Raw genomic sequence first — 72,089 nt, forward strand, 5'->3', positions numbered from 1 at the left:
TGGCTACAAAATGAAGTGGTCCTCCAGCTGGTCCATAAATGCTGCTGCTGAACCTTTTCCATCAAATAGGCACTGGAGCCTCATGGAAGCTCTCATGGGCCAACAATGTAGCCAAAGTCTTCCATAGGTTAGGCGTGAGTCGACTGTGTTGCAGGTGTGGATAGGGCCAGGTCACTTGTAGAGATTTTCCATTGTCCTAAACTTTTTCGGGCGTCAGTATTCTTTGGTAATATAAAATGTTCACTCTACGTCGAAGACGAAGTAGCGAATTTTCACTAGTTCTTTAAGAACAACTAGTGCAGAAGAAAGGTTTAAATAACTCTAAAAAAATTAATTAAAAATAAATGTATAAACTTGGTGCTCACAGTTGCAGTTGATGGATCATGGCACCCACGGCGGAATCAGATGCATCTGTAGTTCGGGTGATCTGTGCCGTTTGATTGGGGTGAACTAATTTTACTGAGTTGCAAAGTGAGCTTCTGATATCGCTAAAAAGCTTTCTGCGCATTTTCGATCCAAATTAAAGGTTTCTTGCTTTTTTCTCCACTCCTTTAAGTAAGATTATCAATGGTTACTGTAGTTTGCCGCAGTTAGGTATAAAGCGAAGGTAAAAATTCATCATTCTCAAAAATCTGCGCAAGTTTGGGACGAATTCTGGTTTAGGATATTGCTTAATTGTATCGACTTTCGACAATGGAAGACGTTTGATTCCTTCCGTTAGTATTTCATAACCTAAAAACTTTGCTCAGACCAAATTTACATTTTACAGTGTTTATGCACTGTCCGTAGTTATCGAGTCTTTGGGAGATTAATTCAAGATACTTTTGGTGTGTTTCAGTGTTTGGAGGGAAATGAGGTCGTCGAGATAGAAGAATACAAAGTCTAGGCCGCTAGGCAGTCTGTTCATAAACCTTTGGAAGGTTCGTGCAGCGTTGTGTCAATTCAGACTGTAGTAGAGTCAATGTTGGTTGTGTAGACCAAATGTCGTATAATGAAATTCAAAAAGTACGAAAGTATTATGATGGTGGGTCTTCGGAATATCAGCTTTACGAACAGAAATCTGTTTGTAGGCTCTAATCAAATCTATGGTTGAAAAAATCCTGGAATAACCAATATTTCTGCTCCAGTGTCAATTGAAAAACGGGCTGCTGATGCATTTTCACGAATATATAGACGCCTCAGCTGGACCCTTTGACTTTTGGTCGTCACCGAAAGTCGGGGATTAAGTTTTCCTGTTTCGAAGCCTGGTATTTGCATGGCGAGGTGCACTTGTAAGCTCTCTCGCCAAAGCATTAATAACAGTTACTTGGGTCACTCTTATTTTGAAACGATTTCTTGAATGCAGTCTGTATCTTCGTCTTTGTGGACTGGAATTTTTACGCCTATTCATTTCTGATATCTGCAACGTCAAGTTTGTTATCAGATGGTGGGGAAACAATGCGCGCTACGTGGAGTGGATGGGGATTTAATTCCTAAAATGCTCCACATATTAAATAAAAGTCGTTGAATCCACAGTGTTATCAAAAATTCATCCGGCACTTGCTCAGCCGCCAACGTGCGCATTTCGTAGAAAAGTTGGGATGATTTATCATCACCCACTTCTAATTCGGTTAGACTTTTCTGAGTTTTCGTTGTTTCAGAATCAGCAAAATTTCAGTAAGCCTTTTTTAAATTGCCGGGTATTTGCTGTTGTGTTGTGCTTGGATGCGAATATCAGCGATTTATGACAATGTCCCTGCTCCAATCGAACTGACTATATAATCGTATTTTGCTTGATCAGCTGTAATTCCAGCATCGAGGAATAGGGCTTCGACCTAAAGAAACCATAATTTGTAGTTGGGTTTCCAAAAACGAGGAATTTTTAGATTTATCTTGGCAACTGGTGATTTCTCTGATGCAGTTTCGGCGTTCTCTTTTGTAAACTTATTTTCCCAATTAATCCTCCCGAATGCGGTCCTACTGATCAAGGTCCTACAATCGTAATAGCAAATGCTATTACGATTGAACCTGCTTTACGTTTTGCTTACAAATTTCTTTAAACAATTTTATTAACGAGAAAACAGGATTGAAACAAATGGTAAGTAAACCTTTTGAAAAGGAAATTCAAATGAATGTTTATCTTCCGAACAGTCTTTTTAGTCCAAATGGATTTGAATCCCGAAGGACTATTAGTTTCGTTTTGGCATTTTGCGTCAGACTCATAAATGTCGGTTCACTTTTCAAACTGTTGCCACAAAATGTTAGAGTCCTGCATTATATTTGAAGAAATTAAATAATGAAAAATCTGCATAAATGTATCTATATTTCTCGTATTGTGATAAAACAACGGTACATAGAGTCATCGAATTTTGAATGACGTAATCCTCCAACGAATATGAGCATGTGGAAGACCAAATTTGAAATTTGAAATTTGTTTTATGATCGATTTCCTATTTTTTAAAACTTTGACGAATTTTTGATTAACAAACTCAAGGATTTCAAAGCGAGCAATGGCAACGTTGTGCAGAAAAAACATTTTTATCTCCAGCGCGTGAGTCTCTGTATCGGAAATTCTAAAGATATGTTCGTTTTAAAACTATTTTGCGATATTGCTGTTGCACTGGATCTTATGGTTTAAGTGCGAGGAACATGATATTTAATAAAGAAAGGTAACACACAAAATGTTAAAAAACGCCCCTTTGGACGTAATTTAAAATCTGAAACATTTCAGTTTTTTTTTTTTTTTTTTTGTTTTTTTTTTTTTTGTTGCCACTTCTGCGAAAGAAAAGTCTCATGAGAAGAGTTTCAGAAGGCGCTTCAGTATGGCAAATGATGTCGCCACATGATTGATTGGAAACACGTATGAACTAGGATCCAAAAGTAATTTCCCTACTTTTTTGGCATAAAAGCACATTAGTTGATTTTTGCAACAAATTTCGCTAGATAGCAGATCTAAACGATTATTCAAATGCCAGATGTAAGGAAGTACTTCTTTTATTCCTTTTACCTAGATATTTTCCCTTTCTTCCTGGCTGTAGAATATTTACTTTCGCTGGCGCAATAAAATGTTCCAAATGTAGCCATCAAGGTTGTTCTCCGAACATTACCGGAAATATCTCCTTATTACCTTCGAGTCATAAAGTAACCTTTTCGACTGTGAGCTATTATCAGAAAATTAATTTTAATTGTCATCCTCACTATTTACTTTAATACGTAATTCTGGCCAATGAATGGTAAAACTGTTCGTAGGAAGCATGCAAACGAGCATGTAGGATGTTTCAAAGCTAATTCCACAATTGCTCAGCGAATCATGGGTGACCTTCTCAAAGGACAGGTTATAGTTAATTTCATATTTAATAATTTCAAATAGTAAAACACTACATTTTTGATCTTAGCCAAAAGGGCCGAGAAACGGTAGCAGTATTCTTTGGTTACCTTCCCTCATTCATGACGTTGAGAAATGACGTCAAATTCCTATGCTGGTGTCCAATCAACTTTCAGTGTTGTGTTGGGATTTTCGAGATTGTGGGCATATAGTTGAGTTACATGTGTGCGGCAGCGTTTCGTTATGTTACGGTAATAACTTCAACTTCTGTGTTGTCATGCACGTATTGTTTATATTTGTCTTTACTTTTGTTTCTTGGTAAAAGTTATTGCATCATATGTCATTGCCAACAATATGAAATAAGTAGCAATAAGTTTCAGATTCGTAGTTTCAGTTCAGTATTATAAATTTTATTACTTTGAATTGTACACCCTTATTAGCTTCAATAGTTCTGTTTTGAAAGATGTGTATGTTCGGTGTTTCCTCAATATTATTCTGTAGTTTAAGAAGTACTTCCCTATATGAATTTTTCTGTTTATCTGTAATAAAAATAACTGTTTCCTGAACTTTTTAACATTTTATTATTTATTTATTTCTCTTATTATAGTCTGAACTGTGGTAATTTTCATCTTTTAGATTTTAATCTAATGTGATCACCTTTTATTGTACAAGAATGGCCTGTGAAGGATGTAGTATCAAATTTACGATACTGAAACGAAAGGTATGTCATTCATTTGAATTTAACAGTATATAAATTTTTTAATCATAATATGTGTAAATTATTTTGTCGTGAAAGCAAATAAATTCAGTTTATTTTACTTGAACAACATACTGTAGTGTTTAATTGGCCTGTGCTTGTAAAGTCGCACAGGAGTGATTTAAAAGTACTTTTATGAAAATCACAAGTAATATTAAATTATTGAATTGTTTTAGCAACAAAAGTGAGATAATTTATTTGTTTGGAGAGCAAACTTCACTTGTATCACACTTTATAAAGGAAGGAGGATACTATCATAGATTATGTCCTTTTAATTTAAGGTAGTTTTAAATTGATGAGAATTGAATATTTTTATATGCACATGCATAATACTTGCTAACTTTCATGAAAGTTGCCAAAATCATTCTGATAATAATTCAAGTTTGATATTTTTTCTATGCTAGAAACAATAAGTGGTTTTGTTTTTGTGTTATAGAAGTACTAAAAAATGATAATATTAAATTCGTGGTGTATTTATTGGATAATTATTTATAATATATCAAATAAATCGGTTTAATCCTAGTATCCGGTGCATACAGGATTTGGCTTCTTTTGGCGACTTTATGATGAGCAGTAAAAACGAAACATATACGATGAGTAGTAAACGGGTCATTCGAAGAATATATATAGTGTATAGTATATACATAGACGTTCTTTGGGTCATTTTTGGTGTTGGCGATAATTTTCAAAATCGCGCCAAGTCTGCACCGTATACTAGGATTTTACCAATAAATCTTATGCTACTTTATTTTCATCGAAATTTAATAAAATGGTACTTGTTATCTGAACCTATGCTAATGTAACTTTGATTAGCTAATTTGCTTTTCTTTTGTATAGCAGTATATTAGAATGCTTCTTGAAAGTAATTGTTGCAGATTATTACGATGTGTTTTCTTATGTCCAGTTTTCTGCAGTATTTGAGTGATGTAAACAGGGCTGTGAAGTCGGTAGGGAATATAACCGACTCCATTTTTTTAATATAAAAGAAGTGATAGATGCTACAGGAAAAAATATTGATGGCATAGCAAATTATTTATATTAATTAGCATTTATTATGGAATGGAAAAACTGGCATTAGTTATTTCTAAGAAACAGTATAGCTTCGGCAAGATCTTCTTTGTTGGAGGGCCATAGATCCGATTTGATAAACTTCAGAGCTGAGAACAGAAACTTTCCACACTAACTTGAGTAGAAGAACAGCTGTTCTGTTCCTGGTAGGGCTACTTCTTTTAACTTTTCAGGATAGACTTTTATAAGTTCTAAAACAGGTGTCTTGCAAGCGCAGTCATAATTCTCTATTTCTTCAAAGGCCGTGTAGAAATCTGGTTTGTATTTTTTAATTTTTATATCGAAAGATTCTTGGTTCTTTATTTTCATTCGCTTTCTTTTAGCCTTTTCAACATTATCCAAAAATATTGCTCAAAATCTAATTTATTACTGGATGAGGATGGTAGCGACTCAATTGCAATGTCTGCAGTTTGACTGTCCTGATTCAAATTCGGCAATTGTTCTGAGAATAATTTCATTCTTAATGAAAGTTCATAGATGGCTTTCTTTGCCTTTTTAATTTGCTCATCATCCAAGAAAATTTGGTGTTTCGGATCTATTGAACCCAGCAAGATCTCATTGTCTAGCAAACTGCTGCAATAAACCCTCCATTTCATAAAGAACAAACTTCACATTCTTCCATTCTAGCCTCCTGTCAATTCTTCAGGTTGTGGCCTTTTTGTAGAAAGAAGAGTTTCCAATTCTGCAAGATTATTCCACAGTCTTTCTGTTCGTGAAACATTAGGGTTATCTACATCTTCTAAAAAAGTTCTTAATTCTAACAACCTCTTTATCGTCAAATACATACTGCCTTATTGCGTTGCTTGATCAATAATTGCTCCTTGTCCTGCTCACTTCCTAAGAATGCCATCCATTTTGAGATTTCTTGCTGCTATTGCTGCTTACCTAAATTTACCAGTGAGATTTGTAACTAAATGAATCAGTTTAATCACTAATGGCAAATATCCCATCCATCCTCCTCCCTTATATTTATTTATTAATATGTCAATAAAATAGAAAATAACTATTTATTAATGTATATAGTTCATAAATAAAAATAATAACTCAGGTTGTCATTAATTTTTTTCAATGCATTTTAATTTCATTTCAAATTCAAACTGTCCAACAAAAACTGGAGTCAGAGTCGATCTGTTTTTAGTGACTACAGCCTCGACTCCTTTTACTTCAAAATCTGCCCGATTCCGGCTCCACAGCCCTGGTAGTAAATTAATTGTACAGCTCTTATAAATGTTAAATGACTGCGTGTAATTTCTTTAGTCACCATTTTACTGCAATTCTACTTTGTTTTGCATAATTTCATTATATAAGAATCTGAACGTTCTTAACTGTTCAACAGAATTCTGTTCAAAGAACAGATTAGGGGAAAGAGGTTTTATAACTAGCATAATAAGTCAAAGCAAATGCAAGTTTTTAAAAAAAAGCTAACTGAAGATTATTAGAATTACATCTTGTTCTAAACAATCAGACAGAAAATTATTGGCAAATTTACTAAGGAAGTATAGGTATTAGTTAATATGTTAAGTACCAGTAGTTATTGCTCTCTGATATATCAAATAGATCTTAGCTTTCTTAGTGTTCATAGAAATTTAATTATTTTAAAGACACTCAATCTAGTATGACTTTTCAGCATACATTTTTATGAGTGTGCCTAAAATTTTTTTTGTGAAATTTAGTCTTTAGCATGTGCTCAGATTAGCCTTAAGCATATGCAAGAAATAGACGTAGATATAATAAATAACTAAACTAATAAAAATCAGGCTTAATTGTCTCAGTATGCGATAGAAGCAAGGCAAAATTTAGTATAACAATTTGTCTTTCGTCGCCAATCTCATGATACAGTACAAAGTCCAAAATCCGGACGTCCATCATCCGGAATAATCCAAAATCAGGCTTTAGGCAAGCGCATTTTATTCCCCCTTCCGTGCATAATGAAACATCTGGAGAGTCTCGATTATTAATTTCACTTCCACATTAAATAAAATATCTTGTTATTGAAGAAACAATCATTTTAGCATAAATTTGTACGATCAGTAATTTGGCTCCATTGCTGCATATATGCTTGGCACACATCTCAAACCGAAACATTTCACATAGATATATCGTTGATCTGACGCAACATTCGTAAACAGTTTGAAAACAATTGTTACCATTATTGTATCCAATCTTTTTATATTTACATATTTGTCCAGTGTGTTCAAGTGAGTAGTATGTTAATCTAACTTTTTGTACCCTTTATTCTGCTTTGAGAAAATTGAATATGTGGAAAAATCCTAATTTTCAAAAATGTATCATTTATATGAATTTCATTCCTAATAAAAATAAGTAATTCTTGAGCTTTTGAATTAAAAAATTTTAATAAATTTTTATTCATTATTTTTCAGAGAAAGTGTGAAGATTGTGGTTATATTTTCTGCTCAGACTGTGTAACGCCTAAAAACAAGCTCTATCAATGTTACAGATGTAAAATTTTGACGTGTGTGCCTTTAAATTGTGATGATGTAGCAAGTTTAAAACTGAAAGACTTACAATGGTTCCTTGAGACCAAAGATATTAATGTGCCTTGTGGTGATCTCAGAGAGAAATCAGTTTTAGTTGAAGTTATCATGGCCTATTCCCGCCAAGCTCAATCCTCTAGCTCTACAAATGTTCTGTATCCATCATTACTTCCCACAGAGGATCTCCTGTATCCATCATTAAATCCCACAGAGGGTCATATGGGTGGTCTATTTGGAAATGAGCCAAATTCTTCTACCTCCAGGGTTAGTCTGTTTTTAATATCATCAAAATTAACATTTGCATTACTTTTTTTTTTCATTTGGCTTTTAATGTCACTATGTTCATTGATTCCTTTGTTCCCCCCCCTTTGTAATACAGAATCACTTAGTAACCATATAGGATAAAAGTACATAGCATAACACAGCGTAATAAAAAGCTTTGACAATGATTATAGATAAATCTTATGATTATTTATTAAAATTGTCCTTTAAATGTTTTTATGTTTATTTGCATGTCTAAAAATAAAGAATATTGTAAAGAAATACTTTTACAAATTGTTACCCAGGATTCAGTATTATTAATCAGATGAATAACTAAAATACAAGTAAATGTCAAAAATTAAATAGTTCTTTCAGGTATGCTTTGAAAGCATCAGATTAAAAAAAAATAATAAATAAATGAAAAGAGAGTATGATTGTGAAAAAAAAAGAAAATTTAAAAACTTGTATTCCGAAAACTTCAAATTGCATTGTTGCACCTCAGCTAAGATTTTAGAAAAAATAAAAATATTTATTCTTTATTAACATTAACTGTTAAATATTTATTGTTATTGACGTTGACTGTTAAAGCTAAATCTTTACTATTAAACAAAATTAAACTCATCCCAAGAAGAAAATCTAAATTTGAAAGCTGGGGCGCATTATTTCTAAAATTTGCAAAATTCTTTGAGGAAATTCAAATCAAGATTAAATTTTTACTTTAATGATAAGCAAAATTGTAACAGTTATTTTATATATGAAATAAAAGTTGTGTTGAGCTCTAATACTATTGCAAATTTCCTTATATAGTGAATCATTAATGCTCTATTGCATTAACATTCATTTTTTTATCTTTATATTTTGATAAACTACTTTTAGTAGTTTTCTCCTTCTAATAGTCATCTTAGTAGCAACATTCAATATTTCTTGCAATCCATGAAAGTTCTTTAGTAATTGTTAGATGGAACACTGGTAGTTCGGTCCGAGGTTCAAATCTCGCGAACGGGCTGGCTGCATGGGCGTTTTCGTAGTTTTCTCCATGTGTAACGTGTATATGAGCCAGTTTTCCTTAGAAAGTCCTCCACAAAGGCATCCCTTCCCTTAGGCAGATAGCCCTCGTGTGCTTTGCCATAATTAAATACACCAACACCGCACCAATAATTAGGTGATGTTTTACTTTCTTGATTATTTTATTTCCAACTTTCTGAAGTATTAAAATGATTTGTAATTTACTCTTATGTATGGTATTTGGTATTTTTTTCATTTTAGTGGCAACACATCATGCATGCACATATTTTTCTTTCTAAGCATGAGAAGTTGCTAAACATTGTGATCCACGAAGAAAGCTTTTCTTGCTAATGGCTTTTTAGGTATAGAGTCAATAAGAGTGCATATGGTTTCCTGAGAGATGGCTCTCCATTCCCTTTCAACCATTTCCCACGGTTCATCTTCTGAAAGAGGCAGGGGCAGAGTCTGCAAATGACATCCAATCACATCCCACACGTGTTCGATTGGTGACAGGTCAGGAGAGTACATTGGCCAGTGAAGCATCTTGCAGAGCATGTTGGCAGATGCGAGCACTATGTGGTCGGTCGTTATCATGCTGAAAAATTGCATTAGGCAGCTCCTGAAGGTAGAAAATTGCCACCGGCCACACTACATTATCCAAGTATTGTTGGGCTGTCATAGTGCCCTGAATATGAACTAGAGGTGACCTGGAATCGTAGACAATAGCGCCCCAAACCATTATGCCATGTTGTCACGCGGTGGGGCATTCCACATTACTGCCGGATTAGATCTGTCTCCACGTCGACGCCACACATGTATGCAGCGACTTGTAACTGGATAAACAGAAGCGTGACTTATCTGAGAACACAACGTTTCGCCATTCTGTCATCCATATCACTCCACTCCAGCACCATTTTAAATGTTGGCATCTATGCTGTGGGGTCAATGGCAGTCTTTTTAATGGATGCCGTGAGTGCAGGCCACGTTCAACCAATCGATGGGAAATGGTTCTGGTCGACATGGGAACATCCAGGGTATCTTGCACGTGCTGCAGAATCGCGGTACAACTGACTTGCGGGACCACGACGGCTTGTTGGTGGATGTGTCGATCCACGCGTGCTGCTGGAAGTACCTTCATTGGTGGTGGTCTGACATTCTCTTTTATTACATATATCCTTTGGGACAAAAATCAACTTTCTTTGATAATTCGTGTGGCAGAAACAACGACACAAATATTGCCCATTCTGCACGTTCCTTCCCTTATATCTTACTTCACATGAGCCGGAGAACTGCGCATTTCACATCATACGCATAACTCAGTGACGTGCGTCTACTCTAAAATTTGCATAAATTTCTGACCATTTCTTCTTGGTTCGCATTTTCAGTGTCGAACAGTGTAAAATATCTATTTCATATCATTTATTCTATTTGTAATCCATAATATTTATAAAATGTTTAAACTATTGGCTAAGTTAATAAATGACATTTTTGACACCTTATATATTTAACTAAGCTAAAAAAAATTCTCTGCTATCATTTAGAAATAAATTTGTTTTTTCTTTAATTATTTTAATATTTATTCATATGTATGTAATGTAGCATATAATGGTACTTTGTGATTAAAGCGGCTGCCTCGGTTAATTGGGAAAATGAGAAGATAAATCTCCAAGCTTTGGTGAATATAACCCCTAGATTTTTAATGTGCAACAAATTTGATTTTCAGGTTGTTTGAGCTAAGTCTTTATTTTCTTCTAAAATGTTTAACATTTTAATATATGATCAATTAGAAAAGAAGCAGTAATTTTTTTGAGCCACATTTTTTATTTTCATGCTTACCTTTGCTTATGCGATATTATTTCATTAATTATTTTCTTTTTAAATGCTGGTAACTGTAAAGTTGAAAATAAGAATTATGGTCTTCATGATATGATTCATTTTTACTCATTATTAATTTTCCCTCTAAAATGTTGACCATATTTAAATTACTGTCAACTGAAAAAGAAGCTGTAATTTTCTTACAGGAGGATAGAATTTTGTATACAAAGCAATTTAAGTTGGCAGAATTGCTTTATCAAAGTAATATAAAAGATTAAAATACTTCTTTCCCTTGACATATGATGGTATTCTTTTGTTGAAACTTATGTGTTATGGCAGCCACCTTAGTAGAAGTCACCAGATTTTCAAAATATACCAAACTGGCAACCATGCTCATAACAATCTTTAGTTAAGCAATGCACTATTTTTGTATTTTTGGGGGGGGGGTATTTTAAGTTCCAGAGGTTTTTATAAATAAATCAGGATAATTTTGCCTTAAAATATGAGCGTATGGAATTTGCCTACAGTGGAAGAAACTGCTGTAAAATTTCTACAGTAATACAGGATTTTGCTAAAAAATTTCCGAAGGAAACAATAAAGAGATGCATTTCAAAGATAGCTGCTGTTGCTGAGGTTTGTGAAATGTTGAATTGCAATTCTCTGTTTTTTTTTTTTTTTTTTTTTTTTTTTAAGCAAAAGCGGATCATTGTGTATTTGGGGAGAAGAATAGTGCAAAAAAATTACAGAAAGATTTAAGGAAGGATGTGTTTTATTTTTTTAATGTGTCACACAATTTTTATTTAATAATTAAAATTTGTATTTTACATTGCTAAAGTGTATTTTTTTTATATGTTGATAATGTTAACTTGGATACATATCGATAGTTTGAGAATCTGTTTAAAAAATGTTCTGAAAAACCACTACATCATGAATAAAATGCTATTTTGTATTATCCTGTTGACTGTGAGACTACTGCGAAGCAGCGCCATTTAGAACTATGACGCTGTGCACCCTCTCAATATCTTTACTTTTGTTTGATGTAACCTCAATTGATTCTTGATAAGCCACCTTTTGTTTTTATGAACAACGATATAAATTAATTAATTATTACTGCTACATTTTTTCTTGCATTTCAAAACAAAATAATTTAAACTTGGGATCTTCCTTCTACATAACAGCAACCAGTGGATTTTTTTCGGAGTTATAGGGTCATACCATAAAAAAAGTGCATATTAATGGAGATGATAATGGTAAATTGCATATGGTCAACAAATCAGTAAAAGATTGGAACAATTACCTGTAGGAAGTTTGTACTCATTGAATTCTAAACAGAGTTTTCAATAAAATCAGAACACCTAACAAAACAGTACTAGTGATGCAAACTTTTTCAAAAGCATAGAAACGAAGTGGGTGGGATACAGATTGTTTATTAAATAAAAAAAGGCATAAATTATTTCAGAATTCCACAGGAACGATTGGTGCAATTTTGGCTGGATCTCCATCAACTTTCATAGTTTAATGGTAAGCAACTGTCACGATTTTGATACGATTATATGTAAGTACCAATGTAACTGAAGAAAACATTTGGCAACTTTTTCTTAGTAACTGCATTAAAATGCATTAAACACATGACAATGATATATTTTTTTCTTTCTTCATTCCTTTTTTTTAAATTTCTCCTCATTCAGTGATGGCAAACTTCATCAATTCTGAAAGGTTTTAAGTTTTCAATTTTAGTCCATATTATTGAAAATGGTGTATATTTTCTTGCCAAGTTTGCAGTGAGATCTTAATTTTTATCTCTTATCTCCTGCAGTCTAATACTGCTTTCCTAGCTCATCTGCAGCCTAACCAACTAGCTTCACTTGTGTCATCTTTTGTCTTTCTTTTCCAGGCCAGTTTTATCTGCTTCTAAATTTTTATCAGTATTACTGAATGGCATTCCTTATACATATTGAGTACATCTATTAGAATCAAGTTTCTTCTTCTATAGAATTAGTCTTGCTTCACTTACAGTTTGGCATTGAAAATAATTGTAGCCAAGAACTGGATGGACACATTTTATTCTGGAAGGAATTTAATAAGTTTTCTTGGATGATTTTTAATTAACAAGTTTCCGATCCCTATAATGAATTTAATTTTATCAGTTACTTGATTCTTCAGTTGACTTCAGTTGATTGATGGCTGGAAATTTTAGCTTTAAAGTAACACTTGAAGTGCTATATCTTTTATAAAATACCTTTCAGATATTTTGAGCCTTTCTTTTTTCTATATATCTTTGTCAATTCCTCTTTAATTATTAGAGCTCCTAAGTAATTAAAATAGTTGGTTTTTCTCATTCATTATTTTTGTGAAGAAGCTGTTAGCAGCTTTTAGTTATTCAGTTTTTATTCCCCCAATTTTCGTGTTTATTATTATTGTTATTTTTTTTTTTACTTTTTTAAATGCTTTGCTGTCTGGCAGAGATGCAGTAATCACTGAAGTAGACAATAATGCCAAAAATGTTTACCCTATGTGTTGCTATTTGCTAATCATTAGTAGGACATTTAACTTTTTTTTTTGTTTGAATTTACAAGTTGTTAATTCCCGTCTGATTCCAGTTTTTTATTTCCATGATTGGTTTTTACGATTTATTGAAAATAGAAATAATCTGGGAATTTTCTTTAGAATTCAGGAATATTTACAGAGAATTGAGAATATTCTTATTTTGAAAATTACTGTATTTGCAGGCATATAAGACACACTTTTTTTTCTTTGAAAATAGGTCTGAAAAATGAGGTGCGTTATTGAGTTAGCATTTTGCAAGTTTCTGAATGGGTCAAAGCTTCATGGGATGCTGTGAAAACAGTGAGTGTCAATGGTTAAATCATTTGAGAAGTGTGATATTAGTAATGCACTGGATGGTGCAATGGACAATTTGTTATATGAGGACTCAGATGCTAATTTTAGAAGAGGTTTCAAATGATCCTTCATTTAGCTCTGGAGATGAGTGTCTGGATTTTGATGAAGAAGATTAAAAGGGTGTTTTTTCCCAACTAGATTGGGTATTTGCAGAAAGTATTACTTTTATTTTTAAAAACTGTAAATTTATTATAATGATCAGTGATAAAATTTTATCCTTCAAAAATGTGTATCAAAAAGGGGGTGCATCTTATATGCCAGCAAATATGGTATTTATTTTGACAATCAGTTAGACTTCCTGAAAGTTTTGATTTAGTGAAGTTCAATAAATTGAAATTCTACTGTGCACTTAATATTTTTGAGGTAGTATTTCATATGTTATAACTGTTATTACCTAACTAAGAAAGGGAGGAATGTAAAAAAGAAATATAATTTCATTCCAGTATTGAACAATTTAGCCTAAGCAATGGTAGAATTACATAATAAAATCATAACCATCATTCTGCAGACTCAAATCATCCTTAATAAACTTGACAGTGTAGCTATTTTTTGTACTTAACTACATATATAGCATAAACTGTTTTGGAAAAAAGTTTTGATTTCAGCGTCTCTTTTCTTTAGGAATTTCACATGACAGCTAATAATCAAAGTCCTTCTGCTGAGAAGATAAACAACGGAGAAGAAAAATCTAATAAATGTTGTAAAAATGTAGGCTATTTTTCATAATTTTTATTGCTATTTTAACAGTTATGTTTAACCACTTGCGCTAAAAAGACGTGCCACGCACGTCAAGATACTTTTGCCTCAAACCGTGCGCAAAAATGAAAATAACGGTGGTGCACACGTCGCCTAACAACGAGATTGTTTATTTCTGGAGTTACAGCTCTGGATTGCACTCGCAGATGCGGAGCGGCATAAATGAGACCTTTTACTGCTTGTTATATTGTAGCACACGGCACTGCAACCGTGAAGTTTAGTCGTAGCGCAAGTGGTTAAAGTAATAGTTTCACATGTGCACACATGCATTATTTCTAAATTTCACAAGATTTTCTGGATTTGAAATTTTTTTTAGATGTATTACTCTGGTATCCTAGATGCATAAGAAGTATTATTAGTTAGTGAGCCAGCATCTTTCTTTTGATGATATAAGCTAAAAAAGAACTGAATGTATGTCTTAAAATAATATTTATTTTCTGTTTACAGCTTTGATGCCAAAAAGCCATTTGCCGTCAAATCATCTGATTTGTAACTTTGATGATTTCTTTGGAATGTACTAGAGAATATTGATTTAGGTTTATGTTTGTAAAATTCTAAATAGTCCATAATGGCATTTTAATATGAACTGGAAAGTTTTATGCTTTCAGTATATTCTGAAAGGAAAAAAACTTTTAATCAAAATTCCAGAATGGTGGTTTACAAGAAAACTCTTCAGAAAAGCTGTGAGAGGAAAAGCAACTATTTTATATAAAGGTTTACCAAGCAGAAAAGATATTCTGCTGAAAATAGCTGTTATATGTCTTTGGAAATCATGAGCTATTGAACAGTATGACAGACAAAAAAAAAAAAAAAAAAAAAGGGTTCTCTTTTTATGTACTGTGGCGACTTTGTAAACATGTGTTGTACTCGCCAACCGTGCGCCGTTATCACTAACTGTAACCGAAAGTGCTTTTGACGACACACAGTCACGTCTCGTCGTCGGTGCAGTTGGTCGCTCACTTTCCTCCAACGTGATTGTCTGTCGACTGTAGTAATTAAGTTTTAATATTGTGATGTGATTAAATTTTTTTGTTATCAAAAATTGGCTCTTATGGAATGTTATGAATTCATCCTTAAAAGCACTGGCAAATTCCAATACACATAGTTTGTTGCACACAGCCGCAACCACGTGCAACAGTACTAATTGTACAGGTATGCAGAAGAGCAATTGAATCAGTTAGTCTTGTTAAAGAAACTAATAATAAGCAACTAATAGTACACCATTTCTTATCACTCATTATTAGTTTCTTGAACATTTGCCCTTTGGCATGTTCATTTTCTTATAAAAAGTTACACTTCCCTCCCTTTACATGTGTATGTAACAGAAGCATGAAAGAACATTAGCAGAAGTGGAGGTTTGTTCAAACTTTTTATCTAAAATTGTCATCATGAAAAATCAAGCTTTCTATGAAATGAGAAGAAATTGCTGCTTGTGTTTCATTTTCTAGCATTTCATAAGGCATCTCTAGAAAATTATATTTGGGTTAATCTTGAATTTCTTCAGTCTTTGGTTGATTGAAAAGAAATAATTGGTGTTAAAGCTATATTTAATATAGTCAGTATTCTTATAGCTCTAATTTCCTGCTGTGTATGTGGATTATGCTTCACTAAAGCTGAATAACTACTCAAGAAAAATTGGTACTTACGTATTATCTCATTGAACATGAAATTTTCATTAAACAGCTTGATTTAGAGCCAGTTTTGGATAAGCATGCTATCACAACACACTCATAACATCTGTGCTTTCATTTGATGTAATCCCAATTGATTCTCAATAAGCCATCTTTTGTTTCTATGAAATATGATATAATTAACTGTTATTGCTATATTATTATGCTATTGTTGGAATTTTGGGGAAAAGAAAACAAAACTACAGAACAGCAAGCAGTGGATTATTTTCAAAGTTATGGTATCGCACCATACAAAAAAGTGTGTATTAAGGGACATAATTAGGTACTTCATTTGAAAATGCATAGACTGTGCAGCAATCAAAAATTGTGACAAGAGACTATCATTGCAAAAAGGAACATGGTTCAAGGCTGTAGAATCACATTTGTGAGTGCACTATAGTTCATTTACAAGAAAGAGAACTAACATCTGTTGAATGGGAAAAGAACAGCTGGATATGGCTGGCAAAACAATAGGTTGGAAAGATTATCTACAGGAAGCTTGTACTCATATCTTTCTAAACAGAGCTTCTGGTAAAATCTGGTGCAGATTCTTAAATAAAGAAGTGTCAGTTTCTTCAGAATTCTGTGGGAATGATTGGTACAATTTTGATGGAATCTTTCAATTTTCACAGTCCATGGCATAATATGTAAGTATTAAGGGGGGGGGGAAAGGAGAGAGAGAGAGATAACCAATTAGCTAAAGGATTTATAAATATAGAAATGTAGTTGCTGTTAATGAAAGTAATCAGCAAGTGGCTATTTAACAATATATATTAGCATTTAATTTGATAAGAAAGGTATAACGGGTACTGTGAGATTTGCTTTACTTTCTGGGATGAAATTCTATATTAGCGATAAGAAACTCATGAGAGTGATAGATTAAGTGCCATTTAATATTACCGAGACTTTAATCTTGCATTTCATGAAAGCTCTTGACGATAATTTTGCCGACTGACATAACTCTCGGGAGAGTCTGAATTAGTGCAGAAACAATGGAGGCCACCACATGAGTAATGTTTTGTTAAAATAAAAAACTTATTGACGTAAAATCCCATTATCGTAATTTCCAAGAATAAAATGAAAATTTTCAAATCTTATTTGGTTTGGTTTAATTACCTTCCTAAATTGAGTTCTTTTGCTGCATCTGTTATAATCAAAACACTTGATGATCTATCTTCTCAGAAGGGCTTATTCAGAATATCAAGACCATAAAAGATGTACAGAAAGTGGCTTAAGTTTTGCAGTCTGGTATGCATTTGGAACATTTACAGAGATTTAAAACCAAGGAATTTTATATTTGTCTTGAAGATGGCTTTACGCCTAGTTGGACTGCATAAAGGTTCTTTAAGATCTCTTAATGGAATCTTATATTATGCCAACTTTTATGAAATGTGGTGTTTCAGTAATATTTGTAACTTTTTTTGTTAATTATCACAAAACCTTCAATTATAATTTTATTTTAACCAATTGCTTTTCTCACTTGTTTTTAGAAACATCAGATTATTGACTTAGAATGTGTTGACAGTGTTGAAAAAATTTTTGAACTTTCAACAATGGAATTAAAGCTTTTATTAACAAGAAACTTTATTTCATTCCGAGGCTGCTGTGAAAAATCCGAATTGCAGGAAAAAGTGTGTTGGCTTTGGAAATTAAAAGAAGCAGCTAAATCTAAAGGTAATTTTATTTGAAAATCTTTTTTTTTTTTATGTATTTTGAATAATGATTTAAAAAAAAAAAAAAAAAAAAAAAAAAAAAAAACCACTTTTCTAAGTATTTTAATTAAAATTTTTTGTAAGTTCTTTGAGCATTAATATGTATTAAATTGTATTATTTTTGCTAGATTAATATGTATGAAAATATGATTTTCAGCCACTTTCTTGCTACACTATAATGCATGAGTACTGAAATTACCATTGAAATTAATAATAATTAAAATTTGTTAATTTTGTTAAAGGTTTTAAGTGTACCTTAATGAAAAATTATTGAATAGTTGAGCTGGAATGATATTTCCATCCTTAGAAGTTAGATTACAAAATAATGGTTTTAAGTTAAATGATGAACTTTTTTGTGGAAATGCATTGAAGTAATTTATGGAAAAGAGGTAGGTGAAAGCAACTGTATGTACTTAAATTATTTTCAAAGTAATTTTAATGCTTTTAAATGAGAGAAGAAAAAAATTAAAAATGAATAAATATGCTATTTATAAATCCCCAGCAGTATTGTTTTCCCTAAATTGAATCCTTACACTAGTTCACCACTACATTCCACACATGTTCAGCTGGATTAATAATGTTACTAGCAACTTATTGAATGTGCTAAAATTAAAAGTTTAGACTTATTAAAAGAAAATTGCTGTTTTTCATCTCTTGTTATCATGTTTTCAATTTTTAATGGCATTTTGCAAGGGACTATTTTTAAGAATTATTTTGGCTAATCTTTGGAATATGGTAACAGGTAGTTTGGCGACATTTTGGTAAGGCGATAAAGGTTACTAGCTAGGACTTTAGCAGTGTACATGGATAAAGTCAAGAGTGTGCGCAATGCCATTTTTGTGCAATTCTGGGATTTTTTTAAAGTGAAAATAGGTAGACGTGTACATGGATACCGTGTATGTGCAATTCTTAAAAACGCGGCAAGCAGTGGGCGATTCTGCACTCTCTCCTAATTTCGCACCTAATCTTCATCATGATTAAGCACTTTTGTTCCATAAAAGTTCTAGCATAAGCATAATTCGGCTAGCAGATGGTTGGAAAAAAATGTTGAGTAGAAAAAAAAAAAAAAAAAAAACCTTTGTGAAAACAAAATGGCGTCCAAAAAAGAACCTGCAGGTTGCTGTAGCAGGGCTGGTCGCCAAAAAATTGCCAAGTTACCATAATCCAAAGATTAACCATTATTTCTCTTTGCCTGTAGTGTAAACAAGTGTGATTTATTGCAGGGAATGTAAATAAACCAGCTATGAGAGGTGCATTTGAGGGGGAACTCAATATCTGTAAAGTTTTGGATAAATAAATTCTATAATATGTTAACCATATAAATTGGAAATTAATTTTGAAAGACGAATACACTCAAACATAATGATTTACCTAAAATGAAAATACTAGATCTGATGCATATGCAGAAAATGCTGACTTCAGTAATAAACTAAATGTGCTTCTTCAATCAAAATATATTGTGAAGTTTTTGTTAAGAAGTTTATTTGCATATTTAGGTAAGGAAAAAAATTATTGTTAAATTTGTAGACTACTGATCTGTGTGTTTGACCATTAACTATCTTGAAGATAATGTATGCAATTGTATTATGAATTTTCAATTTATTAAGTGAGGAGATAGACTTAACTTATTGTGATCTTTAAGTGACATCTCCTAAATTCAAAACTGAAATTATGTACATTTTTAATATTTTATACACACCTATTGCATAATCCTATACCTTAATCTGTTTAACTCATTTATTTCTTAATTCATTTATAGTTATAGCTATATTAATTTTCATTCAACATCTATTCTATAACACTTAAATAAAGCTCCTAAAATTAGGAAAATAGCCAGTGGTCTTAACTTGGTAATAAAGTATTATATTGCTTATGAAAACTGATAAATTGTAAATGATTGAGGTAAAAAAAGGCTAATTTCTTGCCATTCACATTAGAATGTTTTAGTAAGTTTGTGCATTACTTACTTCTGTTACTATATATATGCAGACAGAATTGGTGCCAGAGCAAATGCAGTTTGCTGGGGCACTCCAGAGTCGGTACAGTCTGCTGTGGTTGCCAACTCTGCAAGCAGATCATAAAATTAATGCCAACCCTGCAAGCAGATCATAAAATTTGGGCATCTAATGCTCCAAATTTTACTAAATATTTAACTTATTTGCTGGTTAAGCTATTATATGTGTAATCTGTATTTTTTATTTAGAAATTTACATGTTAAAGTTACTCGCACCACTCTTGAAATCGATAGAGTTTTACTTAAAATCTGTACTAAGGTTGTTGTTTTGGCTAATTCTACAGAAATATTAAATACCATTTTTTATTGATATACTATGATTTATTTTAATATTATGAAACCAATTTATAGTATTGTATACCATCAGTCATCTTCATTTCAACATATTGCTTCCAACTAACAAATGAGTTATTGGAAACTAATTTGTAATTTCTTTTGTACTACATATATTTATGCAATAAATTAAGTATTTGTTTTAAATTAAGTTGTAAAAATTATCCAAATACTATTTAAAAGATTCAATTTTTTTTTTTTTTTTTTTTTATCTTTTTAGATATTGTTCCTGATGAGAATTTGTGTAAAATCTGCATGGAATCTACGATTGACTCTTTGTTTCTTGATTGTGGTCATATGGTGACTTGTACACAGTGTGGCAAACTTTTGCATGATTGTCCAATTTGCCGTCAAATTATTGTACGTGTTGTACGTGCATTTAAATCATAGATCATGTTCAAATAGTTATTCAGACACACCAAAGAATATTGTGATTAACTATTTAAATTATGTGATTTGATGATTATTCAAATGTTATTCTATTTGTAAATAGTTGTTAAGATTTTGTACTTGAAATAAACTTTTGAATTTGAGGTTTTAAATCATTTCCTTTTTTACTCAAAAATCTAATTTCGTGGTTTTAAACATATTGAGTTCAATTATCATGTTATCAGTACACTGTATATATATATATATATATGTAATATTTTGGAATACAGAAGAGTAATTAGCTTGCAGTCATCGTGGCTGGGAATGTAAAGTGGTATCCAAATGATGACGGAGAAGAAGATAGCTGTTTTGATTCCACATCTTCATTCAATTCAAATGGCAAATCATTATTCTTTTAGATTCTCCAAGATTGCATATGCAGTAGTAATTTAAACTAAATAGGATTAACTTTAAATTTACTGCATCATATTGTTCAAACAAAGGAAGACAGATGGGAAGAGTGGCAGCAAAGGTCTTATAGCAGTAGAGGGAGAAAGCAGTCTTTACTTTTAAAATATTAACTTAAATTGACTAAAATGTTTTTCATTCGTGGTTTTAAATTGAATTTGTGTTCCTTGGAGAGATGGTGTATGGAAAGTTTTCTTATTATAAATTATTATGAATTATTGGTGTGTGTGTATGTATATATATATATATATATACGTAGGGATAATTTTTTGTGCCGATGTAAATGAAGCTGTTTCACGAATTTGTAATTGAAGTTATGGCCTTTTTATTCATAACAAAGCATTCTTGCATAAAATAAACATAACTCAGTTGGCACAAATCTATGCCTCATTTTCAGTAATTACATTCATTTTTATAACAATATGGTATTTAATTTTTTCAGAAATTTTAAAATTATTTTACTCATTTATAACAGTCTATTTGAAGTAAGAAAGAGAAGCTGTGGACTACATGTTATCAGTAGAGAGAAATTGAGAGGGATACTAATTTGTAATCATATTTCTTGATGGTGACATAGATGCTGCAAAAATGAATCTTTATAGATCATATTTATTGAAATATTTTGAATAAACCATGGTAAAGGAACTGAATAACCATGATAAAGCAATTGAAGAAATAAAACTGAAGGAACAGATGTGATGTTAGCAGCATAAAGGCAAACAAGTGAAAAGTGCATAGATTGCCATATGGATGTTAGTGAAGAATAGTTCGACTTTTTTCTATTGCTTCATTAAAGTTTTGCTTTGCAAAATTTAACATTACTATTGGATAAAATATCTTTCGCCGTTATGTAAAGTAGGATATGCAATACGAATGTTATATAAGATTTATATTACAATGATCAATTTTTAAATGATGCAGCCCAGAAAGATATATAAAAGATATAAAGATACTATTTGTGGGATAGGGGGAAAAATAAATAAAGGAGCCATTAAAAATGAAAATTTGAATTTTATTTATATATATATAGAATACAATATTAATCTATCTAAAGTGGAAGCTACCCAACACGAAGAAGCTCAAATCAAGCAACATGAAACATTAGCCTGGAAATCCCTTCTGAATCAGAGTAAATTAAAACAAATAATATATCTATATATAGGTCTTTATAAAATTGGTTCTAGATTTCTTACTTTATGTATTTTCTAATATTTTTCAGTAGCTTAATGGGAAAAAATACTAGGCATGATTATATTAGATTTTAAAAAAAGTATTGTAATTATATATATTTGTGTGTGTGTAAATAATAAAAATTACTTTCCCAAAATTTATTTGGCCAAACTGCAGCTTGCATGTGACCTTTTTGATCCCTTATACTCAAAATTTAAATAATATAAAATATATTTTTAAACAGAAATAGTGCAAAGACACATTTCTTTATTGATCAATAATTTAGTCTCTTAAATTACAAAATATACTGTATGTGACTAATTTAAATGCTCTCAAACTGATCATTGCTAATCATCAAACAAAAAGGTAGATAATTTCCTTTCTGTAAATTATTTCTATGGGCACATTGCCTTTAGAGTAGATAATGACAAAGCAGCAGAAAAGATAAATGCAAAAATCATTTAAAAATAATTCACTCAATTTTTTTCCCTTAGATTTGCTTTATTACAGCTTTCCTAATAGTACTTCTTCGTAGTCCCTTGTTTCTCGATAGCTGTGATCCACCTCAGAAGATTTCTTGTCACTTGAAGTTATTATTCAGTAGTCACTGAAAATGGTGTCCATGCAGGGACTGTTTTGATTTGAGAAGAATTTAAAAAATCTGGTAAATCTTGATGATTATTGGTACCTCTGATCCTTATTTATGCCAGCTGTGATCCTTATTTATGCCATTCAAATTTGGGGGATTGCAAGGAGGATGAACTTCCGTGCTAGATTGGCAGATATTTCAAATTTGGTTCAAAATTTTTAATCTACTCAGAATTTTGTCAAAGTGATTTTCAAGGTAGACATCTTTCACATTCATAATCAATTCTTGTCTCAATAATGTTGCATTAAGCAGTGAAAAATGTATTGAATACAAACGTTTCTTTTTACAAAGTTCTCAAAATATGGTATACTTATGCCGGTGAAATTTTAGTAGCTAATGATATTTCTTCACATATTGCTCAAAAAATTTCTTCCTTTCTAGCCAACCTCAGATGTCACAATTCTTTTGTCGATATTTATTTGCCTCTCCAGGGACCACCCTGGGCTGTCGAGCCAATTAAGAAGACATCCTTTTCTTGTGTAGTCCATACTTAGATGTTTTTTGGGATCATTAGTTTTTATTAGCACTGGAAGATATTTTCTCAGTGTGCTTTGAAATGGAAAATATCAGTAACATCCAACCAACAATATGAATTTCTATAATATTTTATGTTAAATGTTCCTTAATACATTGGAAAATGTCTGTGTGATTAGTAAAAGCTCGATTCAGATATCTATCTGAATACTTCTTCAGTATGAAATTTTAGAAGGAATTTGACTGAATCTTCCTTAACTTCTTTCCTCCTACCTGATCATATCATTTATTCTGATGTGTTGGTGCACTTAGCTCATAAAACTTCACTCTTATTGTTCAAATTTGGAATTTCCATCATATTTCAAGTTAATATTTCAGGTACAAATTTTATTCTGACTGTACACCCACTTTGCAGTGGTGTCACCTTGTGCACTATTTTTTAAATGACTTATATTCATATACTTTGACTTCACTATATTCATATGCATTACAATGTATTTTGAATATTATACTATGAATTTATGTAGTTTTTAAACTATGAAAAAACCCTTGCAGCCAGCCTGCTCCCCGGGACGGAACGCTTGACAGATGGTGGGCTGTTTTTGATTTTAGCCAACCATTCATAATTAGAGATAAGATCAACCTTAGTTTACTTTGGATTTCGAATAACTCTAACATAGAAGAATACATAGTATAATTGATTAAATATATTTCAATTATAAAAAGCAATATTGCTTTTCTAAAACCTTTCATTTTTAGCAAGTAGATGAAAGAAATTTTTATGCTCAAATTAATAAATAAAGGGTACTTATGTACTTTCCTGTTGACCATGAAACTTGGCTGAGAAACTGCTAAAATTGCCCCAATTATTTTGACAAAAATGTGAAGGAACAGACTGCTCTTCCCCCATCCCAATGGCAAGGTACTTGACATATACAAGAATGTATAAAAATACAGACTGCTCTTTATTTAGATAAATAAGTAACATATATAAATTATGAATATAATGAACTTAAATAGGAACTTATTTAACACACAAATTTCTTAGAGCATATGCCAGCCAAAATTATTACTTAATGTTATTACACCTAAAATAGCAATAACATGGTTATTTTCTTTACAAACTAGGTATAGCATAAAGTCTCTTAAATAGAAATTTAAGCAGCATCATGCTGTTTTTTACTGTATCATTTTGCCAAATTCCAGGATCTTTCAATGTTTCCAATCCTGCAAATCTGAAAATGATCCACTACTTGTTGTTCTGTAGAAGAAAAGTTCAAAATTTTAATTATTAGTCCAAAGGGGTAATTTGTCCAGAAGGACTATTAATTTTGTTTTGGCATTTTGTGTTGATTCACTAAAAGCATTGTTTCACTTTTCAAATTGTTGCCACCAAATATTATCGCCCTGTATTATATTTAAAGAAATTAAATAAGAATCTGCAGAAATGTATGTATGTTTCTCGCATTGTAATAAAACAATGGTACCTAGAGCCATCAGATATTTAATATTGAACGCTTCCACCCAAATATGGGCATCTGGAAGCCTAAATTTGAAATTTGTTTTATTATCGATTTCATACTTTGTAAAACTTTAACAAGCTCAGGGATTTCAAAGCGAGCAATGGCAGTTTGTACAGAAAAAACATTTTTATCTCCAGCGCGCGAGACCACGGATCGGAAAATTCTAAAGATATGCTAATTAAAAAAATTTTTTACAATATTGCTCTTTAACTGAATTTTATGGTTTAAGTGCAAAGAACATGATATTTAATAAATAAAGGTAACACACAAAATGTTAAAAAAAGCCTCTTTGGACATAAAATCTGAAATTTTTCTTTTTTTTTTTTCTTTCAAAATGCAGGAAAAAAGATAGTGAAATGGTAGTTACATTCTTATAAAAATGAGTGTTATTTACTGTTACTTACACTATGCGTATTATTTACTGTTTTGTTCTATGAATGTAAAATGCACAATGCTGGTTAATCTACGTATTATATAAGGTTTAGAAATAGTGAACACAGATAAAGCATTTTAAATTTTTGTATGCCAGTGGCAATGAGATATAATATGCCTTGTTTTAAATCTTTTGCTTCATTAATGTATAGAAATAATGTAAGAATATAAATGCAATCATTATTAGACATATCCCACTTTTCATTTTTTAAATTAGGATTTTCTGTTTACCTATAAAAAATAAATTCAAACAATATATGTAAAAATTCAAATATTCTAAGGAATTTGTTTTGCATGCAAGGCTTAACTGCAAAAAACATTTGTGCACAGTAATGTCCAGTGCTCCAAGGTCAAGGTCACATAGGAGAACATTCACTTTGTGCCAAGAGCAAAGATTTCATATCCTAGACAAGTATAAATCATAAAGACTAAATGATTTTATAAAATAAAGGTGGCATCACAGGTACTGTATAATTTTCTACCTCTTAACATTACTCATTTTGTACTTCACTAGTAATTTTGTATCTGAAATGGTGCTAGAAAAGAAAGCATTTATTACCGTATTTATGCAAATCTAATGCGCCATCGAATCTAATGCGCAACCCCATTTTAAAACTTTAAATAATAAAAAAATGGTTTGTCGGCGAATGTAATGCGCATCAATGATATGAGGAATTTATTGAATCTTATTTTATACAACAATAGATTTGTATATAAACTATCAATTAATGGTATGATAATTTTATTTAAATTTAGATACCATATTTTATACAACAATGGATTTATACATAAAGTAGCAGAACATAGAATTAACCTATTAGTGGGCTATTGTCATGTGAAACAATCATTGTTAATTAGCACTACCGTATATATGGTACCTATCGTAAAATATGAACATGAAATAAATTGTAACATTTCTATCTAGCTAACAGTTTATACAATCAGTGATTAATAGTAAACATCTTTATTCACTAATGTTTTCATCACTGGAATCCTCGCAGCTCTCTTCGTCAGAAGCAGATTCATTTCTTCTTTCCTCATCATCGTCATCGTCACTGCCATTCAATGAATTTGCAATGCAGCATTTCTTGAAAGATTTCACAATCATTGGTACTTCAATGCTTTTCCAGGCAGCAGAAACCCAGTGTGCAACAATGTGCGGTGCAGCACGCTTAATTTTTCCTGTCGGGGTCAATACACGGTTTGGCTCACAAAACCATTTTTCGTACTCCGCCTTAACGTACCCCTTAAAAGGTTTATTTATACTAACATCCAGGGGTTGTAACACAGACGTCATCCCTCCAGGAATGATAACAAGATCACTGCCTAGGCTGTGCATCTTCTTTTTTACGTTGTCGGTGAGATGACCACGAAATGCGTCCAGACAAAGCATTGATGGTGTATTAGAGAGCCCACCGGGACGGCGTTTCCATACATTTCGGAGCCAATCAAGCATTAATGATTCCATCATCTACCCCTTCTCTTGGTTTCAAATCAGGACATCATCTGGAAACAGCTTTTCATTCTTAAGGGTTTTAGGGCATGTTTTCCGTTTGAAGATTGGAGTGGGAAGTTTGCACCCGTCTGCTGTTATTGCCAGCATCACTGTTACGCGTTGTTTTTCACATCCCGAAGTTTTGATGATAACTTCCTTAGTCCCCTTCTCCGTAATGGTGTAATTACGAGGCATATCAAACCAAATTGCCGTCTCGTCAGCGTTACCAATTTGCCCCATTGAAAAATTCTATTCCTTCCGAAGTGTGATGACATACCGCTGAAATGTTAGTAGTTTTCCCTCAAAATCTGCAGGAAGCTTATGGCATATTGTTGTACGGCGTCTTAGAGATAAACCCATTCGCTTCATAAACCGATCAACCCATCAACGTCTAGCCTTAAACTCTTGTTTCGGTATTCAAAGAACTTCAACCTCCTCTTTTGCTTTATTTCTTATGGTGTCACTAGTCACAGGTTATCCATTCTTCCTCCTTTCACGTACAAATTCCAAAACTTTTTCTTGAATTTTAGGGTGTCTTCCTTTGCGAGGGCCAGTGAATTTCTTTCTACTAGCTTTAGTTGCAAACAGTGCCAATTTCTGTTGCCGCCACAACCGAACATTGCTCTCAGCTACGTTGAACTCTCTCCCTGCCTTTCTATTGCCATTTTTTTTTCAGCATAAAGAATTACTTTACGTTTGAAAGTAGCGTCATATGACATTCTTCTCTGTTTGCCCTCCATTTCGTGATTACGTACTCTGCAGTTTGTATCCTCTATGCAATAATGTGTCAACGATAAATGTAATCGAGAAATTTGGTTGACGTCATCGGCGAACTTTGCACTCGAATCTAATGCGCACCCCAATTTTGAATACTACATTTGGCCAAAAACGATGCGCATTAGATTCGCGTAAATACGGTAAATTTCTTAAAATATAAGGACTTTTAAAGAAGCAGATGGAATATAGAAAAAGGACTTTGACAGCAATTGAAAAAGTTTTGAGTTTAATGGAAATCTGAATATTACCTCTGTTTTAACAATTAAATAGATGTTAGTTTCAAAACTGCAATGAAGCCATGTAAAGTTAATGAATTTTTCCTAGATTAAGCTGGTTTGTTTTACAAGTATTAAAAGGAAGTACAGCTGACAAACATGTCTCCATTTCAGTCCTTCAATTGGCACATTTATCAGCTATAATTTTCTATGGGAATTTCTAATGATTGGAGAAAAGTAAACCTTTAATTAACTGAAAGATTTATTTCTCAAACTTTTTTATTCTCTTGTCTTTTAATAATTTCAAGACTTGTTAGAAACTGTACAGTATTAAAAAAGCAGCATTTACATATTATCCTGTCCACTGTGAAAGTTGGTACCATCTAACCATGAAGTTGGTGAAGATCTCGCAAAATTCTGAAGAAACTGTTGCCTCTTTAATAAACAATCAGTGTATAACACACTTGATAAAAAGGCTTTTGTTGAAGTCTATTATTTTATTTGGCTCTTCTATTTGACCAGAAGTTCTGTTTAAACCACTAGGAGAACAAGCTAGACAATTGTTTCAATCTAATGCGGTTTGGCCATATTCAGCTGATGGTTACTTTCAGATACAAGAATGTTTTAAATGATGCAAATATTTACAATTTGACATTTTTAAGTTTTAAAAAAATCAATTTTATAAAAATTATGAGGAACTTTTTATTTTAAACCTTCCTATGGTCCCTATTTCCAAAAATTTTATATTCTGATAAAAAAATAAAGTAAAAATATATTTTAGGGTGTCTCTTCACAAAAATTTGTGATTGGCCAGCGAGGCACAATTTCAAGATGGTCGCTACACAAAACCAAAATAACAAGTCAAAGATTTGCCCGAACTCGGTGTCCTTGTACATATCAATATATTTTCACGTAAAAAAAAATATCAGAGAATTGTACAAATTCGGCACTGCACACTCTCTTGACTTTGTACATGTACACACAAAATTCCTTAACAGCATCTTCAAACCATGTTCCCTTTCTAATGGAACGCTTTATATGGTGAGCATTTGAATCGTTCTTGCAGCAAACCCATTCAAAGCCATCTGAATGATTTTTATGTTTGACCATGCACATTTCCTTCATACAAACAGGGCATTTATAATGGCTACTGCGTAAACCTTCATTTATACACCATTCAATTACTGCTTTTTTTCCCTTTCATTCCAAATCATACAGAAACTTCAAATTAATCTTCTCACATACAGCCATTTTACCGTATAAAGAACAAAAAAAGCAATGTACTTCCTAACCAACATCCAACATATAAATAAGCCCTTACAAATATTTTCCCATTAGTCAAATTCACTGCAATCCCACAACCAATCTTGTCATAACAGGGTTTCCATAATTTCAAATACTCTTATCATAAATGAAACAACAACTTGGCGATAATCCAAGGGGCACTCTAAAATACAGACTAACCCAAAGTAAAATACAAAACCTGCGACAGAAATATTAAAAAGTTTCGGAGAACTTTTATTGTAAACCTAGGGGTTATATATAAAACTGAAGAAAGTAATATTCTTATGTATCTAAAACTAAAATATTGGCTTCAGAAAAGGTCTCTGATGTTAATTAATTAAATAATATGAAAAGTTTGAATTCACATGCAAAGTGTTGTAAAGTTTTGAGCAGTAACAAAATTTTAGGGAAATCTTAATTTTTAATACAGAATGCAAATGGTAAGAGTCCATTACAAAACTAGTCTTTAAGTGAAAGAATCTAATCTACACATTCTTTTGAACAAGAAGAAAAATTAAAGTGGAATGGTACTCTTCTGTTATCGGGGGACCGGATTCAGAAATGTATGTATGCATGTGCATATATGTATGTGTGTTCAGATGTTAAAAACATCAGAACAAAAGGGGAAAAGTATCAGTTTTACAATAATCACCAGTTATAAATCAGTTTCATAATTTGGTTAATCTTTGGATTATGGTAACTTGGTGATATTTTGGCGACCAACCCTGCTATAGCAACCTGCTAGTTTTTTTTCCGACATTTTGTTTTCACGAAGTAAAAGCATGTTTTTTTTTTTTTTACTCAACAATTTTTTCCAACAATCTGCTAGCTGAATTATGCTTATGTTAGTACCTTTATGGAACAAAAGTGCTTAATCATGACGAAGATTAGGTGTGAAATTGGGAGAAAGTGCAGAATCGCCCACTGCTTGCCAGGTTTTTAAGAATTGCACATACACAGTATCATCCATGTACATGTCGACCTATTTTCACTTAAAAAAAATCCCAGAATTGCACAAAAATTGCATTGCGCACACTCTTGACTTTATCCATGTACACTGATAAAGTCCTAGCTAGTAACCTTTATCGCCTTACCAAAATGTCGGCAAACTACCTGTTACCATATTCCAATGATTAGCCCATAATTTTTAAAAAACTGATATTTTAGATTTTAAGGTGATAAAGCATCAATATTTGCATCATTTAAAAGATTTTTATAATTGGAAATATATATCTATGACCAGCATTTGTGAAATAAAGGCACTGGTTAAGAAATTTTTTTTTTTTTTGAATATAAAAAGGAATTTATTTTTACTTTAACAGTCATTTATTATACTGACATTCCAACATTATATGAATAAAGCTGATTAGATTCCCAGTTTTTTTTAAAATCTTATTTATTATTTTATTTTATAAAATATATATTTCAGATTAAAAAAAGCTAATATTCAGGTAAAAAAATTGGTTTGTTTTGGTACATGCGATTACGGCAAAGCCTCGAGTGCTATCTGCCTAAGGGGAGGGATGCCTTTGTGGCTCGTATGCACCCACACATGGAGAAAACCACAAAGCGCCCATGCAGCCACCCTGTTCATAAGATTCGAACCTCGGACTGAGCTGCCAGGGTTCAGCGACTTTACTGATCGGCCTCAGATAAAAAGTAAAAAGATATTTCAGATTTAATTGTATATATCATGTCTTTTACTTAATTGCTTAAAATAAGAATTTTAATAGCTGTACAATTTATTTACAGCAGAGTATATTCAGAATGATATTATATTTTATATGCCAGCAATAAAATCTCTAAAAAACATTCACTGCAATAAATTTATAGTATTGAATATACAATTTTTATTTCATACACAGTGTATTATTAGTACTGTATACTCCCTATAACATGAAACAACCTGAAAAATGAAATTCTGACTGCGTATTATAAAAAAAATTATACATAAACCTCGTGAAGGAAAGACCGAGTTGGATTACAGTGTTTATAAAATTTCCGTTCTATGTACATTTTAAACACAGTTCTCTTTTATTTACATGTAACTCTGAATATTCCCATTACATAATCCAGTTGTATACAAATACGATTTATTTTTAAAGTAAAAACAATTCTTACGAAATAAATTTAAAATCTTTATTTCAGCAGACAAGTTTTTCTTTCAGTAAAAGTTTTCAAAACAAAACAACGTACAAAACTACTAACTGGACCTAATGTTAGAGCAACTGCATTTTCTTCAAAAAATTCATGAAGATTATATAATTTCACATGAATAATATCTTAGAGTAAGTTTTAGACAAATCTAGAACTTATAGCGATGATCTTTGAGAATTCTCCTCGTCCTCTAAGAAATGATGGAATTGGCACTAAAACTCTGGTGCCTAAGGGATTTCCATGATCATCAATCAGAACTATATTGTTTGAGTCAAATTTAGGTATCATGTGCTTTTGCTCTTTCTTTACACCAACAATAAAAGCCTTTTTCTTAAGTCCCTTAATAGCGACCAATACTTTATCGCCGACAGTTCCAATAGCATATCTTTTAGCCTTTTTATATATATGAATACAACGAGGAGGTTTACCTTCTAGCATGGCTTGCTTTCCAATGTTGCTGTTATCTACAACACGTAACCTCGTTAATTTACGTATGTGACCTAAAACAGGCGTCATACTGAAAGATCTACTAACATTTAAAGGCAAAGAATTTTTTGCAAAACCAAGCAACTTTGATAAAGCAGTAAAACTCATTATAGCTCCAAAGAATGCAATAGATTATGCAAACACAATTATAATGCTTTTGGTTCACCTTGTATTTGAACGTTCTGTCCGAAAGTATGTGTTAGAAGTTTTTATTTTTCTTTCATAACTACAGTTCTCTTTTATTTATATGTAACTCTGAATATTCTCATTACATAATTTTGATTATGTAATGGGAAAGAAGCATCAGTTGTATACAAATACGATTTATTTTTAAAGTAAAAACAATTATTACCAAATAAAGTAAATTAAAAATTATTTCCAGCCTCAGTTGTTATTTTTCTTTCATAGTTTGTCACCGTAAAAGTGGCAACCATGTGAACTTTGTTGTAGTTCTACGGATTTTGAAAATAAATATGATGCTTTGGAATATTATTTAAAGTTTATTAGGAGAAAGGAGAACGTTTAGTTCTTGCAAATCTCGAACAATTTTGGTGACGACGGAAGTGAAACAAGTCAAGGTAATTTAATTGGTTTTATCAAATTTAATTTTATTTGACGACTTTATATTGGATTTACTTTTATTGAAATGGAATCGTTAATTGAGAAACAAAAGCCTGTCAGAGCGTCTTTTACGAGAACAAATAATGCAATTTTGCAAGAATTGGAGGGTTTTCTTCCGGAGAGGATCCGTTGGCGCTTCGGCAGAGGATCCGTTGGCGGCGAAGCGTATTTACTCGCCAAGCTCGTCAACGGCTGATCGGCCATGAGTTTAGCGGCGTACAGTTACGTTACAAGATATTTAAAAAGATTAACCGTAATACAAACCGTAAACTGAAAATCGTTAATAGCAATGAAAGGACTGGATATTATGTTCCCATAGATCTCCTAACTCCATATTCCCTCTGGCTTGCAGTATGCCATTTCCTGTTTGTAATGAAAAACAGCCTGTTAACGAATTTCCGCGAAATGCGTTCATCGTAATTGACTGTTCATTAGCTATTTTGGTGATACATACATGTCTTCTCCATTTAAAACAGAACCAGATCATATTTGCAGATCACAGCAAATAATGAGTCTTTCATGGCAAAGTTATCAATTTGTTGAAAAATAACTTAGTGAAATTCATATCTTTCTTTAAATATGCTTTAAGAATATAAAATTAGAAAATATTCCTGTTTTTAACAGTGCAGTTTCTTGGGAAATTGTCAAAACACAAGAGAAACAAAAAGGCACTTTTACTACTTGTACCTTCATTACATAATTTCAAAATGCTTTCCAAAGTATGAGTGAAAATAAATTCTCATCACATAAATGAAATAAACAATGTTTTCATTGAAATATAAACTATTGCAACTGTTTGACTAGGTAAAAAATAAATTTTGTATAAGAATAAATTATATTCTGCTCTGACTTACTTATGCATGCATAAATAAGTGTGTGCTTATGTGTGCATGTGTCATAAAATGAAAACTAACATATCCACTATTTTTATTAACAATCATGCTAACCTCAGAAACAGTAAGGGCAGAATTTAACTTTTTTGCATGTAACTCTAACAAGCATACTATGATTCATTACTTTCCAACTGATGTTCTGTGACTGAATTCTGGTAGTTTGATTTAGGTCCTAATCTAAAAAAAGACAGCTAATTGCATGGGTGTTTTCACGGTGCTTCAATATGTTACAGGAATGCAAAGCCAAAAATCCCTTATAAGGTTCTCCTCAAAGGCACACCTTCTCTTACGCAGATATTTTTTGCATGCTTTGACATAATTAAAACACACCAAACCAAACGGATACATGCCACCAGCAATTTTAAACTCAAAATATTCCTTAACTAACCCTCAAACCCTAACCTGATTTCGGTTATTGTTATTGGAGAGCTATGCTGAGTGATCAGTGAATAAGAAAAAAATTTCATTGAAAAATCATGTAGGAATAGTTTTGTATAAATTATCATGTAAGTGTGATATTGCATATATTTATTATATGATTACTTAATTTTTTTGTTATTAATTATTTTTATTTTTTTCTTATTACGTGCTCCGCCCTTAGGCACTCCACGGAAAGGGAGGGATGCCCTGTAGAGGTCTTTTTAAGGGAAACTGGCTCGTATCCATGTTACACATGGGGAAATCACGGAAACGCGCATGTAGCCAGCCCGTTCGCCGGGACTTGAACCCGGGATCGAAGTACCAGTGTTCAGCAGCTTTTACTGCTCGGCCGCTGGTGGGCTCATTAATTATTATTAATAATATATTTAGGCACAGTATTTCTTTTAAATTCATCTTCTGATTTTAAATCTATTTTGAATTTTCAAATCATAATTTTATCAAATAAGTTACTGAAAATGTAGTCACAATCTCACTCTATCAAATCCGAAAGTTGAGTTCAAGGATGGACAAACTATAGCCAGTGAACAACTACCTGTTTAAAGCTTCTATATATATCTATATAGATATTCTATTCAGCAAATTATCAAAATATATTTAGGATTTTACTATGCAATACATAATGTATATTGTAAATATATATTAATTTTTGTTTTGGCTATACAATGTATACTGTATTTGTATAAATAAAACGTAAAGGAATATCACGTGATTTGCGCATAACATGAGTTCACATAGATATCTGTTATCTCACTTCATCGACATGTATACTGTGCTCATCGACTTTGTTACATCATGAACACAGATAAGTATAACAAGATTTAGATCTCCCACTGAAAATTCCCCAGAAAGCGAGAATTACTGATAATGTAACGAAATGAAGAAAGGTAATCTTTTTTTTTTGAATGTGGAAATTTTAACTATTTTCAAGTGGTCTGTTTAAATTTCCATTGAACATTAAACCTGTGCTTGATGTAACCATGAGGCTTGGGAATAGTATTCAATCTTGTTGATGTACCCACAGGGAATTACGAGATTTACTTAAGCCCTTAAAATCTGAATACTTGCATGTGCTGTATTACACAAAACAAAAGTAAGATGGCTTAGTGCAAGATGTGTTTTCAAGAAAGTTTGGCAACTGATTAACGAAATTGTGCCATTCTTCAATGAGAAACATTGTTCTGTAAAGTGTGAAATTTTAAAATATATAGCATCAATTAATTTAGAAAGCAATCACAAAAAATCAGAGTCATATTTGCAAATTTTCACAGGACTAGTAAGTGATTAGTCACAGGATTTAATTTATATTGATACAGCATGGTTTTCAACTTAGCATTTTTCACATTTCTTTGTCATATGAACAATTTAAATGTCAAAATGCAATAGTTATGAAGATAGCCTGAAAAAGAAACCTGCATTTTGAGTCTGATTTTGAGTTTAAACACAGATTTCAATGCAATTCAAATGTAACTAGAAATTTTCAGCATGCCTTGCAATATAAACTATGAAGCCGTGAGACCACATTTGCAACTTGAAGTAATTTAGTTACAGTCTAACAATCACTTGAAGCAGTTGTTTCTCAGTGTTCCAAAATTACAGTTGTTCAAATCATTATATAACTACATATACATGGGAATAACAAAAAGTAGTAAAATTTATCACAGATCTGCACACGTTGGGTGACTCTTTTCTTTTGACGATATTCTTAGCATATGCTAAGAACATGATGCTGTTACAAAATGCTGGTTATCAAAATTAATCTCCAAAATAGATAACTTATTTATTGTGATAATTTCAAAATATTTTTCTATTCAACTACATAGAGATAATCAAATGAAGAAAATTCCCAAAGCCTGTGGAAACTATCCAACATTACAAAAAAAAAAAATCATAAAACAACAGTCTCCTATTCAACTTATATAAACAAAGTAATTGTTCAACTTTACACAATCCTAAACAAGTCTTTTAACTGAAGACTAACTTTATATCACTGGTCAGTGCAAAGTTTTGTAAATGCGTATATTATAAATATTTTCAATAACACATTAAAAACACTTAAAAATAAATAGCAATGTCTCCGTAAAATAATGAAACAAACATGAATGCCAAAGTGAAGACTAGATGTCATGCCATAGTCATTTGAAATAAATTGTATTGACACACATTTCACTTTGGAAAGAAGAAAGTCCATCTCAAAAAAGATGTTTGGAAACTTATAAGAAATGATCAGCAAATTTACCTTAAAATGGACGTAAATCAATGCTGTATACATTACTGCATTTTAGAATATCCAAAATGAGAATGAAAAAAGCAATATTTTCATTGATTTTTAGGAAATAGCATATGCTGTTGACAAATTCATATGTAAACTAGGATAATTCTAGTTCCAGGATATCGCTGAAATTATTTCTCCTTAAAACAGATGTGAGAAAAAACCAGCACTTGCAGCATTCTAGACCTTTCATCAGGCCTGATGAAATTAAACGCAGTAACATCATTTTCTTTTGAATGATGCATTCAGGTGTATGAGAAAGGCAGATGAAACACTTCTCAGAATTTTGTATCATAAATGAGTCGTAAATGCTTTGCTTATATTATTCCAAGCAGTAATAGCTTTAGGGGCCATGACAGTGTGATGGCCCAAGATACTGAGTACTGAAGATTCAAATTAGGGTCAAACTACCAGTATCCAGCAACTGTATTGCTGAACTGCTTGTGAACTTGAACAAAAGTATGAATATCTTGTTAGTGAAACCCATAACGTAAGAAAAACGGCACACTAGATAAAATGTTCAAGATTAATGGTCGATTTTGTTATGAATCCCATGGTTCTGACATGTTTTAAATATACTCCTTCCACACGGATAGAAGCTGAATGATCATTGTCCTGCTTACTACAGATATAACCTTTCAATGTATAATCTGAAAGAAAGTTTAGGTTATTCGAATATGGCAAAGCATACCAGCTGTTGACCTGAAGAAGGATGCCTTTATGAACATTCTAAGGGAAACTGGCTTGTATTTGCATTACATATGAGGAAAACTAGAAAAATCAACCATGCAGCCAGGCCTTTAACCATGATATGAACACAGATCAAACTACCAGTATTCAATGGTCTTAAGCACTAGTAGGAAAAATCTAACAAAATGCTTGCAATATCATGCAATCAGAAATTCACTAAATGTTGCACAGCAGGATTACTTTTTCAAGTGTCGAGGATGAGAATACTTAATTTTGTTTTGTTTATATAAGTATTTGGTCATGGTATTATTCATTACATATATTCTCTGTTGTTCATACAGATACTAATATTTTAGTACATTTAAAAGTGTCTTTTTTCATTAAGTGCTTTGCTTGTCAATATTCCCAAAATTGTGTTTCATGTTAAGTGCTACTGTACATATAATAGATTAATGGATTCATTACAGAATAATACATTTCAAATATCCATTTTATGCAAGCAATTTTCAAAGTTATTTTTTGAATTTACCTGCTGATAGCTTAAAATATTTTTGATTTTGAAACAACTGCCTTTTTCACAATAAACTGGACATTGCCAAGAATCTTCAATAATATTCAAATCCTTTAGAGTAGCATTGTAAATAAAACTATAAGAACATTATACATTTTGTTATCTTTCAAAAGTCAAACTTTGATTAATTACTCAAAGCAGTGGTTTACTAACTTTGATGACCAATAAAAAATCTTAAAAAAATTTTTTTTTTAAAATCTCATCTCAGAGAACCAATAATACTTTTTTTAATTCATTATTACTTCTTTATTTCTTTCTAATCATCTATCATATATAAACACCTAGCATCTTCTGAAAGGTAATTGCTAAGATACATTAAAAATATGTCAAATTTTTAAGCATGAAAAGTGATGTAATTCCTATTATTTTAGATAAAAATAAGAGTAATAAAAATAAAAACTTTAGTTAATTATTTAAAACCTTATATTATTGTGGCCCACGTTAATCATGTTTTAGGACTCGGGTACCCTATGGTTCTGAGTGTTTAGTCTTTTAATTATTAAGAACACAGTCATACTACTCTAAACAGGCGTGTTACCAATTATCAATAAGCCCCCCCCCCTCCGCCGCAATTTCACCTGCTCATCCGGTAGTGATGCACCACCAGCCAGCGGCAAAACGGAGAACGCACAAAACATACGAGAACAGATTCGTTGTCTAAGCGTTTGAAGAATCAGGTTGCTACCTACGACCACCGAATTCGCCGGGTTACCAACTTTAAACTGTTATCGCCAATTTTGGCGATGTTTACATTTAACGGATCCTCTGCGGAAGTGCTTCCGAATTAGAAAAGGAAATACCTGATGAAAAGTCTGTAAAAACGAAACTTGTTACTTAAGAACGTTTAATGTATTTGATACTGAAATATTAAATTAGAAATTTTTTTCAGATGATCAGTTTGAAAGTGAATGGGCGAAAGTTGCAGAATACAAAGAAAAATTAGGTTTAATACGAGTAGAAACGGAATTATTCTTCAATCGCCAAATGAGACAATCTACTAGGGTAAAAGTGGCAGTTTTCGGATAACCGGCTCTTGGCGGTACATGGATACCGAGTTTGTACAATTCTTTGACTTGTTATTTTGGCTTGCGTAGCAAAAATCGCTGCCAAAATAACAAGAGAAAGAATGCACAAACTCTGTATCCATGTACACATCGACCTATTTTCACTTAAAAAAACATCCCAGAATTGCACAAAATGGCATTGCGCACTCTCTTGACTTTATCCGTGTACACATCAACCTATTTTCGTTTAAAAAAAATCCGAGAATTTCACAAACTAGGCTTTGCGCACTCCATTGACTTTGTCCATGTACACAGCGAACTATATTCACTTAAAAAGTCAAAGGAGCAGCCAACAAATATATATATATATATATATAATCTGAATAAACTACAGTACTATTCGGGGTAAAAGTTTACAATTGGGTGCCCCTTGTTTTTTGGTGATTCTTTTTTGACGCCAAGATCGGCGCCAGGAAGACACGATTTCAAGACGGCCGCTATGCAAAGCCAAAATAAAAAGTCAAAGAATTGCATAAACTCCCTATAAAATATATACTGTCCATGTACACATCGATCTGTTTTCACTTAAAAAAAAATCCTAGAATTGCACAAACTAGGCATTGTGCACTGCTTTAAATGTGTCCATGTACACATCAATCTATTTTTATTTAAAAAAACATCAGGAGGCTAAAGCAAAGTTAACTTGGACCAGTTAAGAATTAATCATGTTTGAGGAAGATGAGCTAGATTATCCTAATCTTAAAACTCCTGTGTTGCTCCTAAAGTAGTTCATTTCAGAACCAGATTCAAACATAAAAAGATTATTTATATTAAGATTGATATTCTCTGTTAATTTTTTTTCCAAATGGAATTTTTATATTGCTGTAATATTGCTCTACAATGAAAATTATAAGTAATATGTTTTTATAACTTGTATATTTATTACAAACCTACAGTTAAAAATTTGAGAATAGTATACATCAGATTTTTCTTAGACTATTTTTGAGAATTTAATGACTATATTAGGAACATCTAAAACTTTGGTGAATCTTCGGATTATGGTAACTCGGCGAAAATTTGGCGACCAACCCTGCTACAGTAACCTGCTAGTTCTTTTTTTTGGGGGGGGACGCCATTTCGTTTTCACGAAGTAAAAGCATTTTTTGTTTTTACTCAACATTTTTTTCAACAATCTGCTATCCGAATTATGTTTATGCTAGAACTTTTATGGAAGAAAAGTGCTTAATCATGACGAAGATTAGGTGCGAAATTGTTTCTAAGTGCTTGTTAGCTAAAATCACGATTGGAAATGTCCGGAGAGTAGTGGAACAAACATGCACAGAAATTTGTTTTTACAGGGCAAATTTATATACGAAACATGTAAATAATTTTTCTCACAAAGTAGAAAAATTTGCAGGAAAATTTTGTGAATCTTTGAAGTCGGTAAAAAGGACGTGTATGAAATTACCTGATCGCAAAAAAGTATGTATACTATGCAAGCTTTTATACCTTCAGCTTGCATATACCCTTTCCAAAGATGAACATTTGCACGTATAAAATAAATAAAATATGCAAGAAATTACGGAACTACTCTGATATGCGCCCTCAAGACGCCAAATTTCTCGCCTTCACGCTGCCATATTACTATCTAAATTTTTTGTTTACATTTCGAACTTTTAGCCTAAAATGTTTCCAAAAACGCGGTTTTCGCACATGCAAAAACTACGTTTTGAACACACAATTTAGCTAAAAATCCGAAACAAAAACCAAAAATTTAGATAGCAAAAACGTAAAGTTTCTCACCAAAAATATTTGATAAGAATCCATGTACACAGTGACATGTTTTAACTTAACATCTACGAATGGCACATATAGGCAATGAACGAATCTACAAACTACACACACCTCGCTTTGATAAATTAACATAACAACAATAAATTTCAAAGAAGACCATGTACACAGCATCCTGTTTAAACTTTAAAAAAAATCTACGAATTGCACAATTTAGGCAAGGAAGGAATCTACGATCTACGCACTCCTCGCTTTAATAAAATAACATAACAACAATAAATGTCAAATAATACCATGTACGTTCTATTTCAACTTTGAAAAACATCTACGAATTGCACTGTCTAGACACTAAGCAACAAAATAAACTAAAATAAATTTCAAACAATTTAAAAAACAATAACGACAGAAATTCATACTAAAGAACCATTGAACATAACATTCTACAAAATAAGAACAAGGATAAAATAAAATGCACTTACCATGAATTAACGCGTTTTCGAATAGCAGAAATATCAATTTCATACCGCCTTTAACATGCCGCCACGTCTTCACTATCGTATTTACATGACAGCCAGACACACTATCCAGAAAATTTATACTATGGTTCACAAATAAATAAAATCACAAATCCCTACTTCTATCATGCACTGCCATTAAAAATAATCTCCCAGACTCTCTTTTCACACTTCCAAATACCCACTACCCCTATCATTGTGGCAACAGGATAGCCACAATGATATTTCCTTTTGCTGAACTTCAAATCAACAACTACCATTTTATCTTTCCCTTCCATCTTCTCAGACACAGAGGCGAATCAACAAGCTCCAGCGAAAGTTTTTCAACGTCAACAGGGTTGCCATGGAACACGCAATCGCGCCAAAAACCAGCGCAGAACACATATCGCCACATTTGGTGAAATTAGGGCGTATATTAGAGTTGTACCGAAATTACATTAATTTTCTTTTCCTTCTAAATTATCCATTATAAAAGTCACCACAAAATAATCTGTGACTGGAACTGTGTACTTCTCAGATTATTGCTAAAGTCCTAGCTAGTAACATTTATCGCCTTACCAAAATGTCGCCAAACTACCATATTCCAAAGATTAGCCGAAACTTTATCTCACGTACACAAGCTCCTTGTAGGTCTGTAAAAAATTATTGATACTTTCTGATTATTTGCATCTGTGGTTCTAATATTTGGTAAAGTTGCCATGTTTTTGGTGTATTTTTGAGTATAAACATGAAAGTTGCCAATCCCTCCCCCCCCCAAAAAAAAACTTGCATGTACCACTTATGTGTTGAAGTACGCTTTGATTTACACGCTGTATACTTAATCTTCATTTCACTGCTCAGAGTTAATCAGCTTTGTAGAATTTTAATTTTTTTCATGCTTATAAAATTTTTTGTTCCCTTTAAGATGCTTTTTTTTTTGTTATTATTTATGAACAGAGCAATACTTGGTAACTGCAAAGCTAGAACAATGTATGTTTTTTGCTAATTTATGAAGTTGCCAATGAGTTGGTGACTTTTTGTTGAGTTGTGGATATCAGAAATTATATATATTAGGTATATTGTATAAAAACTGGTAAAAATGTATTTTATATTAGAAATCTGGACAAAAGGTATATTAATGTAATACAGTTTTTTGAGATATTTTGTTTGAGGTCCTCTACTGAAAAGAAATTTGTAAAGAAGCACTTTTTTGGTATGTAGTTCAGGGCTTAATTTTTTAAATTAGAAGTACTGGTGCCCTATGGAAAGCTATGAGAAAAGAGTATAAGAAATGTAAATAAATAAAATAACTAATAATTAAATTAAAATTAAAATTAAAATTCAGTAAAATGTAAAGAGGTTAATAAAAATTTAATAAATTATTAAATTAATGATAAATATTTAAATAAAAAAATAAAATATCTGACCTCTGCTTTTTAGGGGCTCTGACCCGAATTAAAATTTCACTCAAAAACTAAGAAATAGCTTAGGCAGCTTCTGGCTGAAGTTAAGCTCTGAATGTATGGTATAATGGGCTATTTCAAGGGAGGATAGAAACAAAAAGCATTCTTTTTCCAGGACACCTATGAAAAAAGTTGATTAAATAAATAAATCACTAATCAGAATAAAGAGTATTCTAGAAACAGCATGAGAATATGGAAGAAAATTTTAATGGAGAAGTTTAGCTTTGAAAACAAAAGTCAAGAATTCACTAGCGTTGGATGTGCATGACAAAGGTGATCACTTTTAGTACTTTCAGGAATGAAAAATTTACTTGCTGTCATAAAATAACTTACAGAACAAGCCTTTGAGCATGTGAATGGGAATTTTTTTCTCCTTAAAGTCTCAATCTCTTTCAAAGTTTGTTCCCCAGTGAAAGACAGGCATGCATTCAGAATTTTTTTCTCCTTAAAGTCTCAATCTCTTTCAAAGTTTGCTCCCCAGTGAAAGACAGGCATGCATTCAGATGTTAGAATCAATTGTTAAGGCTTATTTATTATTAAAATAAAATTTATCACCTTAAATTGTGATTCACTTATATGAAAGAAGTGCCAGATCCCTTTTATTTGGGGCTGTGATGCGCTTTGGCTAGAATTATGATTTTTCTCATAAATTGAGAAGTACCAGAGCTAGGCTCTGGTGAGCTCTGCCACAATGTAAGCTCTGATGTAGTTGTTTCCTTGCTGGTAAGGTGTTTTTGAATGACTAAGAAAACTGATAAGAAAATATGAAAAATAAATTTTAGAATTTAAGAAAATATGAAAAATAAAATTTTAGACATAGAAGAGCAATTGACTGTTTATTTGTCTGGCAAGTTTGAAAGGAAAATGAGTACATTCTTACATTCATGTGACTGAAAATAGAAATAAGTGTTTGCTCTAACGAATAATCTGATTAAATGTGAATTGCCATAACGAACTTAGAATTTAAAATAGATTTGAACTGGTATATTGCTGATTTTTATATAACAGTCATAGTTTAAAAATCCACAAAATTGAGAGCAACATTTTTTAACTTTATTTGCAGTATATATAATACTCTTGCTTTAATTTTTACAGCACAATTTGATCAGTTTATGTAAAAACTGTTGATTTTAGTCAATGTTTTCTCATTAATAATTGGTAGTATTAATATAAAAATTATAACTCTATGTATTTTTCAGTTGAGCCATGTCTACATACAAGTGGGAGCCTATTGCTAGAAGTTATGACCCACTGAAAGCAGGCAGTATCGATGGCACAGATACAATTCCTCATGACCATGGAATTGTGCGAGCAATGCAAGTAAGTTATTTTCAGTTTATTTATATAGTTTTTTAAAAGCAATTTTGAATTTAAAAGAAAGATTTAAAGATAAAATGATTAAATAAATAATAAATGTACAATAATAATCAAGAGATTAAATAATTGTATTACAATTTTACTAATCGCATTTAGAATTTTATATCATGAATGATAAAAGCTTATTTTATAAATTTTTGTTTTATTATCACAAAATGGTATATACAGAAAAATCTTGAAATATTAAAAATTTATATTATCTTTTCAATAAAATAAAAAAATTAAATATGAATAGATGCTTATTGTCTGTATGCAAATACAAAATATCATCATCTATTAGATTTTGTTTTGGATGCCAGGTGATAGTGAGTTTAAGCAGAGCATTATTCACGTTCTGTTATCTACATGTATTCACAATTTGAAACTTATTTTATTTACAACATTCTTGGAATGAGCAATACTTGTTACAATATTGGTGAGAAGTCTAAATAAAACAGTTTTTAAGCAATTAAATTTAATGCTGTATTAAGGAATACATTTTTATAACACTGAAAATATAACAGTTCATTTGTTGATGATTTTATTTAGTGGCTTTCATTGCTTCTAATCTCAAGATGTCTTTTAATATTACATTTTTTATCTCTTTATTTAAGCAAGTTAATATATTATTTTCATAAAATTAAATTTTATTATCTTTTTTTCATAAATTTTAGGCTGAATACAAACCAAATAAGCTTGTTGTTGGAGATCCAAAAGCCACAGTATTTGTTGGTCGATTGAATCCTTGTACAGAAGAAAACAGTATTAAAAAGGTATTGATATTAAAGACAAAATTCTTAAAGCACTAAATTTTTAACAGCTGTTGTCAGTCTTAAAGATTTACAGGAGGAACATTCAGATGTAAATAAGAATTTATCCACTAAACTTTATTTATTGAATATATTGAAATAACTTAATACATTACTTTTATATGTAGTCATATGCCATTATAATACATTTCTTACAGCACCCAGAAAGTTTTATAATTCCAGCAGAAAAAAGTCTTTTGGCACTGTGTATGAACACAGTCTTGCACAGTGTCAATCCTGTTTGTTAAACTTAATATCCATTTTTATTTCTCACCCTGCTTTCTTTGAAAGACTTGCACCAATCATACACTTTAGAGTGGGATTCTTTTACAGACAATGCTTCTGTTCTGCTGCAGCTGACTAAACATCAGCAAAAGCTTCTTTAATTTTATTTAAGTATTCCAATGTGTCAACCTAGTTTATTTTATCTTGTTATAAACTTCATTTTAATCACATGTGCCAATTCATTTTTCAACATGAGAGAGAGACATCTTTCAAACTTGTTTTTAAGCCTAAAATAAACCTGAGATGGAATGCTATCTTTGTAATCAAAAACCTATTCGTTGCCCAATCTTTAAAATCTCCTGCTCCAGTATGGTGAGTGTAACCAGCAGGAGTGATGAAAACAAAAACTAGAATTACTGTTGACAAGTTCAAGCATTTATATGCTTGCCCAAACAGTCATGATTACTTTGAATCTATATAAGAATGAAGCATGAAAATTCTTTATACAGTCAAAAGTTGTTAATCCGGACTCGTCGAGACTTCGGCGATTCCGAATTATCGATTTTTCCGGATTATAGATCATCAGTTTAAATCTGGTAAGATGGCATGCAGAAATTATAAAATTAAAAATATGAAACCATAATTTATGAAATAAAGAACAATTATGATCTAAAGGGTATCAAAATTTATAAAAAAAAAAGAGCTTAATATTTATTTGTTTACTTTATTAAACATTTCTTTCAATGTAAGTTGTTTAAGTTGCTTCATTTTATGTGATAATACTTTCTCTTTAATTCTATAAACAGACATAATTTCTTCTTCAGTTACAAAGTTCCGCTGTTCAAGTCCTATAATTGCTGTGTCGAGAATACCGACTAATTTATCAATCGAAATTTTTTCGTTTTCAATAACCTCTGTGTCACTTTCTTCACTATCGGAAGCAAATTATAATGACGAGGAATTTGATTTAAATCACATAAAAGACGAAGTACATCGAGATGAAATACTACATTTAGTAAGGAATTATAAGCCAAATAAAATAAAAACATCTGCCCTAAAGATAAGGATAGTGAGGATAGGGCTGACAGATCAACTTCCAATTCATTGCGCGCCTCTGCGTTCCCCCCCCCAATTCTAGGGCAAAATGTAGCTGGCATGAATTGTCTATGGCAGTGTTTCTCAAACTTTTCATCATAGAATGCTTTTTAAGTTCTAAAATTTTCAAGGAATAGAGTAAATATTTTTCCTCATGCAATGATCTTCGGAATAAATTCCCTTACATAATGATCATCGGAATAAATTCCCTCATGCAATGATCTTTTGAATAAATTCCTTTACGCAATGATCTTCGGAACCATCAAGAGCATTAGATATCTCCATTTCTTTAAGCTCTTCACTATTATAGCTTACACCAGTAAGAGACCCTGGCTGAATATCCATGAGCAAAACAGGAGGAAAACAATCACTATGTGAACAAATTCACTTTAAGAGGTAGAGGAGATCGCTTTTTAAACAAGCAATATTTAAAAAAATTTCAGAATCTTGTATTAAAGCTAGGGGAAAATACATATGAGAGGAAAGAAAGTAAATACAATAAATATTGCATTTTTATTTTAATCAAAACTGGAAAGAGTTGCTTTCCTAGAATGACTGCACTCCTTATTTGAAATTCTTGTGCATAGAAAATACTTATTACGTGAGAATAATAATATGGAATTTTTATTTGAAATTTCAAAATGTGCATTTGAATTATCAAGAAAAAGTCTAGGAAATCTTAGAAGAATAAAATGGTACTTGTTCCAGTAAAATAATACTTCTGATCTTAAATAATAACACCATTGTTTTAAACTTTTGAAGTACTTTGTTTTAAGCATTGATGGTATTCCTGAGAAATATGGAATCATTTGCAACATTTTCTACCTGGTTATAGAATGTTTTTATCTATATTTTATTAATTAACCTTTCGTATGGTCCTTAAGAGTCCTTAGGTTTTTTTGAATCAATTTTTGGTCCTTAAAAGACCTTAATTTGTCGCGGCGCACAATGAACTGGCAGTTCATTGCGCGCCACATCTGTCATCACTATCCTTATCTTTAGGGCAGATGTTTTTATTTTATTCGGCTTATAATTCCTTACTAAATGTAGTATTTCATCTCGATGTACTCTGTCTTTGGTATGATTTAAATCAAATTCCTCGTCATTATAAATATCACGAATACGCATCAAATAGTTTTCTGGTTGCAATTTTCTAATTTCGACTATGCGTAATGTATGCTTTACGCATGCATGTGTTGAAAGAAATGTTTAATAAAGTAAACAAATAAATATAAAGCTTTTTTTTTTGGTAAATTTTGATACCCTTTAGATCATGATTGCTCTTTATTTTATAAATTATGGTTTCATATTTTTAATTTTATAATTTCTGCATGCCATCTTACCAGATTTAAACTGATGATCTATAATCCGGAAAAACCGATAATCCGGAATTGCCGAAGTCCCAACGAGTCCAGATTAAAGACTTTTGACTTTATATTTCTTCTGAATGTTCATATTACTAAAGAAATAAAATTATCAGCTTTTTCTGTACATTCTCAATGTGTTTAGTGTTTTTTAGAATAACAGAAATCCTTAATTAAATCCAAAATTTCTAAAATGAAAAGGAAATGTGTTGAAGAAAGAAACTAAATACATAAAGAAAATTCTTCTTCAAAGATATGTACAGTTATTATCATGTAAATTACCTAGTTGCTTATAATTTCAGCCTTTACTATAATTTCCCATTTCTGTTTCCTCATATGATAGAGTTACTGAGCCAGTTTAAATTAAAATTAAACTGTACAGTCTTTGACCACTAATCCACATTTTTAGTTTGAATTTGACTGTTCTTGTTTAATTACATCACCATGAGCTGTAATTGATTTTGTTAGCATCAGAACATGCCTTTTATGTTCTAAGTTCTTTTTAAATAAGAGTTGTTGCAAAGAACACAGAAAATATATAAATCAAATATATTCAAAACAGTTAATTCAATTACGGTCTGCCTCCACCCGATGCTGGGTGCATTATGAATAAAGACAAAAATTCTTAATAAGCCATTTTTTATTTTCATCAAAACAGTCTTACTCTTACAAGATTAGCTTTCGTTCTGTCTACAAGCAAAACATTCGAAACACTCAGCACGCAGGCTGATGCCATGAACAGCAGCGCCTCGCGCTAGTTATTACTTCAGTTCATTTCACAACATCCTCCCCCCCCTTGAGACTCAGGTTGAGACTCAAGCTCATAACAAACATTATTTAAAAGATCAAGTCTTTTTGGAGCTTTTACAAGTCATCCAGAGGAGGAATCTTGTTGCATTACCATTTTATCAGGTGCAATTCCCCCTTTTAACGTACATCCAGCACTAGAATTAGATTCCTCTGCACCCAGTTTCTTATCAGGAATTATGTTTCTGTCATTGGCCTGTATCTCCAGAGGAAAGATGCGTTGTATTGGTCATACAACTGTTCCATGCTGGGTCTTAACTTTAACAATGCAAATCTTTCCATCATGTCCACGGATCAAGTCTGTAATTTGGGCTAAGGGCCAAAATAAACATTTTTTGTTATCATTCCCTATCAGTACTATTTCTCCAAATACAAGTTCCCGAGATTGTTTTTCATTATGCTTTTGAACCAGTTGACTAAGGTGTTCTTTTCTAAAGTGTTGTTGCAGATCATTTAACAATTTAGTTCTACACTTTAATTTCTTATTAAGACTTGACGAATTTAATTCATCAAGATCTTCAACTTTGGAATTTCTCATCTCGATAAGAAACATGGCAGGACTAATTCCTGCGGATCTTCAGAAATATACGTTAAGGGTCTGTAATTAATTATGGTTTCACAATCACAAATAATAGTATAAAGTTCTTCATATGATAGCACTGATTTACCTAAAGTACACTTCAGCAATTCTTTTACTGTACCTAACCAACCTCTCCCACCAGCCACCCCACCAAGCTGCAGTAGGTGGAATAAATTTCCAGAGTATTTTTTCAGTTCCCGTTTCCTTTAATACTTTAGGCCAATTTAGTTTTGATAAACCATTAGATGCACCCCGAAAATTTGTCCCATTACCATTATAGGTTATTCTAGGGCGTCCGCGCCTAGCAACAAATCGTCGAAGCGCCAGAAGAAAAGCATCAGTAGAAAGAGAATTTACGAGTTCAAGGTGAATGGCACGGTACACAACGCACGTGAACAGTGCGATCCACACCTTTCCTCCATTTTTTTAAAAACAGGGTTCCAGCCAAATCAATCCCTATGATTTCCAGTGGCGCACAATCTGTAACTCAGTCTGGTGGCAGAGGTGTCGGTTCTCTTGACATAGCCTTAGTTTTAAATCTTTTACAAATGATACAGTTAAAGAAGACATTTTTAATGGCCTTTCTAGCTCTGACTATCGAAATCTTTCTTGTAATATACATTGCATCATTTGAAGACCAGAATGACAGTTCTTATTATGTACATTTTTGATTAATAACCTGGTGAAATCACATTTTTCTGGTTAAAGTACAGTCAAAAGTCGTTAATCCGGACTCGTCGGGACTTCAGCGATTCCGGATTATCGATTTTTCCGGATTATAGATCATCAGTTTAAATCTGGTAAGATGGCATGCAGAAATTACAAAATTAAAAATATGAAACCGTAATTTATGAAATAAAGAACAATTATGATCTAAAGGGTATCAAAATTTACAAAAAGAAAAAGCTTAATATTTATTTGTTTACTTTATTAAACATTTCTTTCAATGTAAGTTGTTTAAGTTGCTTCGTTTCATGTGATAATACTTTCTCTTTAATTCTATTAAACAGACATAATTTCTTGTTTAGTTACAAAGTTCCGCTGTTCAAGTCCTATAATTGCTGTGTTGAGAATACCGACTAATTTGTCAATCGAAATTTTTTCGTTTTCAATAACCTCTGGGTCACTTTCTTCACTATCGGAAGCAAATTACAATGACGAGGAACTTGATTTAAATCATATCAAAGACGGAGTACATCGAGATGAAATAGTACATTTATTAAGGAATTATAAGCCAAATAAAATAAAAACATCTGCCCTGAAGATAAGGATAGTGCTGACAGATCAACTTCCAATTCATTGTGCGCCGTGGCGTGAAATTGATAAACAGATTTCAGATTTCGAAACATACTTTCGCTTTGTAGATCCTGTACATATTAGTAAATATATATCGGAAATTCTATTTGACATAATCGAAAGTTCAAGCTTACTTTTATAAAATTGCTCTAACAGTCTGCAAAAAATAATAAGCCGGATCCAATTCGAAGATTAAGGAACAACGCAATCTGCAACATTAACTGAATTAGATAATTTTAGCTTAGCTTATACCGTCCGTTACACATTAAACGCGCATGCGCACAAGCATATTTGCAGCCGTAAATGTCTTACGCGCACTCGTAAATGCCTGTGCGTGAACGCGGCGCATGCGCAGAAAGTTTGTAGCTTTGAGGTCCGAATTATAAATCATTCCGGATTATGGGTGTCCGAATTAACGACTTTTGACTGTATTGGATACAGAAAAGAATCATGGTCATCTCTATTTAGTATACTCATTTTAAATCTCAGAATACCATCATCAACAATGAGCGTTTCAATAAAATTATAAGATTTCTTACCAGTCAGATAGTAATTTTTAACCAAACATATTAAATTTTTTTTTAAGAACCATGTTTACAATTATTTACAAATCTAAATATCCATGCAAATATTCTAATCATTTTATCATAATTGGATATACTGATTGAATGCAAGGGAGTGCATCTTCACTATTTTTATCTTTTTCCTCTCCAATTCTACTTCTTCATGCAAACAAATAATCTCACCAGTGGGCCGGTTTTCAGGGCCTTCTCGCAACTACAAGGGGGCCTTCCCAACATCTAGACCGAAGCACTTGCTTCGCAAAACATCCGCGTGGTAACAAGTCGGCAATATTTAGTTTCCCTGGGACATGTCTCCATGAATGACCGTGCGTCAACTCTCGAATCTCTTTAACCCTATTTTTGACGAAAACGGACCAATTTCCTTGCTCTGTTATCCACCAAAGGGCAGTGGTGGAATCAGACCATAGGTTGAAGTCGGGCAAACTGAGAGCCTTGATAATAGAATTTGCAAGTCTAGAATCTATACAACAGGCCATTAATTCTAACCGAGGATTGCTTAAAGGTTTCAAAGGTGATACTCTAGACTTCGCCCGTACAAGATTTATTTTACTTCAGAATTAAATACTGATCGGACAAAGACGCACGCTGCATAAGCCCCCTTGCAAGCATCCACAAATACATGTAGTTCAGACGTGTCATTAATAAACAAGTATTGAGGCAAAGTAACATCTTTCAAAACATTAAGTTCTTTAAACCAATTCAAAAATGTATTTACATCATTTGGAGACAATTCATCATCCCCTGCAATTTTCACTTTCCACATTTTTTGCAACAGCAAGTTTCGGAAGCAATGTAGTTGGCGTTAATAAACCAATAGGATCAAAAACTGTCTGCACAATTGCCAACTCTTTGTGATTTTTGTATCACAGGTTGTTGATTTTTGTATCTGTATTTGTGCAGCACCTCAGTGTATCATTATCCAAATTCCAAATTACCTCCAAAACGGAAGTATCCCCTGGATGATTGTCAACATTTGTACCAGCCACATTGCTTTCAAAGCCGCGCAAGTTGAAACATCCATTTGACATGATTAATTTGGAATGTTCAATAAAAGTAAACTGTTCATCAATACTAAAAACACTAGATAAACAATTATCCACATAAAATAATGATTTCAATTTTTGAGCAACTTCACTATACTGCCGTGGACAGTTCTCTAATAGATGCATTATAGATGCCTTCAACAAGTAAGGGCTCGAAAAAACTCCAAACACAACTCTGCAATGCCTATAAATTAATTGTCCTTCATTGCATGTAGGGGGAAAAATCATCTCTATCTTTAGATGCGATGGATAACGTTAAGAAAGCCTTTTCAATATCGGCACGAACACCTATCAGATACATCCTAAAACAATCTATAATATCAGGTATTAATTCAATAAGATTCATTCGTTTACACAAACATTCATTCAAAGAGAGTTTCCCTTTCTCAGATGCAGAGGCGTCAAAAACAGGACGAATTTTCATGGTTTCACTTCCTAATTTGATTACAGGCTTATGTGGCAAATAATGACATTCATTATTCAGTTCGTTTTCTGGTATGCGTTCAATAATATTCAACCTTTCCCATTCCTTGAACACATTTTGATAATCATTGAAAAATTTACTACATTTGAGTTTATAGATCATCTTTTGATACCTTTTCCAGGATAATTCTTTATTATCGGTTAAATGTGTCATATCACATTTCCACGGAAGTTCTACTTCATATCTTCCTTCTGGAAGAATTTTCATTTTGTTCTCAAATTCAGATAAATTAAACTTTCTTTCATTTTAACAGTTTCGATTGGAGTGCATATTCCTATTATTTTGAGTTCCCATAACTCATTCAAAGGAACTCTCCTGACATGCATTGAAAATGTTTTCAAAATATTATCCTTTTCAACCGAATTTCGTTTTCCAAATACCGTCCACCCAAGTTTCGTTTCGACAGTTGTTACCCCTGACTGTAATTCAATAGAATTTCCCATCAATAATTTTCCTATAACATCTACTCCGATTAAAAGGTTAATTTCAATTTCCTTTCACAATGGATCAGAAAATTCGATTTCCTTTTTTTTTTAATTCATTTCAATTTTCTTTTAATTTCAAAACTACATGTGAACGTTCCTTTTAAATTGCTGACCTCGACCGAAAACACTTCATGTTGTTTAGGTTTTGTTTCATCCCACCCAAACAGTGCATGTATAACATGTAAATCCATAATGACTAAGTTTACCTAACTACCAAATTTAATTATTTATAACTAAATGCTTTCCCTTGAAAATTATCTCTGCATATTAAAGTGAGTTATTGAATTTCATTTATCCTTATTGTGGTCCAGTGGCATAGCTAGGATTCCAGTGCCCGGACACAATTGAAGAATTTGCGCCCCTTTCAGTGTGCCAAGAATGGAAAACATTTCATTAAAAAATTTCGTAACATCAATTTGGCGTCGCCTGGATGTTGCGCACAGGGACAGATGTCCCCCCTTGCCCCACCCTAGCTATCACTGCTGTGGTCCCAAAATAAAACACAAAAATGTAAAAATTCATGTAAAACTTATTCTTTTGCATCTAGTGAGACTTAAAATAATAGCAAACAACTTATCACCTCTAGTTCTTTAGTCGTTTATCGGAACCTTAAAGTACTATATTAACTAGGTTATTACCCCTGGAACTCTACACGAAGCTACAACACTAACTGTGTCAGACAGAGACCAACTTTCAAAACTTGCCAACAGTGCCTACATCAGGCCTTTCAGGTTTGTTCTAATCAGTAAGTCTTTCTCTCTAGGCAAGCAGCAGCGGTGCCAACATCCAGTCTTTTGTTATGAATCATGTGGATTATCATCTTACTTCTCGTTTTAACCTATGCCACTTGATATAAAGTCTGCCTGCTATTTACTAAACCTCTTGACTGATCAAGTATGTGACAAAATGAGAAATAAAAAGAAATCAACATAAAGCTAACTGTTAGTAAAACGTAAACAAAATGTCACTTATCTCCTTTCAAATATATCCAACTATTATGAGTGTAAAATATTTAATGCTACTTGATAAATTTCATAAAGTTTATTTTATTCTCATACTTATTAATAATTATGTTAATTAAGTCATGTTTTATAATAATGCATCCTACTTATGGATCTATTTTATTTTTAGGGTGGTATTACAAAAGTGAAATTCAGGAATAGATAATAATTTGAATTGAATTTACTCAGTTCCCATTTGCTCATAGGTCCTTAATATTTTTCACTAATGGTCCTTAAAAGTACTTAATTTCTGTGTGCAAAAATGTGTATGAACCCTGTTGAATATTAATTTCTGAATCTTATTCTATTATAGGATTAAATTTTATTGTTATATGAAGAACAACTGAATATTTTTGTTTTAGTTTCATTTTAAAAGGGAAGCAAATGTTTCAAAATAGAGTAGTCATCAATATAATTTAACTTTCCTCTCTTATGCTTAATCTTTAATATGTGTAAAGCATACATGAAAAATGAACTGCATTCTTTGTTATGGCAAAATCTTAAGCTAATTAGAAGAAACATATAATTTTGCCATGCAAAGTCTTAGATTATAATAACATACTGAAAAATTCAATAGATGTGGTGAATTAATAAAGTGTCAAGAAACTGTTTGATAGTCTTAAATGTCTTTCTTAAAATGGGCATTATTGGGTTTCACACAGAAATTTTAAACTTTTCATGAATGTTGGAATCAATTTGTTTTTAAAATAAATTAGTTATTTCAAAATTTTTTGATTATGGGAAAGATTTAATATTGTATTTCTGAGGAAATTTCCATTTTCTTTTAGCATATATTTGAGAATGAAATGTGAAATTGTGAAATGGCATTTGGTTGTATAAATTATTTAGTGCTTTGAGATAAATACTAATTTGAAATGATTTTTAGCAACATTAGAATATGGATTTTGTATGAAAAATAGATATTTTATGGTTGTTCAAATGATTTTCCTGTTTAAATGCTTCTAAATTTAAACAAATCTTTTTAATTAATTCACCTTAAAATGATTCATTAAAAAGTCTTTTTTATAATTAGGCAAATTTATTTTTTGATGAATGTAATATATTTATTTTTTAATTTTGTTATCCTTGTAAATTTGTCATAGAGATTTTAATTTATTCATAAAATTAAGTTGTAAGTTATAGCATAAGTGAATTAATTATATTTTTAACTTTGTGTACTATATCTTATGCGATGAAAATATTTTTAGGTGTTTTCATGTTGTGGTAAAATAAAAAACTTCCGTCTTGTTCGAGATATAATAACAGGCTTTTCACGAGGATATGCCTTTGTTGAATATTATGACAAGTATGATGCTGTTAAAGCACAGAGGGAATTGGACAAAACTGTGATTGATGACAAGGAGATTCTTGTGGATGCAGAATGTGAGAGACTGTTGCCAGGTTGGATACCCAGACGTCTTGGTAATAAAATGTTTCATATTTCCTTCTGTAAAATTTGGGTTATTTTAATTATGGTTGAATTTTGGTTATGTAATATTACTAGATTTTAGCACATGTAAAATCTATTTTATATAAGTTAGGCTAACTTGTATTAATTGCCAGTGTTTGTCTCAAAATCATAATGAGATGCACATGCAAAAGATTTCATATCTGTCCATGAAAATTGATTTTAAATCTTGCTTTCTGAAGTGACCCATTAAAATGAATTTTTTATATCTGCAAAATTATGAACAAATAACTTCAGATTTTGTTATAATTAAAGATATTCTGAATTAATTATAACAAAATGTAATTTTATTGGCATAGGTTCATTTAAAACAGCTGGATATAAAATTTAGCAAAACACATACTTCGTATTATAAAATGATATAAATCATTCAAATATTTATAAATACGTGAGAGAGCTTTATTGTTATGTTTTTGTTTGCTATAAAGTATTTACCCAACTTTGGGGAAGGAAAGGAGCTAAAATAACTTATATCTTGAAATAAAGGACAAAAATGATTTGTATTCTTTTTAACAGTACCTAATTTAGAGACAATACAGAATTTAGAGACAGTATATAATTCAGAGATGATAAAATTTTCAACACAAATATTTTATGTTTTTCTATATTTTAATGAAAATTTTTTCAGAATATGCGTTATTTAAATTATAAAAAAAAATCACTGTTTTTTGTGTTTTAAAATAAAAATTACTTTGGTGTTAATTTTAAGTAATCTCTGTTTTTCAAATTTATTTGAAGCTGTTCTATTATTTTGAATAATTTATCTATCTTTTAAAGCTCTTTTACAATAGTGGTTGAATTCATTAATATTCACAGTATTTTTATACACACCTAAAATAAATAGTATGTTTTTATGATATATGTATATATATATATATATACTAGAAAGCCTGGTGGTCAAACGAAATGACCGCTGTTCTAGATATTATGAATTGTAATTAAAATGATTTGTGCATTTGTGTCAGCTAATTTAAACTGAGTTACACAGGGCAGGCGGTGAGGATGCCCCTTTACTTACTGCCCCATGGGGTTTCCCCCTTCTACTTGCTTAATTGCTTAAAGTAGAAGGCAATGAAGGGAAAACCACTGGCAGTACATTTCTTAAGAGCCACCGCTAGCTCAGTCAATAAAGGTGATTTAAATAATGAAATGTTATTTCACATGTCACAGATCTCTTTGTACACAACATTTCTTGTGTAGATCTTTGCATCATTTTTAAGCTCGCCTTGCAGAGGACCATCCATTGTTTTTAATTTTACGTCCGTTCTTTCACGAACTCTTGAACAGGCAATATAAAGTTGACTGTGTCCAAATGCAGGCTCAGGTAAAAAAATGCCAACACTTAAGCGTTTGGCCCTGAGACTTATGGATGGTCATAGCAAAGCCAAGTTTTACAGGAAACTGTCTACGCCTCAATTGAAACGGCAACTTCATCCCATTGGCTAGTACAGTTACGCAAGCAATCAATAAATTATCAGCGACAAACAGACACTTAAGCCGCATATATATATGGAGAGAAGTAACTTCATCTCCTCTGAAACAGCTCCCGGGCTTAGCGAAGCACTCCGTTGGATTCCGCATGTCCGTGGCACGCCATTTTGACAATTCCTGTCTTCTTGGAACTTTAATTAGCCAGGATATTAATTAAAAACTAATTTTCCCTACATTTTCCACTTTCTTTCTTGGGTTTTCCCTATTACAGGGACTTGGTTATGTGCAAAATTCTTTTTTCTCGAATATCTACAGAACGGTGCCGAGTTGAAATTCGAGACGCGTATCCTTGGATTTCAAAAAATTCTCCGAATCCATCGATACCGTTCTCATCTTCGTACGACTTTAATCGGCTGAGATATTAATTAAAAACTGCAGAAACGTTAATTTCCGAGTGGCAACAATAAACTATCAGCGACACACACTTTAGCTGCTTATATATATATAAAGATATATATATTACTCATTCATTAAAAAAGTGTGCAGCTATGATTTTATGTCTAATTCTCATTAATTATACTTTCTGCTTTTGGCTGTTACTTCAGGCAATATTTATTTATTTTTTTTAAACAGCATGTCTTGATTATATGTAGTCTTTTAATATTCAATTAATAACTTTTTCATATCATGACAAATTCCTTATAAGAACAATTATTTAATCTTTCAAAACATACTGAACAGATAAAGTCATAAAATCTTAAAATGAAATAAGAGTTCTAAATTTACATAAAATAAGCCAGTTAAATAGATTGAAAGTGAGAGACTGACAACCCATCAGTACCCATTGAATTCTAGCAATTGAATCCAAAGGGGCATTAAAAGTAAATTTGGAGATTCTGAAATGTTGATCTCGTTTTTAATGATTTTAAGTTTTTTTTTTTTGGAGGTGAAATGTGCAGGAGAGCTGTCTCTCATGAAACTTGTGTTGATATATGACTATCTTATTTCACAGCCAGTCACTGTAAAAACATATTAGCAAAGAGATAAAAATGAAAGATATAATAATGGATGTTTTCTGTTTTATAAAGAAAGAATGAGTACATTGTTTGTTATTACAAATTTAGCTTAGGATTTATAAATCCTTTAAAAATAACATCAAGCACAAAACTAAGGTGATATATTTTATATTAACCCCTTTGAGCCGGGTAGCGAAAACGCGCGCTTATCGCGGAGGCCGGCAGTGTCTTACGTGAGCGTCTCTCCAGAGCCAGGGGCTTTTTTGCTACTAAGCCTAAATCCATGAAATTTCCGAAGTATCAACGCATTGTTTAATAATGCTCTATAGAGTATTTAAACGGCTTGTGCTTTATAGATATTTTTATATATATACTTTAATTACTTTATTTCTTGTTTAAATGCATATTTTACACATTTTATTTTAATTACTCACCATTTTATGACTTTTAACATTATACATCTGAAAATTAAATATATTACTTAAAATTCTCTTTTCGTATGAAATATTTGAAAACAGGGATCTACACACAGTCCTACGTTACATTCCTTGCACTTGTAATAACTCATTTGCCGTTTTGGAGGATTTTTCCGGGAATGTGAACAAACGAAGCATCGTCCTCTCATTTTCTTATCAGTCTCTTCTGAACAAAGTTTTGGAAAATGTCTTTCAGTTAATCTTTCAAAATCAATATCAGAATTTCAGAATCACTATCTGAAATATTTTACATCATTTCTGCTATTTCATGCTCTGTTAAACATTTTCTACGCTTCAACATTGCAACGGTAAAAACAGAAAGAATTCACATCTAACAAGATCTAATTATTTTCTAAAAACTGAACTGCAAACCGAAATACTCGACGCTTTAGCGCATATAAAACTTCTACTTACAATAAACAACTACCACGTGCGAATAAAGTGCGATTTAAAGAGACGTCATAAATCACGCCATTCGGAAACATTTAGTTCCCCATTTGTTTATATAATCAAAAACACATGTATGTGAGTCATGCTTCTCTCATTTTGAGTAGAAGGTCTAATGTACATGTATCTGAAACCATATGGACATACAGTGTCATCTTGTGGCAGAAATTATAGTTTCTAAAACACTGGCATAAATACGTGACAGTCGGTAGTAAACGGGAAAATGCTCTGGCACGCCTGCGTGTCGGCCGGGAGGTGAGTGTGTTCGTTGCTGGCACGTAGACGTGACAGTCAGCGAGAAGGGGTTAAAAAACATTTTCAGCTTCAGGAATTCTTAGAATACCTATCTTTGAAACGTTTTTGAATTCTTACTCCTTTGTATTTTGCATTGAATACAGTACTTTTTTTGCTGTAGTGCTTTATTATCTGTTCTTCAAAACAGATTTTAAGCAAGCTTTACAGCAAAATGGTAAATAGTTCATTCATTCATTTTTTAGAAATCCGAAAAGACAATTATAAAATTTACAAAAAATAATGAAATAAAATTATGCACACAGTCACTGGCTTTCATTTTATAGGTAGGATATTTGAGAAATATAGCTAAAGGCTTTATTTAGTTAGAAGTCAATTTTAGACATGTATAATTCCAAAATATCTTTAAAAAATTGCAGGATTTTACAGAAATAGTCCGAGTACAGAGAGTTTAAAAGAAATTTTGAATTTCCTATAGAGTTGAAATTCGGAATAACTAGTGTACTGCTAATTTGTTATTCTGAGTTTCTACTCTGTAGGTAATTCGAAATTTGTAAACTGATATGGTGTGCCCGTTCACACATTCAAAGATCCTTTTTGCACTTTTATGCTTTTAAATTATTTTCTGTTGTTTTATTATTCAAATATAGATGTAATAGCAAATAGATTCATATGAATGTACTTGTAGTTGACATATGAAATAATATTGTTTTCCTCTATGCCAACTTCAGGATAACTTGTAACTGGATAAACAGTACTCACTCATTCTGTGCATTCATGAAAAACTCCTGCACATGCAATATGTTATTTTCCATATTATTCGATTATTATTAGGCTTACAAAAGTCACTGAATAAGAATTTGAGCAGTCTATATTGATAACATTTCCCAAATGAATAGACCTCCTCTCCCCAAAAAAGTTTTGCATTCTAAACGTTTAGTTATTATATCTATGTTTTAAGAAATAAATTATTCATTTCAATACACCAGATGTATTACGTAGTCCGTTCCTTCCACTGAGCACCTAAACAATGGTAGTGAACATATTAATAGAGTATTCATTATGCTTTTATTTAAAAACCAAAAGTTCCAGATTTTATATACCATACTTATTCCTTTATGTACAGCACTGTTAGAAATATTCAGCAATACGAGTTCTTGTTACTGATTTAAATTCAACACTTTTGAGAACAAATTTAGGAAGCAGGTACTAAGCAAAAATTTAATCATTTGTTTCAGGCAAACAAGCATTCTGTCCTCTTTTTACAAACATCTTTGTCATATCTCGTTTCTGTGAATTTTTTCGTAAAGAACTTTTAAAAAATTAATTAAGATATAAATATTTTGTTAATTGGAATTTTTTTTCAAATGAATCTTTGCAAACAGTTAGCTTTAATTTTCAGAACTCTCTCCTCTGATAGTGATATACTTCTATTAAAAAATTCTTCTCCTCCCAGTATTAAAAATAATTGCTTAGGAGTCTAGAATTATATTCAGTCAAATAGATGTAACTGTATTTCAGCTGTAATTCCTTTTTTGAGGCCCTTTTTAATAGTGAGCAAAAACTTAAAACTGTTTAAAACTGGGTACTATTTTTTTAAATAACCCAATATTTTTATTTGAGAAAATGTTTTTAAAAGTATTTTTTATTGTATTATTATATTTAGTAATGCAGTTATTGTTTTTGATAGGTGGCGGTTTAAGTGGGAAAAAGGAGTCTGGTCAGTTGCGTTTTGGTGGTAAAGAAAGACCTTTCAAAAAACCTATTTTGCCATTTAATATGCGAGACAGAAAAGAGGAAATTGATAATAGGAATTCATACAAAGAAAAAAATTTGTATTATTCTAGGTACAGATACTCTGACAGACATGCGCCATACAAGAAAAGTAGACATCATGACTAACTCTTATTGTATATCAATGTACTGTCCAGCTTTTGGACAGGAAAGAGCTTGATTTGAGAATAGTCTTCTGTGAAGAACTTAGAAAACAAGACGATGAGTGAGGCATTCGTCGTCATTCAGAGATAGGTACTGCTGGTGTCAAACTACTGTGATATTATAAAACTGTTATGTACTGGATTTGAGCTTTTTAGCAGCATTCTTGAAGCAGTTTTCTTATGGTAAAGGAAATCGAGAGCTGCTAAAATTCATCATCTGCATGGCCACCAGTCTTAGTTTTTCTGGCAACTGAGAGTATTTCCATGCACAAAAAATAAAATGTATAATTCATGATAATGTTTTTGTATAGAGTAATAAAATATTATAATTTATTGTTATTTTTTTAATGTGAAATTTTTGTTGAAATATGAAATATAGAGGTATTTTAAAAGCAGAATTTCATCTCATGTAGATTAAATTTTGCATCATTTCTTTTAGCTTTATTAAATTTAATTCTTAATTTAAATTATTTATAAAATTAGTAAGGTAATTTTTATAAATGTAGCACATAAATTATGATAGCTTGCTTCCCTCCCAATTCGTAATATAATTTCATATTCTTTTCCCATTGCTTCACTTTGCCATTTAATTATATTAAATTTATTTGTTATTAGTTTGACCTGTGCGAGTAATTCACATGAAAATTTTAAATCCTTTAGCACTTATTATAGATGTGACTTGAGTGACTTTAAAATTTTTGTTGAAAAGCTATGAGAGAACATATACTGTTTTGAAACTTGATGAACTTCCCAAAACTGCTAAAATAAGAAATATTCAAATTTTCACTTTTAAAGCAAGAAATACTGAGATTTTAATTATTATCAATTAAAAATATTATTTTGGATCGTTTTTCTCAAAGTAATATGTGTTAAGCTGTTGATCTTTATATAGGTTAATTCGTCTTATGCATTTAAAGGATTAATCATTATATATACTTATTCAATAGTACATTCATTACCTTATTTGCTCAAATAATAGCAGTGATATGTCTAGGTAATGGTTCATTGAGGTGTCTGAATGAAGGTTTTTAACATTTTCTCCCAGCATTCCCAAAATGCTTTCAGTACGTTGTATTGAACCACAGCTTAAGTCTAGGCAACCAATGAAAATCTGATGGCATTGGAAGGTAAAAATTTGGACTGCATCGATAAGTAATATTCCTTCGAAACTACATTTTCTGCTGATGTTAAACATGATCAAAAGTTTCATTTTTGACCCATATTACATTATAAAAATTACAAATATATAGATATGCAGGCAAGATGTATGGCATTTATGGAGATGCCTGTAAGGTGAGTAAACGGTTTAAAGATAGTTTCGCAATTTCAGAGCTGGTAATGTCAGGCTGGAATACAGAAGTTCAAGAGCAAAGGAACTTTTGAAGTCTGATTATCAAATTTATTGAATAATAAAATTGAATTTAAGGTAAATAGCGAGAAAAATTGGAGCAGCACTGAATATTTCTTAGGGCACGAATGTTTGGTGGTAATCATTTTCTACCTGTGATAGACTTTTAAAATGGCACAAACGGACCCCTTTATTTAAATAAATGGTAACTGATGATGGATGGATTGCTTATGACAAAAATGAACAAATAAGTTGTGTTTCAAGTCAGTGCAGGGTCGGATTTACGTATAAGCTACACAAGCTATAGCTATAGCCCCCAAAAATTAAAATACAGTATAAATAGTATTAAAATATATTATAAAACACTTATTAACTTAGAAACATTATTAGACTTATTAACTTCGAAAATAAGATGACAAGTGATGCACTCGTTATCATTCAGAGATAAGTACGCCCCTGGGAAAGGACCCCGTATCTCAAATAGCCTAGGGCCTTATTAGGTCTAAATCTGGCTTTTAGTCAGTGAGAAGGTAAACATTCATTTGTTGATCCTGTTCTACATATAGCAGCATTTATGGATCTTGCTGTGCTTGTGTGAGGAGGCATTATGATGAAAGGAAGGCAGAGCTAATTATTTTTGACAAAGTTTCGCTTACCAGAGATTGTTACTGTCATTAAGTTACCCTTTCCCACGTGCGTCTTTTTCGGCATACCATTCAGTGGCGTAACTAGAACTCCTGGGCCCCTATGCAAAACAATTTCTTCAGTCCCCCACCCCCAAATTTAGATACTCCAAAAAAATTAAAGGTTTTAGATTTTAATGCCTGCCCAGAAGGTTTATTATGCTCTCGCTGAGCACGCAATCTACTAGTCTGTTGTTGTACTCCTGCTAACCAAACTTTTTTTTTTTAGCTTTGCTATTAAGCATCATTTTCTTCGCATTTACGCCACATACAGTTCAACATCAAAATTTTTAAAAGCTGAATAACAGTAAATGTTTAGAACTCCCGATGCAGCGTTAAGTGTTAGCGTACATTTTTATATTCATTTCAGTTTTTTCCCAGTTCATTATATCAATATTCAGTTTTTCTCAATAAGATGGCTAACTTTTTTTTTTGTGTGTGTATGTATTTTTTCATTATTAACTTTTTATGTGTTAAATTTATTAATTAAGCATCACGTTCATCTCACTTCTACAGTTCAACAGCAAAATCACAATATATTTAAAAATCTGCATATCTTTAGAATTTCAGATAGAGTGTTTGAGTTTGTCATACATACTTTTATATTCGCTATATCATTTCTTTCAAAGCTAGCTTCTCATGGGGCCAGCTGCCTAATAGTTATCTTAAAAGAGAAAAAGTATATAATGATTTTAATGAGTCCAGCTAATGTAATTAAAAAAATGTTGAATTAATTAAACATGTCATGAGTTTAAAACATGTTTATTAAACTAATCCCATTAAAAAGTAAGAAAAATATTCTCAAGAACAGCGCTTATTGGTTTTAAATCACTTAGTTCATTATTCAGTAACCTTCCAGATTAAATAAGAAAATGTTTTAGGCTTTACTGAAGAGCAACACGCTGGCGAGTGGAAGATAAAAAAAAATTACTGCCGGTAGTGGCAACACATTGCTTTTTGAGTCGAGTTTGTTAATTAAAATTGAAAGATTGATTTTTTGATTGGCAACAGTCTCATGAGCTGAATAAACTTGTTTTATTTCGAACAGTATTACCACTGCATGCTTTCATATTGTTAAAGTTGTTAAGTTCATAAAAATTCTTAAAAATATGAAATAAGTAATAAGGCAAATTGGAAATTAAAAATTCGGGCTATCAGATGCACATATTCGGGTGAAGGCCTGTGTTTTTAAAAAATTAATACCTTAATTTAATTAGGTACCGTTTGTTTTTCAAAATGTGAAAAACACACATTTATACATGCGAATGCATTCTTAAATTACTTAAAAAATAATACAGGGTGATAATATTTGATGGAAACAATTTGAAATGGGATAGTCCGTTTATAGTGAACCAGTGTAACGAAATATAACATAATTTATATTATCATAATAACAAAATAATATGCAAAATAGTTACATAAAATTAAAATAATATGCTAAAAAATTATTATACCTGTTTTTAGGCATCAATTTAATTCTTGTAATTGTAAATTAATTATCGTGTAACTAGTTTGATTAAGCTTCCTTTTAGCGAAATAAAATCACTAATATGATTTTTTTTTATAAAAATCTTCCGCTAATGATGTCAATTTTTTGTAGTTCTGGTTTTATTTTATTAAAGTCATAGAAGTTTATGAATCATTTCATGTGTACTGAAAACTTATTACTACAAATTAAAATTAAATGTTTTATGCATTTTTGCTCAAACACTTTACTTTATGTACCCCTAGATGCATGATAAGTAATTGCTGAAAATTCCTAGTTACATCCGAGTTTGATTCTCGAATGAACATTTATTTTTTATTCTCGAATGAATATTTATTTCCATAGTAGAAAACCGAAATAAAGCCAATTGTTTAAAAAAATATGCCAAAATTTCTCTATCAGTTACTGGAGTATCTCTATCAGATAGATCTCTTATCAGTACTGAAAGCAGTCTAAATATGTATTTTGAATTCACTGAAGATCTTTCTTACAGAATTTGGAAACACGACACTTTTTAATTTGTTTACTATAACACAGAATGTTCGAAAAGGGCTGTGTAAGATTGTTTTACTACATATTGATTCTGTGCATATACTTCCAATAAAATAAATTACATAATATTATGAAAATGGCTTCTACATAGAGGGGAGGTTTGTGTAAATTATTTGCACAACCCTCTCCACCTTTTCTGGGGAAAAAAAAAAAAAAAAAAAAAAAAAAAAAAAAAACTCATACATTTACATGCAAACTTTGCAAAGATTCAATACTTGGCAAAACCTTGGCTCGTTTCTGATTATATGTACTCGTACATAAAACATAACTAATAATAATATATACAAAAATGTCTACTTCAGACAGAACATTTAAGCAAAATTTTAGAGAAAAAATTTATGTGAATCTTTAAGAAATAACTCACTTTTAGAAGTAACATTCTTATTTGGCCTATATCATTATTAAAAGCTTCTATTGGGTCTCTTCATTTTTCAGAAAAACATTCAGTGTTTTTGTCAAATAGCTGATTATTGTCTGCCCCTTTATAATTTCTTTGATCTGGAAAGTGCTAGAAATGTTAACACAATCAACGCTTGTTATAATGGCAGCTCTATTTACAATGCCCAATATGAAAGACCTACAATTGATGAGAGTCTTATTTTAGGTCAAATATCACAACAACTGTCATTCGTTATAATGTATCTCTTTTTTTCTCTGCGATGCGAAACTTTCAACTATCAGTAGCTTCATATCATATCAAGTCATATCGAATAAGATTTCCCTATGAAATAAAAAATAATTAAGCAAAGAAGCTTAAATATTTTTTCCCAAAATTATGTGCACAAAACAATATTGAAATTAATGTGCATCTGAAGAGTTATAAACTATTTAATTCTGATTGTTGAAAAATAAAATGTGAAAATCTGTAAGAGTAGGAAGCATAAATAGAAAGAAAGAAAAGAGATTTTAATTCTTTTTTAAAATTTTCATCCGGAATGAACCATTATCCTGAGATACAGATGTAAATAAATTAATTATATAACCAAGTTTTAAAACAAGAACTAGTGTGAAGTCTACAATGCCCAAATGAAGTAGTAATTGTTGCCTCATCCAACTCGCACTTTTCGTATACGAGAAAATTTGACATATGATTGCAATATAGAATCGTTTCTTAAAAATGGAAATTCTGAGAATTCTATAATTACAGTGAACTTCAGGTAGCCTTACTTCCTGTATCTTCATTTTCGTCGCCTTTAACACCTGCTCGCCTCAAGAAATTCAGAACTTATTCTGACAGTAAACCCCAACAAGAGTCAGGCCATGGTTATAGCTAATGACTTAAAAGCTCTCCTGAAGCGGATATATATACTCGTATATACACATATGAGGACTTAGGGGGCCCTTAAAAACTTAAAAGAAGACTGATTCCATTATATATATCAGTTTTCTTTTATATTTAAACATATAAATATAATTTAGCAGGTCATTCCAGGGCCCCCTATGCGACGGCATTCCTTGCATACCCATATTTACGCCACTGATACCATTGATCCCAACTTGTTGTTATGGATAACAATACACGACCATACAGGACTTTGCTGTTGAAAAGCTCCTGGGAATTGAAAATATCCATTGAATGAATTGATCAACATGCTCTTATGAAAGTGTGTGATACTTTAGGGAGACTCCTGACGGCATGATCTTACCCTCCGGAAAACATCAGACAACAGAAACAGATGCTCCTTGAAGAATCCCAAGAAATGTTTAGATAATCTGGTGTTGAGTATCGACAAACAGTGCAAGAGCCATTGAATATACGTTGCTAACGTTCTTTGGTTTGCTGTTCTTCGTCTTTGCTAGATAGTTTTTATACCAACACCATTCTGTTAATAAAGCCTTTTTCCATTCGTTCCATATAGTATGCGTCCTATTTATATTTTTGCTTCTTATCCTTTAAGTATTACATTGTGCCTATGTAGTATGAATTTCATATCTCCCAGTTGAATTTTTAGCCCTCTACGGCCAAAATAAGAAAACGTTACTTAAGTTTTGTATACTAGTGTATTAAGTAATAATATGGAATAATAAAATTTTATTGTTATTAACGTTACAGATCTCTCTCTTTACTTCTCTGTTACTGAAAACCTATGCTTCCTATCCTGGTTACTGAAGGAAATCTGATAAGCATTTTCGCGTTTAAGAAGTGAAGAGAGTAAACGCAAAAATAACTTATTTGTTTATACAGAGATTCCAGAAAAATGTGACTGTTTTGAAGAAAGCACGTCGGCTTAAGATTATTAATAATAAGGCTCTCAGCTAAATTTGGCAAGTTAAGTGTCATATATTAAGGCTTTCACATTAGCCATAAGCATATGAATACTTGACTTCCGACACTGGACAATGATCGATCTGAGTCAGAGTGGTTTTAAAATTTATAGAATGAGATACTACCTTGACCTTCGATTTCCGGATTGAAGTGAAGGTTTAGTTCGGATACTTTCAGATTGGAATTCTACAGAAACAAAAAGGGTAAGTACTCTTATTTGAAGCTATATATTTGCTTAATGACTTGCTAGTTCAAATTGTCACCAAGAGAGAGATTTTTGCGAAGAAACGTACATTAAAATGTCCAACAAAGTGATTTAGAAATACTAAAAACTAAAGAGCTTGAGACAGAGAAAAATTCTAATTTCGACTCTTTGTTTGGGATATGTACTGATGAAAGTATTGATACTTATATAACAGAGAAAGAAGAGATTGACGATATTCTCTTAAATGCAGAAGTCGAATTAAATCGTAAATTAGCCGAATTTGCCTCAGAAAATTATTTGTCGCTAAAATTTGAGTAGCTGTTAATAGGTCATTACTAAAAACCTTTACTGCAATGATTTTAATATTCTTCAGTATTATAATTTGTTATTGTTAGTATGTTTTTGTAGTGCCTTTATATTTACATTTTTTGTAGTAATAATTTTAATTGTTAATTTCAAGGGCGGGAATGTTACGAAATAGAGAAAAATACTGTCGCCAGTCTAGACAGAGGAAAGCGAGCGGTGCATGCGCATTAATTGTACGCGTCGCTGAATCGTCTGCGGAAACATTTTTTTATTTGTTTAATTTCTGTTAAACATGGTTTCAGTTTTATTGTGGTATTTGCATCGAACTTATGGCAACGATTGGATAACTCATTATAAAATAAATTCTTGTATACTCTGTTTCTGTAATGTAATTGAGAAGTTACCTGCATTTTGAGCATAACGCCTGAATATTAAAATTAACTTTAACATAGTAAATTTTAAAGAGTGATTGCATTTATTCTATAATGTGTTTATGTGAATATTTATCGATGGAGTCAATTCAGGCAGGAAGGCAGAGAAATTTAGATTTAGAGACCTAAGGAATAAAAGACGGTAAGGATTATTAATACATAACCCCATTCGGTACTATTCTGTTTTGAGGGCCGTAAAAAATCGCCAAACTATTGTTGATGCCAGTGCTGCCAAAAATAATTGCGGCAACCCTAACGCAAGAAAGGAAGTATAATAGTAAATAACTAAGATTGATGTTTTAAATTTAGATGAAAGGTTAATTTCATATAATACATTTTTATTATTATAATTTATATAAAAAAAAGGCTAAACATGACTGAATGGAAGCATAAGAGTAAATTACTATTTCAGATCATTATTATAATTCCTATAAAAATTGCTAAACATACAGTGTCTCACAAAAGTGATGGGACACTTGTGCTTTACAAAAGAAAACTGCAATAAAATAAATTAGAAAAACATGTAAAATTTTTTGTGGGTTGGTTTCACACTTAAATTTAGTAACAATTATTACATAACATACATTTTCTCAAAATATTAAAATATTAATTTAATAAAAATACAATTCCTTAGAACGGAGCAAAAAATGGCCTAAATAAGTGATAGGACACTTACTTTTCCATCAAATATTTATCCAAAAATTTTACTTTTTAAAAGGTTTTAATATTTTGTTGGATTTGCTTTTACTTTTAAAACACGATTTAATCTACTTGGGATGGGTTCGACTAATTTTTTTGTGATTTCTGGAGTGATTTTACCCCATTCTTCTTGAAGCACCGATTTTAATTGTTGTTTTGAAGAAATAGTGTATTTGCGAATTCTTGATTCCATTTCTTGCCAAATATTCTCTATAGGATTTAAGTCTGGAGATTCTTGTGGTGTTTTTATTATTTCAGGACAGTTATACAGCAGCCAGTTCAAAGCAGTGTGCTTGGGGTCATTGTCCTGGTAGAATTTAAAATCGTTATGAAGGTTCAATTTTCGTGCTGAAGATTTCAAATTTTGATTTAAAATGTCAATATACTGATCCATTATACTGTCAATAAAAACAAGATTACCAACTCCAACGGACGACATACACCCCCATACCATAACTCCTCTTCCACCATGTTTTACTGTTGGCACCAAGTTCTGTTTGCGAAATTCTTCCCTGGGTTTTCTCCACACCAAGATTCTACCGTCAGAACCAAATATATTAAATTTACTGTCATCAGTAAATATAACTTCAATCCAGTAATCAGAATTCTTATTTTTATGTTGGATTTTGCGAAAGCCAGTTTGAGTTTTCTATTCTTTTCACTTACGAAGAATTTTTTCCTGGCTGCTCTACCGTGATATCCAGTAGATCGAATTACTCTTCTAATAGTCTCAGGATTAACAATTACTCCATATAATTCATGTAAATCAACAGCAACTTTAGGAGCACTCATTCTTGGATTTTTTTTAAATATTTCGAACGATAATTTGCTTTATTCCATTGGATAGCTTTAATGGTCGGCCAGGTCTTCTTTTATTCTGAATCATATGATTCTTTTTATATCGTTTAATGATATTGAAAACTGTTGAATCACTGAAGTTAACTGTTTCAGTAGTTTCTCTAATAGATTTTCCACGTTCAATATGCAAATTAATAACTAATTTTCGAATTTCAGGCAAAGTTTCTTTTCGTTTAGCATTCATGGCTGCACAGAGCTAAAAAACACAAAAATTCCAAAACAAACTGGAGAGAAATACTGCAGACGATTTTATAAATTATTGCCAATTGCTTTTGAGTAATAATAAATACCCCAAAAGATATTTTTATTGCTTACTTCAGACGAAGAGGAGTTTTTGTTGCATAGTACGTAGTGTCCCATCACTCATGTGAGCCATTTTTCGCTCCGTTCTAAACAATTGTATTTTTATTAAATTAATATTTTAATATTTTGAGAAAATATATGTTATGTAATAATTGTTACTAAATTTAAGTATGAAACACACCCACAAAAAATTTCTACATATTTTTTTAATTAATTTTATTACCGTTTCCTTTTGTAAAGCACAAGTGTCCCATCACTTTTGTGAGACACTGTAACTGAATGGATGCCTGCATCGCTATTTCGCTACCGAGTTATCCCTAAAGCATAATTTCATCTCGTTGGTGGTTCAAACATGATTTTCTATAAGGAATGATGCCTTTTCTTTGAAAAAATTCTCGGTAAAGTGCAGATTCGCCCACTTATTTGTTTGCTGCTTTTTACAAGGGTAAAAACAAACTTTTTACAAGGGATTTTTGTCAATGTCCATTTTTATGCCGTTCTAGGTTTTTTTTTTTTTTTTTTTTTTTTTTAAGTGAAAATAGCTCGATGTGTACATGGATACGGAGTATGTGCAATTCTTAAAAACGCGTCAAGCAATGGGTGATTCTGCACTTTACCCAAAATTCTATTGCTGACTTTTCGTCATGGGCAATTCCCAAATTTTTAAATCCATAGGATATCAAAAAACCGATTTAAAATAAAAAAAAGGATTTAAAAATTAAACTAGTATTTCAATGGTGTCTTAAGAAATATGGAGCTATATAAACTTACGCAATCTGAAATCAGGGCGTACGCTAGATTTGGCGTGCTGTTAAATGGGCGCGTTTGCTAGATTTGGCGCTTTTGCGCATACATTTTCGCTGCAATTTTATACGGTCCTCAAAACGGAATAGTACCCTACATTCTTTGTACCTTAATCACCCACTGACTTATTTCCTACTATTTTTTTAATCCAGCATTGTCATCGTCTCTTCAGACTTTCAGTACCTAAACTGTTTCTCATTTTGGAAGGTTTGGTTTATTTAATTACGGCAAAGCACACTAGGGCTATCTGCCTAAGGGGAGGGATGCCTTCGTGGATTACTTTCTAAGGAAACTGGCTCGTATATACGTTACACGTGGGGAAAACCACGAAAACGCTTATGCAAGCAGCCCGTTCGCGGGATTCGAACTTTGGACCGAACTACCAGTGTTCAGCGACTTTACCGGCCGGCCGCTGGTAGGCCATTTTGGAAGGTGTTCTTTATTTAATCAAATGCGGTATGGCACACGAGGTATACCTGCGGATGAAAGGGAGACTTTGAATGAGCAATTTTTAAAAAAAACTAACTCGTATTCGCGTTGCACATAGAAAAAAGCACGAAAACACCAATGTAGTCAGCCTATTCACGGAGATTTGTTTATAAGATGTTAAATTCCGGTCTAAAGAATCATTCTTTGATGACTTTAACTCTGAAAACACTAATTTTCGCACTTATTTTTCTAGTGGAACAGTCTGGCGCGTTGGAAATAAAAATGCTTTATTTCGAAAAGTGTTCCTACTGCTTGCTTTCAAATCGTAGAGTTTGTTAATAAAAGGATAAGAAAGAAGAATGCCTATTTGTGTGTTTGTTCGCGTTATTGATTTCTGATCAATTATGACCAAATTTTTGCCACATTAATCGACTGAAATTGAAGGTACTTTTCCGTTTCGCCGGCGCAAATCTCGCCAAGCAGACTTTATTGGCGACAACATACAGTATACACATAAAAAATATTAAAAAAATGTTAGTTCTAAGAATTCCTTTTTTGAAGGCATAAACATTTTAATATCGTTTAAAATTTTATAAAAAGCCAATAAATAAAGACAATAAATTTTTTAAAAAGACATTAATTTAAGAATTTACTATGCTTTCATGGTTCAACATCCTGATTCGCCGGTTTATATCACGTGACACCAAGCGATCTCATCTCACGTAAACTACTCTACAAAAATCTAATGCTCTCAGTAATTATCTACATTAATTTCAAGTTAAATCTTAATTTGGAACACAAGTTTAAATGCAAGAAATATTTCAATTCGTACGAATAGCTTACTCAGAAATTATGTAAAACTGCAGTGCTTTACTTCGCTAATGCATTCTCGTTAGAATTGATGAATTTAACCCTTGACTTTACCTTTTCTATATTTTCGGCTTCGGGTTAAGCGCTGTGATTGCATCCTGATTGACTTAATTACCGAAAATGGCCTTAGACATAAAACTGAACTATCTGATAAAAATTCTATGTAATTATATGCCAGTATTGAAAGAAACAATCAATCTGATAAGAAAAAGCTGCGACTTGTTTTGAAAATGAGGCTTAAAAGGTTACCAGCGAGAATATTCCGTTTGGCATCGGTTGTACCATTATTGGCGACTTTATCGCTTGCGCCGGCAAAACGGAAAAGTACCAAATTGGGTATAGGTGAAACATTAGATGTAATTTGAGCTTTTACGATCATTTGATTATAACGACGAAAATCATTAAAAACTGCGTGCCATTGTTGCTGATATAATGAGAGAGAATTAGTTTACTTTTCTATCGAAATTTTTTATGTGGGTTCCATATCGCATCAGACTGAAAAATGTATGCCTCTGAACCGTATTTTTTGCATCGTTATTCGAGAAGGATTACAGCGGTATCGTTCTCTCTGTTGTTAGATACTTTACTGTCAATCTAACTTAACTGGCATCGGGTACTTCCGCTAGTTTCAAATATTTGAGTATAGAAGGTAATTCCCTTACTTTTCGAGAACTTTTTAAATTTTTAAGGATTTATGGGGTGCCCTGATATTCCGATTTAATTTCGCGAACACTAAGCATTCTTGACACTGAAATTTTTCTCACAGAAATTAAATAGCAAATGAACTTTTATTTTGAAAAATCATTCGCGGAGCCTTGATTATTAACTATTGGAACTTCAGAGGTTCACCGACATATATATATATA

The 72,089-nt window shown here is 31.8% G+C and overlaps 3 protein-coding genes across 9 annotated transcripts; 2 read left to right on the forward strand and 1 right to left on the reverse strand.

The window, feature by feature from the left end:
* Positions 1-3,563: 3,563 nt before the first annotated feature.
* Positions 3,564-20,633, forward strand: LOC118205548 (E3 ubiquitin-protein ligase RNF34). Of its 5 annotated transcripts, none has more exons than XM_035377834.1 (6): positions 3,564-3,697; positions 3,941-4,025; positions 7,511-7,888; positions 14,228-14,314; positions 17,523-17,706; positions 20,312-20,633. In XM_035377834.1, exons 2-6 carry the CDS (start codon positions 3,978-3,980, stop codon positions 20,479-20,481), a joined length of 867 nt encoding a protein of 288 aa, XP_035233725.1. In that variant the 5' UTR covers positions 3,564-3,697; positions 3,941-3,977; the 3' UTR covers positions 20,482-20,633. The 5 variants fall into 5 exon arrangements, with proteins under 5 accessions (XP_035233725.1, XP_035233724.1, XP_035233728.1 ...); XM_035377833.2 differs by having other exon boundaries at positions 3,629-3,771; XM_035377835.2 differs by having other exon boundaries at positions 3,651-3,845.
* Positions 20,634-31,072: 10,439 nt separating this feature from the next.
* mRpL14 (mitochondrial ribosomal protein L14) lies at positions 31,073-31,773 on the reverse strand. Its single transcript, XM_035377829.2, has one exon. The coding sequence runs from the start codon at positions 31,696-31,698 to the stop codon at positions 31,243-31,245; it is 456 nt and encodes a 151-aa protein (XP_035233720.1). The 5' UTR covers positions 31,699-31,773; the 3' UTR covers positions 31,073-31,242.
* Positions 31,774-32,016: 243 nt separating this feature from the next.
* On the forward strand, positions 32,017-60,322 carry LOC118205547 (U11/U12 small nuclear ribonucleoprotein 35 kDa protein-like). 3 transcript variants are annotated; one of them, XM_035377830.2, is made up of 5 exons: positions 32,017-32,168; positions 43,027-43,147; positions 43,858-43,956; positions 54,165-54,378; positions 59,737-60,322. In XM_035377830.2, the coding sequence occupies exons 2-5, from the start codon at positions 43,034-43,036 to the stop codon at positions 59,946-59,948; spliced, it is 639 nt and encodes a 212-aa protein (XP_035233721.1). In that variant the 5' UTR covers positions 32,017-32,168; positions 43,027-43,033; the 3' UTR covers positions 59,949-60,322. The 3 variants fall into 3 exon arrangements, with proteins under 3 accessions (XP_035233721.1, XP_035233722.1, XP_035233723.1); XM_035377831.2 differs by lacking the exon at positions 32,017-32,168 and adding an exon at positions 32,390-33,015; XM_035377832.2 differs by lacking the exon at positions 32,017-32,168 and adding an exon at positions 33,093-33,610.
* The last annotated feature ends 11,767 nt before the right edge of the window (positions 60,323-72,089 follow it).

This window comes from Stegodyphus dumicola, chromosome 1 (assembly GCF_044657685.1).
Source record: "Stegodyphus dumicola isolate Sdum_Otavi_A_Nest chromosome 1, ASM4465768v1".
Taxonomy (NCBI): Eukaryota; Metazoa; Arthropoda; class Arachnida; order Araneae; family Eresidae; genus Stegodyphus; species Stegodyphus dumicola.

Bases quoted from the DNA above. Each gene is read 5' to 3' on its own strand.
- LOC118205547 (XM_035377830.2), top strand. From the start codon at position 43,034: ATGTCTACATACAAGTGGGAGCCTATTGCTAGAAGTTATGACCCACTG. The intron at 43,957-54,164 runs GTATTGATATTA...AAATATTTTTAG, and splicing joins AAGAAAACAGTATTAAAAAG to GTGTTTTCATGTTGTGGTAA. The intron at 54,379-59,736 runs GTAATAAAATGT...TGTTTTTGATAG, and splicing joins TTGGATACCCAGACGTCTTG to GTGGCGGTTTAAGTGGGAAA.
- LOC118205548 (XM_035377834.1), top strand. From the start codon at position 3,978: ATGGCCTGTGAAGGATGTAGTATCAAATTTACGATACTGAAACGAAAG. The intron at 4,026-7,510 runs GTATGTCATTCA...ATTATTTTTCAG, and splicing joins TTACGATACTGAAACGAAAG to AGAAAGTGTGAAGATTGTGG. The intron at 14,315-17,522 runs GTAGGCTATTTT...ACTTGTTTTTAG, and splicing joins CTAATAAATGTTGTAAAAAT to AAACATCAGATTATTGACTT.
- mRpL14 (XM_035377829.2), bottom strand. From the start codon at position 31,698: ATGAGTTTTACTGCTTTATCAAAGTTGCTTGGTTTTGCAAAAAATTCT.